A 63,802-nucleotide genomic window follows, 5' to 3' on the forward strand; every position below is an offset into this window, starting at 1 on the left:
TTTTCTTTGATTGGTATAAAGCAGAAATAATGGAAGGTTGATTATTCTTCAAAGTTTTTTGTGAAACAGATTTGCAGTGAATATCTTAAGTATTTCTCTTCACAAGCAACAAGGAAGAGACATTGTAGAACAAAGAAGAAAAGGAAGAACACTGTCAGAAGTGGGATTTGAACCCTCGCCTCCAGAGGAGACTGCGACCTGAACGCAGTGCCTTGGACCGCTCAGCCATCCCGACACATAAAAAATTGAGTTTCATAAAAATTGGATAAAACTAATTAACCAAAATTACTTTTTCAAAGGTGCAATGTCCATGCTGCTGTTGAAACTATTGATTCAAATATTAGTAGTAAATTGCTTTTTCAATTAGTTTTCAAAGATGCTTAAAGTTGGATAAATCAAAAAGATATTGTAAAAATAACATTAACACGGAATTACCTATAGTTTAGGATTTTCCAAATATTTGAGAAAATGCTTGACTCAAATAACATCTTCACATGATCTACAATTATTGCCTGAATTTTGTATTGATTGATTGAGAGCTGCATTGAAAGAAAATCATTACTCCAAATGTGGCAGTTTCCAAAATACATTGAAAAGGGGATGTGCAGTATCTATTTTTCTAATTCATAGAATGCCAAGGAAAAATGCGGTAATTATTTTTTTTGCTCTATTCAGGATTGGATTCCAAGTGTCTAGAATTTGTTGTCTTGTGGATTTTCACTCACCATAGAAAAGACATTTATGAACTTTCCAAGAACTGGCTAATGATTTTGGCTTATGGGCTTGATTGGATGCTATGAAGGAGTGTACAAGTAGGGTTTGTGTTCATGACCACTGGCTTAAAAGAGCAGTGTTCTTACTCCTGAGATATGGAGCCCTGATTCAGAAGTTGGGGGATATTTTATTTTGCAAACTCAGTATATGAAAAAATGTTGACCAAAGAAAAAAATACATATAATATTGATGTCTGAAGTAGTATTTAAGTCCATATTTTTAGGGAAGAATGCAACATTTTCTTTGATTGGTATAAAGCAGAAATAATGGAAGGTTGATTATTCTTCAAAGTTTTTTGTGAAACAGATTTGCAGTGAATATCTTAAGTATTTCTCTTCACAAGCAACAAGGAAGAGACATTGTAGAACAAAGAAGAAAAGGAAGAAGACTGTCAGAAGTGGGATTTGAACCCTCGCCTACAGAAGAGAGTGCGACTTGAACGCAGCACCTTAGACCGCTCGGCCATCCTGACACATAGAAAACTAAGTTTCTTAAAAATTGGATAAAACTAATTAACCAAAATTACTTTTTCAAAGGTGCAATGTCCATGCTGCTGTTGAAACTATTGATTCAAATATTAGTAATAAATTGCTTTTTCAATTATTTTTCAAAGATGCTTAAAGTTGGATAAATCAAAAAGATATTGTAAAAATAACATTAACATGGAATTACCTATAGTTTAGGATTTTCCAAATATTTGAGAAAATGCTTGACACAAATAACATCTTCACATGCTCTACAATTAATGCCTGAATTTTGTATTGATTGATTGAGAGCTGCATTGAAAGAAAATCATTACTCCAAATGTGGCAGTTTCCAAAATACATTGAAAAGGGGATGTGCAGTATCTATTTTTCTAATTCATAGAATGCCAAGGAAAAATGCGGTAATTATTTTTTTTTGCTCTATTCAGGATTGGATTCCAAGTGTCTAGAATTTGTTGTCTTGTGGATTTTCACTCACCATAGAAAAGACATTTATGAACTTTCCAAGAACTGGCTAATGATTTTGGCTTATGGGCTTGACTGGATGCTATGAAGGAGTGTACAAGTAGGGTTTGTGTTCATGACCACTGGCTTAAAAGAGCAGTGTTCTTACTCCTGAGATATGGAGCCCTGATTCAGAAGTTGGGGGATATTTTATTTTGCAAACTCAGTATATGAAAAAATGTTGACCAAAGAAAAAAATACATATAATATTGATGTCTGAAGTAGTATTTAAGTCCATATTTTTAGGGAAGAATGCAACATTTTCTTTGATTGGTATAAAGCAGAAATAATGGAAGGTTGATTATTCTTCAAAGTTTTTTGTGAAACAGATTTGCAGTGAATATCTTAAGTATTTCTCTTCACAAGCAACAAGGAAGAGACATTGTGGAACAAAGAAGAACACTGTTAGAAGTGGGATTTGAACCCTCGCCTCCAGAGGAGACTGCGACCTGAACGCAGCACCTTAGACCGCTCGGCCATCCTGACACATAGAAAACTAAGTTTCTTAAAAATTGGATAAAACTAATTAACCAAAATTACTTTTTCAAAGGTGCAATGTCCATGCTGCTGTTGAAACTATTGATTCAAATATTAGTAATAAATTGCTTTTTCAATTATTTTTCAAAGATGCTTAAAGTTGGATAAATCAAAAAGATATTGTAAAAATAACATTAACACGGAATTACCTATAGTTTAGGATTTTCCAAATATTTGAGAAAATGCTTGACATAAATAACATCTTCACATGCTCTACAATTAATGCCTGAATTTTGTATTGATTGATTGAGAGCTGCATTGAAAGAAAATCATTACTCCAAATGTGGCAGTTTTCAAAATACATTGAAAAGGGGATGTGTAGTATCTAGTTTTGTAATTCATAGAATGCCAAGGAAAAATGTGGTAATTATTTTTTTTGCTCTATTCAGGATTGGATTCCAAGTGTCTAGAATTTGTTGTCTTGAGGATTTTCACTCACCATAGAAAAGACATTTATGAACTTTCCAAGAACTGGCTAATGATTTTGGCTTATGGGCTTGATTGGATGCTGTACAAGTAGGGTTTGTGTTCATGACCACTGGCTTAAAAGAGCAGTGTTTTTACTCCTGAGATATGGAGCCCTGATTCAGAAGTTGGGGGATATTTTATTTTGCAAACTCAGTATATGAAAAAATGTGGACCAAAGAATAAAATACATATAATATTGATGTCTGAAGTAGTATTTAAGTCCATATTTTTAGGGAAGAATGCAACATTTTCTTTGATTGGTATAAAGCAGAAATAATGGAAGGTTGATTATTCTTCAAAGTTTTTTGTGAAACAGATTTGCAGTGAATATCTTAAGTATTTCTCTTCACAAGCAACAAGGAAGAGACATTGTAGAACAAAGAAGAAAAGGAAGAACACTGTCAGAATTGGGATTTGAACCCTCGCCTCCAGAGGAGACTGCGACCTGAACGCAGTGCCTTGGACCGCTCAGCCATCCTGACACATAAAAAATTGAGTTTCATAAAAATTGGATAAAACTAATTAACCAAAATTACTTTTTCAAAGGTGCAATGTCCATGCTGCTGTTGAAACTATTGATTCAAATATTAGTAGTAAATTGCTTTTTCAATTAGTTTTCAAAGATGCTTAAAGTTGGATAAATCAAAAAGATATTGTAAAAATAACATTAACACGGAATTACCTATAGTTTAGGATTTTCCAAATATTTGAGAAAATGCTTGACTCAAATAACATCTTCACATGATCTACAATTATTGCCTGAATTTTGTATTGATTGATTGAGAGCTGCATTGAAAGAAAATCATTACTCCAAATGTGGCAGTTTCCAAAATACATTGAAAAGGGGATGTGCAGTATCTATTTTTCTAATTCATAGAATGCCAAGGAAAAATGCGGTAATTATTTTTTTTGCTCTATTCAGGATTGGATTCCAAGTGTCTAGAATTTGTTGTCTTGTGGATTTTCACTCACCATAGAAAAGACATTTATGAACTTTCCAAGAACTGGCTAATGATTTTGGCTTATGGGCTTGATTGGATGCTATGAAGGAGTGTACAAGTAGGGTTTGTGTTCATGACCACTGGCTTAAAAGAGCAGTGTTCTTACTCCTGAGATATGGAGCCCTGATTCAGAAGTTGGGGGATATTTTATTTTGCAAACTCAGTATATGAAAAAATGTTGACCAAAGAAAAAAATACATATAATATTGATGTCTGAAGTAGTATTTAAGTCCATATTTTTAGGGAAGAATGCAACATTTTCTTTGATTGGTATAAAGCAGAAATAATGGAAGGTTGATTATTCTTCAAAGTTTTTTGTGAAACAGATTTGCAGTGAATATCTTAAGTATTTCTCTTCACAAGCAACAAGGAAGAGACATTGTAGAACAAAGAAGAAAAGGAAGAACACTGTCAGAAGTGGGATTTGAACCCTCGCCTACAGAAGAGAGTGCGACTTGAACGCAGCACCTTAGACCGCTCGGCCATCCTGACACATAGAAAACTAACTTTCTTAAAAATTGGATAAAACTAATTAACCAAAATTACTTTTTCAAAGGTGCAATGTACATGCTGCTGTTGAAACTATTGATTCAAATATTAGTAATAAATTGCTTTTTCAATTAGTTTTCAAAGATGCTTAAAGTTGGATAAATCAAAAAGATATTGTAAAAATAACATTAACATGGAATTACCTATAGTTTAGGATTTTCCAAATATTTGAGAAAATGCTTGACACAAATAACATCTTCACATGCTCTACAATTAATGCCTGAATTTTGTATTGATTGATTGAGAGCTGCATTGAAAGAAAATCATTACTCCAAATGTGGCAGTTTCCAAAATACATTGAAAAGGGGATGTGCAGTATCTATTTTTCTAATTCATAGAATGCCAAGGAAAAATGCGGTAATTATTTTTTTTGCTCTATTCAGGATTGGATTCCAAGTGTCTAGAATTTGTTGTCTTGTGGATTTTCACTCACCATAGAAAAGACATTTATGAACTTTCCAAGAACTGGCTAATGATTTTGGCTTATGGGCTTGACTGGATGCTATGAAGGAGTGTACAAGTAGGGTTTGTGTTCATGACCACTGGCTTAAAAGAGCAGTGTTCTTACTCCTGAGATATGGAGCCCTGATTCAGAAGTTGGGGGATATTTTATTTTGCAAACTCAGTATATGAAAAAATGTTGACCAAAGAAAAAAATACATATAATATTGATGTCTGAAGTAGTATTTAAGTCCATATTTTTAGGGAAGAATGCAACATTTTCTTTGATTGGTATAAAGCAGAAATAATGGAAGGTTGATTATTCTTCAATGTTTTTTGTGAAACAGATTTGCAGTGAATATCTTAAGTATTTCTCTTCACAAGCAACAAGGAAGAGACATTGTGGAACAAAGAAGAACACTGTCAGAAGTGGGATTTTAACCCTCGCCTCCAGAGGAGACTGCGACCTGAACACAGCACCTTAGACCGCTTGGCCATCCTGACACATAGAAAACTAAGTTTCTTAAAAATTGGATAAAACTAATTAACCAAAATTACTTTTTCAAAGGTGCAATGTCCATGCTGCTGTTGAAACTATTGATTCAAATATTAGTAATAAATTGCTTTTTCAATTATTTTTCAAAGATGCTTAAAGTTGGATAAATCAAAAAGATATTGTAAAAATAACATTAACACGGAATTACCTATAGTTTAGGATTTTCAAAATATTTGAGAAAATGCTTGACACAAATAACATCTTCACATGCTCTACAATTAATGCCTGAATTTTGTATTGAATGATTGAGAGCTACATTGAAAGAAAATCATTACTCCAAATGTGGCAGTTTCCAAAATACATTGAAAAGGGGATGTGCAGTATCTATTTTTCTAATTCATAGAATGCCAAGGAAAAATGCGGTAATTATTTTTTTTTGCTCTATTCAGGATTGGATTCCAAGTGTCTAGAATTTGTTGTCTTGTGGATTTTCACTCACCATAGAAAAGACATTTATGAACTTTCCAAGAACTGGCTAATGATTTTGGCTTATGGGCTTGACTGGATGCTATGAAGGAGTGTACAAGTAGGGTTTGTGTTCATGACCACTGGCTTAAAAGAGCAGTGTTCTTACTCCTGAGATATGGAGCCCTGATTCAGAAGTTGGGGGAAATTTTATTTTGCAAACTCAGTATATGAAAAAATGTTGACCAAAGAAAAAAATACATATAATATTGATGTCTGAAGTAGTATTTAAGTCCATATTTTTAGGGAAGAATGCAACATTTTCTTTGATTGGTATAAAGCAGAAATAATTGAAGGTTGATTATTCTTCAAAGTGGTTTGTGAAACAGATTTGCAGTGAATATCTTAAGTATTTCTCTTCACAAGCAACAAGGAAGAGACATTGTAGAACAAAGAAGAAAAGGAAGAACACTGTCAGAAGTGGGATTTGAACCCACGCCTCCAGAGGAGACTGCGACCTGAACACAGTGCCTTGGACCGCTCAGCCATCCTGACACATAAGAAATTGAGTTTCATAAAAATTGGATAAAACTAATTAACCAAAATTACTTTTTCAAAGGTGCAATGTCCATGCTGCTGTTGAAACTATTGATTCAAATATTAGTAGTAAATTGCTTTTTCAATTAGTTTTCAAAGATGCTTAAAGTTGGATAAATCAAAAAGATATTGTAAAAATAACATTAACAAGGAATTACCTATAGTTTAGGATTTTCCAAATATTTGAGAAAATGCTTGACACAAATAACATCTTCACATGATCTACAATTAATGCCTGAATTTTGTATTGATTGATTGAGAGCTGCATTGAAAGAAAATCATTATTCCAAATGTGGCAGTTTCCAAAATACATTGAAAAGGGGATGTGCAGTATCTATTTTTCTAATTCATAGAATGCCAAGGAAAAATGCGGTAATTATTATTTTTTGCTCTATTCAGGATTGGATTCCAAGTGTCTAGAATTTGTTGTCTTGTGGATTGTCACTCACCATAGAAAAGACATTTATGAACTTTCCAAGAACTGGCTAATGATTTTGGCTTATGGGCTTGACTGGATGCTATGAAGGAGTGTACAAGTAGGGTTTGTGTTCATGACCACTGGCTTAAAAGAGTAGTGTTCTTACTCCTGAGATATGGAGCCCTGATTCAGAAGTTGGGGGATATTTTATTTTGCAAACTCAGTATATGAAAAAATGTTGACCAAAGAAAAAAATACATATAATATTGATGTCTGAAGTAGTATTTAAGTCCATATTTTTAGGGAAGAATGCAACATTTTCTTTGATTGGTATAAAGCAGAAATAATGGAAGGTTGATTATTCTTCAAAGTGGTTTGTGAAACAGATTTGCAGTGAATATCTTAAGTATTTCTCTTCACAAGCAACAAGGAAGAGACATTGTAGAACAAAGAAGAAAAGGAAGAACACTGTCAGAAGTGGGATTTGAACCCACGCCTCCAGAGGAGACTGCGACCTGAACGCAGTGCCTTGGACCGCTCAGCCATCCTGACACATAAAAAATTGAGTTTCATAAAAATTGGATAAAACTAATTAACCAAAATTACTTTTTCAAAGGTGCAATGTCCATGCTGCTGTTGAAACTATTGATTCAAATATTAGTAGTAAATTGCTTTTTCAATTAGTTTTCAAAGATGCTTAAAGTTGGATAAATCAAAAAGATATTGTAAAAATAACATTAACAAGGAATTACCTATAGTTTAGGATTTTCCAAATATTTGAGAAAATGCTTGACACAAATAACATCTTCACATGATCTACAATTAATGCCTGAATTTTGTATTGATTGAATGAGAGCTGCATTGAAAGAAAATCATTACTCCAAATGTGGCAGTTTCCAAAATACATTGAAAAGGGGATGTGCAGTATCTATTTTTCTAATTCATAGAATGCCAAGGAAAAATGCGGTAATTATTATTTTTTGCTCTATTCAGGATTGGATTCCAAGTGTCTAGAATTTGTTGTCTTGTGGATTGTCACTCACCATAGAAAAGACATTTATGAACTTTCCAAGAACTGGCTAATGATTTTGGCTTATGGGCTTGACTGGATGCTATGAAGGAGTGTACAAGTAGGGTTTGTGTTCATGACCACTTTCTTAAAAGAGCAGTGTTCTTACTCCTGAGATATGGAGCCCTGATTCAGAAGTTGGGGGATATTTTATTTTGCAAACTCAGTATATGAAAAAATGTTGACCAAAGAAAAAAATACATATAATATTGATGTCTGAAGTAGTATTTAAGTCCATATTTTTAGGGAAGAATGCAACATTTTCTTTGATTGGTATAAAGCAGAAATAATGGAAGGTTGATTATTCTTCAAAGTGGTTTGTGAAACAGATTTGCAGTGAATATCTTAAGTATTTCTCTTCACAAGCAACAAGGAAGAGACATTGTAGAACAAAGAAGAAAAGGAAGAACACTGTCAGAAGTGGGATTTGAACCCACGCCTCCAGAGGAGACTGCGACCTGAACGCAGTGCCTTGGACCACTCAGCCATCCTGACACATAAAAAATTGAGTTTCATAAAAATTGGATAAAACTAATTAACCAAAATTACTTTTTCAAAGGTGCAATGTCCATGCTGCTGTTGAAACTATTGATTCAAATATTAGTAGTAAATTGCTTTTTCAATTAGTTTTCAAAGATGCTTAAAGTTGGATAAATCAAAAAGATATTGTAAAAATAACATTAACAAGGAATTACCTATAGTTTAGGATTTTCCAAATATTTGAGAAAATGCTTGACACAAATAACATCTTCACATGATCTACAATTAATGCCTGAATTTTGTATTGATTGATTGAGAGCTGCATTGAAAGAAAATCATTACTCCAAATGTGGCAGTTTCCAAAATACATTGAAAAGGGGATGTGCAGTATCTATTTTTCTAATTCATAGAATGCCAAGGAAAAATGCGGTAATTATTATTTTTTGCTCTATTCAGGATTGGATTCCAAGTGTCTAGAATTTGTTGTCTTGTGGATTGTCACTCACCATAGAAAAGACATTTATGAACTTTCCAAGAACTGGCTAATGATTTTGGCTTATGGGCTTGACTGGATGCTATGAAGGAGTGTACAAGTAGGGTTTGTGTTCATGACCACTGGCTTAAAAGAGCAGTGTTCTTACTCCTGAGATATGGAGCCCTGATTCAGAAGTTGGGGGATATTTTATTTTGCAAACTCAGTATATGAAAAAATGTTGACCAAAGAAAAAAATACATATAATATTGATGTCTGAAGTAGTATTTAAGTCCATATTTTTAGGGAAGAATGCAACATTTTCTTTGATTGGTATAAAGCAGAAATAATGGAAGGTTGATTATTCTTCAAAGTGGTTTGTGAAACAGATTTGCAGTGAATATCTTAAGTATTTCTCTTCACAAGCAACAAGGAAGAGACATTGTAGAACAAAGAAGAAAAGGAAGAACACTGTCAGAAGTGGGATTTGAACCCTCGCCTCCAGAGGAGACTGCGATCTGAACGCAGCACCTTAGACCGCTCGGCCATCCTGACACATAGAAAACTAAGTTTCTTAAAAATTGGATAAAACTAATTAACCAAAATTACTTTTTCAAAGGTGCAATGTCCATGCTGCTGTTGAAACTATTGATTCAAATATTAGTAATAAATTGCTTTTTCAATTATTTTTCAAAGATGCTTAAAGTTGGATAAATCAAAAAGATATTGTAAAAATAACATTAACACGGAATTACCTATAGTTTAGGATTTTCCAAATATTTGAGAAAATGCTTGACACAAATAACATCTTCACATGCTCTACAATTAATGCCTGAATTTTGTATTGATTGATTGAGAGCTGCATTGAAAGAAAATCATTACTCCAAATGTGGCAGTTTCCAAAATACATTGAAAAGGGGATGTGCAGTATCTATTTTTCTAATTCATAGAATGCCAAAGAAAAATGCGGTAATTATTATTTTTTGCTCTATTCAGGATTGGATTCCAAGTGTCTAGAATTTGTTGTCTTGTGGATTTTCACTCACCATAGAAAAGACATTTATGAACTTTCCAAGAACTGGCTAATGATTTTGGCTTATGGGCTTGACTGGATGCTATGAAGGAGTGTACAAGTAGGGTTTGTGTTCATGACCACTGGCTTAAAAGAGCAGTGTTCTTACTCCTGAGATATGGAGCCCTGATTCAGAAGTTGGGGGAATTTTTATTTTGCAAACTCAGTATATGAAAAAATGTTGACCAAAGAAAAAAATACATATAATATTGATGTCTGAAGTAGTATTTAAGTCCATATTTTTAGGGAAGAATGCAACATTTTCTTTGATTGGTATAAAGCAGAAATAATGGAAGGTTGATTATTCTTCAAAGTTTTTTGTGAAACAGATTTGCAGTGAATATCTTAAGTATTTCTCTTCACAAGCAACAAGGAAGAGACATTGTGGAACAAAGAAGAACACTGTCAGAAGTGGGATTTTAACCCTCGCCTCCAGAGGAGACTGCGACCTGAACGCAGCACCTTAGACTGCTCGGCCATCCTGACACATAGAAAACTAAGTTTCTTAAAAATTGGATAAAACTAATTAACCAAAATTACTTTTTCAAAGGTGCAATGTCCATGCTGCTGTTGAAACTATTGATTCAAATATTAGTAATAAATTGCTTTTTCAATTATTTTTCAAAGATGCTTAAAGTTGGATAAATCAAAACGATATTGTAAAAATAACATTAACACGGAATTACCTATAGTTTAGGATTTTCCAAATATTTGAGAAAATGCTTGACACAAATAACATCTTCACATGCTCTACAATTAATGACTGAATTTTGTATTGATTGATTGAGAGCTGCATTGAAAGAAAATCATTACTCCAAATGTGGCAGTTTCCAAAATACATTGAAAAGGGGATGTGCAGTATCTATTTTTCTAATTCATAGAATGCCAAGGAAAAATGCGATAATTATTTTTTTTGCTCTATTCAGGATTGGATTCCAAGTGTCTAGAATTTGTTGTCTTGTGGATTTTCACTCACCATAGAAAAGACATTTATGAACTTTCCAAGAACTGGCTAATGATTTTGGCTTATGGGCTTGATTGGATGCTATGAAGGAGTGTACAAGTAGGGTTTGTGTTCATGACCACTGGCTTAAAAGAGCAGTGTTCTTACTCCTGAGATATGGAGCCCTGATTCAGAAGTAGGGGGATATTTTATTTTGCAAACTCAGTATATGAAAAAATGTTGACCAAAGAAAAAAATACATATAATATTGATGTCTGAAGTAGTATTTAAGTCCATATTTTTAGGGAAGAATGCAACATTTTCTTTGATTGGTATAAAGCAGAAATAATGGAAGGTTGATTATTCTTCAAAGTGGTTTGTGAAACAGATTTGTAGTGAATATCTTAAGTATTTCTCTTCACAAGCAACAAGGAAGAGACATTGTAGAACAAAGAAGAAAAGGAAGAACACTGTCAGAAGTGGGATTTGAACCCACGCCTCCAGAGGAGACTGCGACCTGAACGCAGCACCTTAGACCGCTCGGCCACCCTGATTAGTAATAAATTGCTTTTTCAATTATTTTTCAAAGATGCTTAAAGTTGGATAAATCAAAAAGATATTGTAAAAATAACATTAACACGGAATTACCTATAGTTTAGGATTTTCCAAATATTTGAGAAAATGCTTGACACAAATAACATCTTCACATGCTCTACAAATAATGCCTGAATTTTGTATTGATTGATTGAGAGCTGCATTGAAAGAAAATCATTACTCCAAATGTGGCAGTTTTCAAAATACATTGAAAAGGGGATGTGTAGTATCTAGTTTTGTAATTCATAGAATGCCAAGGAAAAATGCGGTAATTATTTTTTTTGCTCTATTCAGGATTGGATTCCAAGTGTCTAGAATTTGTTGTCTTGTGGATTTTCACTCACCATAGAAAAGACATTTATGAACTTTCCAAGAACTGGCTAATGATTTTGGCTTATGGGCTTGATTGGATGCTGTACAAGTAGGGTTTGTGTTCATGACCACTGGCTTAAAAGAGCAGTGTTTTTACTCCTGAGATATGGAGCCCTGATTCAGAAGTTGGGGGATATTTTATTTTGCAAACTCAGTATATGAAAAAATGTGGACCAAAGAATAAAATACATATAATATTGATGTCTGAAGTCGTATTTAAGTCCATATTTTTAGGGAAGAATGCAACATTTTCTTTGATTGGTATAAAGCAGAAATAATGGAAGGTTGATTATTCTTCAAAGTTTTTTGTGAAACAGATTTGCAGTGAATATCTTAAGTATTTCTCTTCACAAGCAACAAGGAAGAGACATTGTGGAACAAAGAAGAACACTGTCAGAAGAGGGATTTGAACCCTCGCCTCCAGAGGAGACTGCGACCTGAACGCAGCACCTTAGACCGCTCGGCCATCCTGACACATAGAAAACTACGTTTCTTAAAAAGTGGATAAAACTAATTAACCAAAATTACTTTTTCAAAGGTGCAATGTCCATGCTGCTGTTGAAACTATTGATTCAAATATTAGTAATAAATTGCTTTTTCAATTATTTTTCAAAGATGCTTAAAGTTGGATAAATCAAAAAGATATTGTAAAAATAACATTAACACGGAATTACCTATAGTTTAGGATTTTCCAAATATTTGAGAAAATGCTTGACACAAATAACATCTTCACATGATCTACAATTAATGCCTGAATTTTGTATTGATTGATTGAGAGCTGCATTGAAAGAAAATCATTACTCCAAATGTGGCAGTTTTCAAAATACATTGAAAAGGGGATGTGTAGTATCTAGTTTTGTAATTCATAGAATGCCAAGGAAAAATGCGGTAATTATTTTTTTTGCTCTATTCAGGATTGGATTCCAAGTGTCTAGAATTTGTTGTCTTGTGGATTTTCACTCACCATAGAAAAGACATTTATGAACTTTCCAAGAACTGGCTAATGATTTTGGCTTATGGGCTTGATTGGATGCTGTACAAGTAGGGTTTGTGTTCATGACCACTGGCTTAAAAGAGCAGTGTTTTTACTCCTGAGATATGGAGCCCTGATTCAGAAGTTGGGGGATATTTTATTTTGCAAACTCAGTATATGAAAAAATGTGGACCAAAGAATAAAATACATATAATATTGATGTCTGAAGTAGTATTTAAGTCCATATTTTTAGGGAAGAATGCAACATTTTCTTTGATTGGTATAAAGCAGAAATAATGGAAGGTTGATTATTCTTCAAAGTTTTTTGTGAAACAGATTTGCAGTGAATATCTTAAGTATTTCTCTTCACAAGCAACAAGGAAGAGACATTGTAGAACAAAGAAGAAGAGGAAGAACACTGTCAGAAGTGGGATTTGAACCCTCGCCTCCAGAGGAGACTGTGACCTGAACGCAGCACCTTAGACCGCTCGGCCATCCTGACACATAGAAAACTAAGTTTCTTAAAAATTGGATAAAACTAATTAACCAAAATTACTTTTTCAAAGGTGCAATGTCCATGCTGCTGTTGAAACTATTGATTCAAATATTAGTAATAAGTTGCTTTTTCAATTATTTTTCAAAGATGCTTAAAGTTGGATAAATCAAAAAGATATTGTAAAAATAACATTAACACGGAATTACCTATAGTGTAGGATTTTCCAAATATTTGAGAAAATGCTTGACACAAATAACATCTTCACATGATCTACAATTAATGCCTGAATTTTGTATTGATTGATTGAGAGCTGCATTGAAAGAAAATCATTACTCCAAATGTGGCAGTTTCCAAAATACATTGAAAAGGGGAAGTGCAGTATCTATTTTTCTAATTCATAGAATGCCAAGGAAAAATGCGGTAATTATTTTTTTTTGCTCTATTCAGGATTGGATTCCAAGTGTCTAGAATTTGTTGTCTTGTGGATTTTCACTCACCATAGAAAAGACATTTATGAACTTTCCAAGAACTGGCTAATGATTTTGGCTTATGGGCTTGACTGGATGCTATGAAGGAGTGTACAAGTAGGGTTTGTGTTCATGACCACTGGCTTAAAAGAGCAGTGTTCTTACTCCTGAGATATGGAGCCCTGATTCAGAAGTTGGGGGATATTTTATTTTGCAAACTCAGTATATGAAAAAATGTTGACCAAAGAAAAAAATTCATATAATATTGATGTCTGAAGTAGTATTTAAGTCCATATTTTTAGGGAAGAATGCAACATTTTCTTTGATTGGTATAAAGCAGAAATAATGGAAGGTTGATTATTCTTCAAAGTGGTTTGTGAAACAGATTTGCAGTGAATATCTTAAGTATTTCTCTTCACAAGCAACAAGGAAGAGACATTGTAGAACAAAGAAGAAAAGGAAGAACACTGTCAGAAGTGGGATTTGAACCTACACCTCCAGAGGAGACTGCGACCTGAACGCAGCACCTTAGACCGCTCGGCCACCCTGATTAGTAATAAATTGCTTTTTCAATTATTTTTCAAAGATGCTTAAAGTTGGATAAATCAAAAAGATATTGTAAAAATAACATTAACACGGAATTACCTATAGTTTAGGATTTTCCAAATATTTGAGAAAATGCTTGACACAAATAACATCTTCACATGATCTACAATTAATGCCTGAATTTTGTATTGATTGATTGAGAGCTGCATTGAAAGAAAATCATTACTCCAAATGTGGCAGTTTTCAAAATACATTGAAAAGGGGATGTGTAGTATCTAGTTTTGTAATTCATAGAATGCCAAGGAAAAATGCGGTAATTATTTTTTTTGCTCTATTCAGGATTGGATTCCAAGTGTCTAGAATTTGTTGTCTTGTGGATTTTCACTCACCATAGAAAAGACATTCATGAACTTTCCAAGAACTGGCTAATGATTTTGGCTTATGGGCTTGATTGGATGCTGTACAAGTAGGGTTTGTGTTCATGATCACTGGCTTAAAAGAGCAGTGTTTTTACTCCTGAGATATGGAGCCCTGATTCAGAAGTTGGGGGATATTTTATTTTGCAAACTCAGTATATGAAAAAATGTGGACCAAAGAATAAAATACATATAATATTGATGTCTGAAGTAGTATTTAAGTCCATATTTTCAGGGAAGAATGCAACATTTTCTTTGATTGGTATAAAGCAGAAATAATGGAAGGTTGATTATTCTTCAAAGTTTTTTGTGAAACAGATTTGCAGTGAATATCTTAAGTATTTCTCTTCACAAGCAACAAGGAAGAGACATTGTAGAACAAAGAAGAAAAGGAAGAACACTGTCAGAAGTGGGATTTGAACCCTCGCCTCCAGAGGAGACTGCGACCTGAACGCAGCACCTTAGACCGCTCGGCCATCCTGACACATAGAAAAATAAGTTTCTTAAAAATTGGATAAAACTAATTAACCAAAATTACTTTTTCAAAGGTGTAATGTCCATGCTGCTGTTGAAACTATTGATTCAAATATTAGTAATAAATTGCTTTTTCAATTATTTTTCAAAGATGCTTAAAGTTGGATAAATCAAAAAGATATTGTCAAAATAACATTAACACGGAATTACCTATAGTTTAGGATTTTCCAAATATTTGAGAAAATGCTTGACACAAATAACATCTTCACATGCTCTACAATTAATGCCTGAATTTTGTATTGATTGATTGAGAGCTGCATTGAAAGAAAATCATTACTCCAAATGTGGCAGTTTCCAAAATACATTGAAAAGGGGATGTGCAGTTTCTATTTTTCTAATTCATAGAATGCCAAGGAAAAATGCGGTAATTATTTTTTTGCTTTATTCAGGATTGGATTCCAAGTGTCTAGAATTTGTTGTCTTGTGGATTTTCACTCACCATAGAAAAGACATTTATGAACTTTCCAAGAATTGGCTAATGATTTTGGCTTACGGGCTTGATTGGATGCTATGAAGGAGTGTACAAGTAGGGTTTGTGTTCATGACCACTGGCTTAAAAGAGCAGTGTTCTTACTCCTGAGATATGGAGCCCTGATTCAGAAGTTGGGGGATATTTTATTTTGCAAACTCAGTATATGAAAAAATGTTGACCAAAGAAAAAAATACATATAATATTGATGTCTGAAGTAGTATTTAAGTCCATATTTTTAGGGAAGAATGCAACATTTTCTTTGATTGGTATAAAGCAGAAATAATGGAAGGTTGATTATTCTTCAAAGTGGTTTGTGAAACAGATTTGCAGTGAATATCTTAAGTATTTCTCTTCACAAGCAACAAGGAAGAGACATTGTAGAACAAAGAAGAACACTGTCAGAAGTTGGATTTGAACCCACGCCTCCAGAGGAGACTGCGACCTGAACGCAGCACCTTAGACCGCTCGGCCATCCTGACACATAGAAAACTAACTTTCTTAAAAATTGGATAAATCTAATTAACCAAAATTACTTTTTCAAAGGTGCAATGTCCATGCTGCTGTTGAAACTATTGATTCAAATATTAGTAATAAATTGCTTTTTCAATTATTTTTCAAAGATGCTTAAAGTTGGATAAATCAAAAAGATATTGTAAAAATAACATTAACACGGAATTACCTATAGTTTAGGATTTTCCAAATATTTGAGAAAATGCTTGACACAAATAACATCTTCACATGCTCTACAATTAATGCCTGAATTTTGTATTGATTGATTGAGAGCTGCATTGAAAGAAAATCATTACTCCAAATGTGGCAGTTTCCAAAATACATTGAAAAGGGGATGTGCAGTATATTTTTTTCTAATTCATAGAATGCCAAGGAAACATGCGGTAATTATTTTTTTTTGCTCTATTCAGGATTGGATTCCAAGTGTCTAGAATTTGTTGTCTTGTGGATTTTCACTCACCATAGAAAAGACATTTATGAACTTTCCAAGAACTGGCTAATGATTTTGGCTTATGGGCTTGACTGGATGCTATGAAGGAGTGTACAAGTAGGGTTTGTGTTCATGACCACTGGCTTAAAAGAGCAGTGTTCTTACTCCTGAAATATGGAGCCCTGATTCAGAAGTTGGGGGATATTTTATTTTGCAAACTCAGTATATGAAAAAATGTTGACCAAAGAAAAAAATACATATAATATTGATGTCTGAAGTAGTATTTAAGTCCATATTTTTAGGGAAGAATGCAACATTTTCTTTGATTGGTATAAAGCAGAAATAATGGAAGGTTGGTTATTCTTCAAAGTGGTTTGTGAAACAGATTTGCAGTGAATATCTTAAGTATTTCTCTTCACAAGCAACAAGGAAGAGACATTGTAGAACAAAGAAGAAAAGGAAGAACACTGTCAGAAGTGGGATTTGAACCTACACCTCCAGAGGAGACTGCGACCTGAACGCAGCACCTTAGACCGCTCGGCCACCCTGATTAGTAATAAATTGCTTTTTCAATTATTTTTCAAAGATGCTTAAAGTTGGATAAATCAAAAAGATATTGTAAAAATAACATTAACACGGAATTACCTATAGTTTAGGATTTTCCAAATATTTGAGAAAATGCTTGACACAAATAACATCTTCACATGATCTACAATTAATGCCTGAATTTTGTATTGATTGATTGAGAGCTGCATTGAAAGAAAATCATTACTCCAAATGTGGCAGTTTTCAAAATACATTGAAAAGGGGATGTGTAGTATCTAGTTTTGTAATTCATAGAATGCCAAGGAAAAATGCGGTAATTATTTTTTTTGCTCTATTCAGGATTGGATTCCAAGTGTCTAGAATTTGTTGTCTTGTGGATTTTCACTCACCATAGAAAAGACATTCATGAACTTTCCAAGAACTGGCTAATGATTTTGGCTTATGGGCTTGATTGGATGCTGTACAAGTAGGGTTTGTGTTCATGACCACTGGCTTAAAAGAGCAGTGTTTTTACTCCTGAGATATGGAGCCCTGATTCAGAAGTTGGGGGATATTTTATTTTGCAAACTCAGTATATGAAAAAATGTTGACCAAAGAAAAAAATACATATAATATTGATGTCTGAAGTAGTATTTAAGTCCATATTTTTAGGGAAGAATGCAACATTTTCTTTGATTGGTATAAAGCAGAAATAATGGAAGGTTGATTATTCTTCAAAGTTTTTTGTGAAACAGATTTGCAGTGAATATCTTAAGTATTTCTCTTCACAAGCAACAAGGAAGAGACATTGTGGAACAAAGAAGAACACTGTCAGAAGAGGGATTTGAACCCTCGCCTCCAGAGGAGACTGCGACCTGAACGCAGCACCTTAGACCGCTCGGCCATCCTGACACATAGAAAACTACGTTTCTTAAAAAGTGGATAAAACTAATTAACCAAAATTACTTTTTCAAAGGTGCAATGTCCATGCTGCTGTTGAAACTATTGATTCAAATATTAGTAATAAATTGCTTTTTCAATTATTTTTCAAAGATGCTTAAAGTTGGATAAATCAAAAAGATATTGTAAAAATAACATTAACACGGAATTACCTATAGTTTAGGATTTTCCAAATATTTGAGAAAATGCTTGACACAAATAACATCTTCACATGATCTACAATTAATGCCTGAATTTTGTATTGATTGATTGAGAGCTGCATTGAAAGAAAATCATTACTCCAAATGTGGCAGTTTTCAAAATACATTGAAAAGGGGATGTGTAGTATCTAGTTTTGTAATTCATAGAATGCCAAGGAAAAATGCGGTAATTATTTTTTTTGCTCTATTCAGGATTGGATTCCAAGTGTCTAGAATTTGTTGTCTTGTGGATTTTCACTCACCATAGAAAAGACATTTATGAACTTTCCAAGAACTGGCTAATGATTTTGGCTTATGGGCTTGATTGGATGCTGTACAAGTAGGGTTTGTGTTCATGACCACTGGCTTAAAAGAGCAGTGTTTTTACTCCTGAGATATGGAGCCCTGATTCAGAAGTTGGGGGATATTTTATTTTGCAAACTCAGTATATGAAAAAATGTGGACCAAAGAATAAAATACATATAATATTGATGTCTGAAGTAGTATTTAAGTCCATATTTTTAGGGAAGAATGCAACATTTTCTTTGATTGGTATAAAGCAGAAATAATGGAAGGTTGATTATTCTTCAAAGTTTTTTGTGAAACAGATTTCCAGTGAATATCTTAAGTATTTCTCTTCACAAGCAACAAGGAAGAGACATTGTAGAACAAAGAAGAAAAGGAAGAACACTGTCAGAAGTTGGATTTGAACCCACGCCTCCAGAGGAGACTGCGACCTGAACGCAGTGCCTTGGACCGCTCAGCCATCCTGACACATAAAAAACTGAGTTTCATAAAAATTGGATAAAACTAATTAACCAAAATTACTTTTTCAAAGGTGCAATGTCCATGCTGCTGTTGAAACTATTGATTCAAATATTAGTAGTAAATTGCTTTTTCAATTAGTTTTCAAAGATGCTTAAAGTTGGATAAATCAAAAAGATATTGTAAAAATAACATTAACACGGAATTACCTATAGTGTAGGATTTTCCAAATATTTGAGAAAATGCTTGACACAAATAACATCTTCACATGATCTACAATTAATGCCTGAATTTTGTATTGATTGATTGAGAGCTGCATTGAAAGAAAATCATTACTCCAAATGTGGCAGTTTCCAAAATACATTGAAAAGGGGAAGTGCAGTATCTATTTTTCTAATTCATAGAATGCCAAGGAAAAATGCGGTAATTATTTTTTTTTGCTCTATTCAGGATTGGATTCCAAGTGTCTAGAATTTGTTGTCTTGTGGATTTTCACTCACCATAGAAAAGACATTTATGAACTTTCCAAGAACTGGCTAATGATTTTGGCTTATGGGCTTGACTGGATGCTATGAAGGAGTGTACAAGTAGGGTTTGTGTTCATGACCACTGGCTTAAAAGAGCAGTGTTCTTACTCCTGAGATATGGAGCCCTGATTCAGAAGTTGGGGGATATTTTATTTTGCAAACTCAGTATATGAAAAAACGTTGACCAAAGAAAAAAATTCATATAATATTGATGTCTGAAGTAGTATTTAAGTCCATATTTTTAGGGAAGAATGCAACATTTTCTTTGATTGGTATAAAGCAGAAATAATGGAAGGTTGATTATTCTTCAAAGTGGTTTGTGAAACAGATTTGCAGTGAATATCTGAAGTATTTCTCTTCACAAGCAACAAGGAAGAGACATTGTAGAACAAAGAAGAAAAGGAAGAACACTGTCAGAAGTGGGATTTGAACCTACACCTCCAGAGGAGACTGCGACCTGAACGCAGCACCTTAGACCGCTCGGCCACCCTGATTAGTAATAAATTGCTTTTTCAATTATTTTTCAAAGATGCTTAAAGTTGGATAAATCAAAAAGATATTGTAAAAATAACATTAACACGGAATTACCTATAGTTTAGGATTTTCCAAATATTTGAGAAAATGCTTGACACAAATAACATCTTCACATGATCTACAATTAATGCCTGAATTTTGTATTGATTGATTGAGAGCTGCATTGAAAGAAAATCATTACTCCAAATGTGGCAGTTTTCAAAATACATTGAAAAGGGGATGTGTAGTATCTAGTTTTGTAATTCATAGAATGCCAAGGAAAAATGCGGTAATTATTTTTTTTGCTCTATTCAGGATTGGATTCCAAGTGTCTAGAATTTGTTGTCTTGTGGATTTTCACTCACCATAGAAAAGACATTCATGAACTTTCCAAGAACTGGCTAATGATTTTGGCTTATGGGCTTGATTGGATGCTGTACAAGTAGGGTTTGTGTTCATGACCACTGGCTTAAAAGAGCAGTGTTTTTACTCCTGAGATATGGAGCCCTGATTCAGAAGTTGGGGGATATTTTATTTTGCAAACTCAGTATATGAAAAAATGTGGACCAAAGAATAAATTACATATAATATTGATGTCTGAAGTAGTATTTAAGTCCATATTTTTAGGGAAGAATGCAACATTTTCTTTGATTGGTATAAAGCAGAAATAATGGAAGGTTGATTATTCTTCAAAGTTTTTTGTGAAACAGATTTGCAGTGAATATCTTAAGTATTTCTCTTCACAAGCAACAAGGAAGAGACATTGTAGAACAAAGAAGAAAAGGAAGAACACTGTCAGAAGTTGGATTTGAACCCACGCCTCCAGAGGAGACTGCGACCTGAACGCAGTGCCTTGGACCGCTCAGCCATCCTGACACATAAAAAATTGAGTTTCATAAAAATTGGATAAAACTAATTAACCAAAATTACTTTTTCAAAGGTGCAATGTCCATGCTGCTGTTGAAACTATTGATTCAAATATTAGTAGTAAATTGCTTTTTCAATTAGTTTTCAAAGATGCTTAAAGTTGGATAAATCAAAAAGATATTGTAAAAATAACATTAACACGGAATTACCTATAGTTTAGGATTTTCCAAATATTTGAGAAAATGCTTGACACAAATAACATCTTCACATGCTCTATAATTAATGCCTGAATTTTGTATTGATTGATTGAGAGCTGCATTGAAAGAAAATCATTACTCCAAATGTGGCAGTTTCCAAAATACATTGAAAAGGGGATGTGCAGTATCTATTTTTCTAATTCATAGAATGCCAAGGAAAAATGCAGTAATTATTTTTTTTCGCTTTATTCAGGATTGGATTCCAAGTGTCTAGAATTTGTTGTCTTGTGGATTGTCACTCACCATAGAAAAGACATTTATGAACTTTCCAAGAACTGGCTAATGATTTTGGCTTATGGGCTTGACTGGATGCTATGAAGGAGTGTACAAGTAGGGTTTGTGTTCATGACCACTGGCTTAAAAGAGCAGTGTTCTTACTCCTGAGATATGGAGCCCTGATTCAGAATTTGGGGGATATTTTATTTTGCAAACTCAGTATATGAAAAAATGTTGACCAAAGAAAAAAATACATATAATATTGATGTCTGAAGTAGTATTTAAGTCCATATTTTTAGGGAAGAATGCAACATTTTCTTTGATTGGTATAAAGCAGAAATAATGGAAGGTTGATTATTCTTCAAAGTTTTTTGTGAAACAGATTTCCAGTGAATATCTTAAGTATTTCTCTTCACAAGCAACAAGGAAGAGACATTGTGGAACAAAGAAGAACACTGTCAGAAGAGGGATTTGAACCCTCGCCTCCAGAGGAGACTGCGACCTGAACGCAGCACCTTAGACCGCTCGGCCATCCTGACACATAGAAAACTACGTTTCTTAAAAAGTGGATAAAACTAATTAACCAAAATTACTTTTTCAAAGGTGCAATGTCCATGCTGCTGTTGAAACTATTGATTCAAATATTAGTAATAAATTGCTTTTTCAATTATTTTTCAAAGATGCTTAAAGTTGGATAAATCAAAAAGATATTGTAAAAATAACATTAACACGGAATTACCTATAGTTTAGGATTTTCCAAATATTTGAGAAAATGCTTGACACAAATAACATCTTCACATGATCTACAATTAATGCCTGAATTTTGTATTGATTGATTGAGAGCTGCATTGAAAGAAAATCATTACTCCAAATGTGGCAGTTTTCAAAATACATTGAAAAGGGGATGTGTAGTATCTAGTTTTGTAATTCATAGAATGCCAAGGAAAAATGCGGTAATTATTTTTTTTGCTCTATTCAGGATTGGATTCCAAGTGTCTAGAATTTGTTGTCTTGTGGATTTTCACTCACCATAGAAAAGACATTTATGAACTTTCCAAGAACTGGCTAATGATTTTGGCTTATGGGCTTGATTGGATGCTGTACAAGTAGGGTTTGTGTTCATGACCACTGGCTTAAAAGAGCAGTGTTTTTACTCCTGAGATATGGAGCCCTGATTCAGAAGTTGGGGGATATTTTATTTTGCAAACTCAGTATATGAAAAAATGTGGACCAAAGAATAAAATACATATAATATTGATGTCTGAAGTAGTATTTAAGTCCATATTTTTAGGGAAGAATGCAACATTTTCTTTGATTGGTATAAAGCAGAAATAATGGAAGGTTGATTATTCTTCAAAGTTTTTTGTGAAACAGATTTCCAGTGAATATCTTAAGTATTTCTCTTCACAAGCAACAAGGAAGAGACATTGTAGAACAAAGAAGAAAAGGAAGAACACTGTCAGAAGTGGGATTTGAACCCTCGCCTCCAGAGGAGACTGCGATCTGAACGCAGCACCTTAGACCGCTCGGCCATCCTGACACATAGAAAACTAAGTTTCTTAAAAATTGGATAAAACTAATTAACCAAAATTACTTTTTCAAAGGTGCAATGTCCATGCTGCTGTTGAAACTATTGATTCAAATATTAGTAATAAATTGCTTTTTCAATTATTTTTCAAAGATGCTTAAAGTTGGATAAATCAAAAAGATATTGTAAAAATAACATTAACACGGAATTACCTATAGTTTAGGATTTTCCAAATATTTGAGAAAATGCTTGACACAAATAACATCTTCACATGCTCTACAATTAATGCCTGAATTTTGTATTGATTGATTGAGAGCTGCATTGAAAGAAAATCATTACTCCAAATGTGGCAGTTTCCAAAATACATTGAAAAGGGGATGTGCAGTATCTATTTTTCTAATTCATAGAATGCCAAAGAAAAATGCGGTAATTATTATTTTTTGCTCTATTCAGGATTGGATTCCAAGTGTCTAGAATTTGTTGTCTTGTGGATTTTCACTCACCATAGAAAAGACATTTATGAACTTTCCAAGAACTGGCTAATGATTTTGGCTTATGGGCTTGACTGGATGCTATGAAGGAGTGTACAAGTAGGGTTTGTGTTCATGACCACTGGCTTAAAAGAGCAGTGTTCTTACTCCTGAGATATGGAGCCCTGATTCAGAAGTTGGGGGAATTTTTATTTTGCAAACTCAGTATATGAAAAAATGTTGACCAAAGAAAAAAATACATATAATATTGATGTCTGAAGTAGTATTTAAGTCCATATTTTTAGGGAAGAATGCAACATTTTCTTTGATTGGTATAAAGCAGAAATAATGGAAGGTTGATTATTCTTCAAAGTGGTTTGTGAAACAGATTTGTAGTGAATATCTTAAGTATTTCTCTTCACAAGCAACAAGGAAGAGACATTGTAGAACAAAGAAGAAAAGGAAGAACACTGTCAGAAGTGGGATTTGAACCCACGCCTCCAGAGGAGACTGCGACCTGAACGCAGCACCTTAGACCGCTCGGCCACCCTGATTAGTAATAAATTGCTTTTTCAATTATTTTTCAAAGATGCTTAAAGTTGGATAAATCAAAAAGATATTGTAAAAATAACATTAACACGGAATTACCTATAGTTTAGGATTTTCCAAATATTTGAGAAAATGCTTGACACAAATAACATCTTCACATGCTCTACAAATAATGCCTGAATTTTGTATTGATTGATTGAGAGCTGCATTGAAAGAAAATCATTACTCCAAATGTGGCAGTTTTCAAAATACATTGAAAAGGGGATGTGTAGTATCTAGTTTTGTAATTCATAGAATGCCAAGGAAAAATGCGGTAATTATTTTTTTTGCTCTATTCAGGATTGGATTCCAAGTGTCTAGAATTTGTTGTCTTGTGGATTTTCACTCACCATAGAAAAGACATTTATGAACTTTCCAAGAACTGGCTAATGATTTTGGCTTATGGGCTTGATTGGATGCTGTACAAGTAGGGTTTGTGTTCATGACCACTGGCTTAAAAGAGCAGTGTTTTTACTCCTGAGATATGGAGCCCTGATTCAGAAGTTGGGGGATATTTTATTTTGCAAACTCAGTATATGAAAAAATGTGGACCAAAGAATAAAATACATATAATATTGATGTCTGAAGTAGTATTTAAGTCCATATTTTTAGGGAAGAATGCAACATTTTCTTTGATTGGTATAAAGCAGAAATAATGGAAGGTTGATTATTCTTCAAAGTTTTTTGTGAAACAGATTTGCAGTGAATATCTTAAGTATTTCTCTTCACAAGCAACAAGGAAGAGACATTGTGGAACAAAGAAGAACACTGTCAGAAGAGGGATTTGAACCCTCGCCTCCAGAGGAGACTGCGACCTGAACGCAGCACCTTAGACCGCTCGGCCATCCTGACACATAGAAAACTACGTTTCTTAAAAAGTGGATAAAACTAATTAACCAAAATTACTTTTTCAAAGGTGCAATGTCCATGCTGCTGTTGAAACTATTGATTCAAATATTAGTAATAAATTGCTTTTTCAATTATTTTTCAAAGATGCTTAAAGTTGGATAAATCAAAAAGATATTGTAAAAATAACATTAACACGGAATTACCTATAGTTTAGGATTTTCCAAATATTTGAGAAAATGCTTGACACAAATAACATCTTCACATGATCTACAATTAATGCCTGAATTTTGTATTGATTGATTGAGAGCTGCATTGAAAGAAAATCATTACTCCAAATGTGGCAGTTTTCAAAATACATTGAAAAGGGGATGTGTAGTATCTAGTTTTGTAATTCATAGAATGCCAAGGAAAAATGCGGTAATTATTTTTTTTGCTCTATTCAGGATTGGATTCCAAGTGTCTAGAATTTGTTGTCTTGTGGATTTTCACTCACCATAGAAAAGACATTTATGAACTTTCCAAGAACTGGCTAATGATTTTGGCTTATGGGCTTGATTGGATGCTGTACAAGTAGGGTTTGTGTTCATGACCACTGGCTTAAAAGAGCAGTGTTTTTACTCCTGAGATATGGAGCCCTGATTCAGAAGTTGGGGGATATTTTATTTTGCAAACTCAGTATATGAAAAAATGTGGACCAAAGAATAAAATACATATAATATTGATGTCTGAAGTAGTATTTAAGTCCATATTTTTAGGGAAGAATGCAACATTTTCTTTGATTGGTATAAAGCAGAAATAATGGAAGGTTGATTATTCTTCAAAGTTTTTTGTGAAACAGATTTGCAGTGAATATCTTAAGTATTTCTCTTCACAAGCAACAAGGAAGAGACATTGTAGAACAAAGAAGAAGAGGAAGAACACTGTCAGAAGTGGGATTTGAACCCTCGCCTCCAGAGGAGACTGTGACCTGAACGCAGCACCTTAGACCGCTCGGCCATCCTGACACATAGAAAATTAAGTTTCTTAAAAATTGGATAAAACTAATTAACCAAAATTACTTTTTCAAAGGTGCAATGTCCATGCTGCTGTTGAAACTATTGATTCAAATATTAGTAATAAGTTGCTTTTTCAATTATTTTTCAAAGATGCTTAAAGTTGGATAAATCAAAAAGATATTGTCAAAATAACATTAACACGGAATTACCTATAGTTTAGGATTTTCCAAATATTTGAGAAAATGCTTGACACAAATAACATCTTCACATGCTCTACAATTAATGCCTGAATTTTGTATTGATTGATTGAGAGCTGCATTGAAAGAAAATCATTACTCCAAATGTGGCAGTTTCCAAAATACATTGAAAAGGGGATGTGCAGTATCTATTTTTCTAATTCATAGAATGCCAAGGAAAAATGCGGTAATTATTTTTTTTGCTTTATTCAGGATTGGATTCCAAGTGTCTAGAATTTGTTGTCTTGTGGATTTTCACTCACCATAGAAAAGACATTTATGAACTTTCCAAGAACTGGCTAATGATTTTGGCTTATGGGCTTGATTGGATGCTATGAAGGAGTGTACAAGTAGGGTTTGTGTTCATGACCACTGGCTTAAAAGAGCAGTGTTCTTACTCCTGAGATATGGAGCCCTGATTCAGAAGTTGGGGGATATTTTATTTTGCAAACTCAGTATATGAAAAAATGTTGACCAAAGAAAAAAATACATATAATATTGATGTCTGAAGTAGTATTTAAGTGCATATTTTTAGGGAAGAATGCAACATTTTCTTTGATTGGTATAAAGCAGAAATAATGGAAGGTTGATTATTCTTCAAAGTGGTTTGTGAAACAGATTTGCAGTGAATATCTTAAGTATTTCTCTTCACAAGCAACAAGGAAGAGACATTGTAGAACAAAGAAGAAAAGGAAGAACACTGTCAGAAGTTGGATTTGAACCCACGCCTCCAGAGGAGACTGCGACCTGAACGCAGTGCCTTGGACCGCTCAGCCATCCTGACACATAAAAAACTGAGTTTCATAAAAATTGGATAAAACTAATTAACCAAAATTACTTTTTCAAAGGTGCAATGTCCATGCTGCTGTTGAAACTATTGATTCAAATATTAGTAGTAAATTGCTTTTTCAATTAGTTTTCAAAGATGCTTAAAGTTGGATAAATCAAAAAGATATTGTAAAAATAACATTAACACGGAATTACCTATAGTGTAGGATTTTCCAAATATTTGAGAAAATGCTTGACACAAATAACATCTTCACATGATCTACAATTAATGCCTGAATTTTGTATTGATTGATTGAGAGCTGCATTGAAAGAAAATCATTACTCCAAATGTGGCAGTTTCCAAAATACATTGAAAAGGGGAAGTGCAGTATCTATTTTTCTAATTCATAGAATGCCAAGGAAAAATGCGGTAATTATTTTTTTTTGCTCTATTCAGGATTGGATTCCAAGTGTCTAGAATTTGTTGTCTTGTGGATTTTCACTCACCATAGAAAAGACATTTATGAACTTTCCAAGAACTGGCTAATGATTTTGGCTTATGGGCTTGACTGGATGCTATGAAGGAGTGTACAAGTAGGGTTTGTGTTCATGACCACTGGCTTAAAAGAGCAGTGTTCTTACTCCTGAGATATGGAGCCCTGATTCAGAAGTTGGGGGATATTTTATTTTGCAAACTCAGTATATGAAAAAATGTTGACCAAAGAAAAAAATTCATATAATATTGATGTCTGAAGTAGTATTTAAGTCCATATTTTTAGGGAAGAATGCAACATTTTCTTTGATTGGTATAAAGCAGAAATAATGGAAGGTTGGTTATTCTTCAAAGTGGTTTGTGAAACAGATTTGCAGTGAATATCTTAAGTATTTCTCTTCACAAGCAACAAGGAAGAGACATTGTAGAACAAAGAAGAAAAGGAAGAACACTGTCAGAAGTGGGATTTGAACCTACACCTCCAGAGGAGACTGCGACCTGAACGCAGCACCTTAGACCGCTCGGCCACCCTGATTAGTAATAAATTGCTTTTTCAATTATTTTTCAAAGATGCTTAAAGTTGGATAAATCAAAAAGATATTGTAAAAATAACATTAACACGGAATTACCTATAGTTTAGGATTTTCCAAATATTTGAGAAAATGCTTGACACAAATAACATCTTCACATGATCTACAATTAATGCCTGAATTTTGTATTGATTGATTGAGAGCTGCATTGAAAGAAAATCATTACTCCAAATGTGGCAGTTTTCAAAATACATTGAAAAGGGGATGTGTAGTATCTAGTTTTGTAATTCATAGAATGCCAAGGAAAAATGCGGTAATTATTTTTTTTGCTCTATTCAGGATTGGATTCCAAGTGTCTAGAATTTGTTGTCTTGTGGATTTTCACTCACCATAGAAAAGACATTCATGAACTTTCCAAGAACTGGCTAATGATTTTGGCTTATGGGCTTGATTGGATGCTGTACAAGTAGGGTTTGTGTTCATGACCACTGGCTTAAAAGAGCAGTGTTTTTACTCCTGAGATATGGAGCCCTGATTCAGAAGTTGGGGGATATTTTATTTTGCAAACTCAGTATATGAAAAAATGTTGACCAAAGAAAAAAATACATATAATATTGATGTCTGAAGTAGTATTTAAGTCCATATTTTTAGGGAAGAATGCAACATTTTCTTTGATTGGTATAAAGCAGAAATAATGGAAGGTTGATTATTCTTCAAAGTTTTTTGTGAAACAGATTTGCAGTGAATATCTTAAGTATTTCTCTTCACAAGCAACAAGGAAGAGACATTGTGGAACAAAGAAGAACACTGTCAGAAGAGGGATTTGAACCCTCGCCTCCAGAGGAGACTGCGACCTGAACGCAGCACCTTAGACCGCTCGGCCATCCTGACACATAGAAAACTACGTTTCTTAAAAAGTGGATAAAACTAATTAACCAAAATTACTTTTTCAAAGGTGCAATGTCCATGCTGCTGTTGAAACTATTGATTCAAATATTAGTAATAAATTGCTTTTTCAATTATTTTTCAAAGATGCTTAAAGTTGGATAAATCAAAAAGATATTGTAAAAATAACATTAACACGGAATTACCTATAGTTTAGGATTTTCCAAATATTTGAGAAAATGCTTGACACAAATAACATCTTCACATGATCTACAATTAATGCCTGAATTTTGTATTGATTGATTGAGAGCTGCATTGAAAGAAAATCATTACTCCAAATGTGGCAGTTTTCAAAATACATTGAAAAGGGGATGTGTAGTATCTAGTTTTGTAATTCATAGAATGCCAAGGAAAAATGCGGTAATTATTTTTTTTGCTCTATTCAGGATTGGATTCCAAGTGTCTAGAATTTGTTGTCTTGTGGATTTTCACTCACCATAGAAAAGACATTTATGAACTTTCCAAGAACTGGCTAATGATTTTGGCTTATGGGCTTGATTGGATGCTGTACAAGTAGGGTTTGTGTTCATGACCACTGGCTTAAAAGAGCAGTGTTTTTACTCCTGAGATATGGAGCCCTGATTCAGAAGTTGGGGGATATTTTATTTTGCAAACTCAGTATATGAAAAAATGTGGACCAAAGAATAAAATACATATAATATTGATGTCTGAAGTAGTATTTAAGTCCATATTTTTAGGGAAGAATGCAACATTTTCTTTGATTGGTATAAAGCAGAAATAATGGAAGGTTGATTATTCTTCAAAGTTTTTTGTGAAACAGATTTCCAGTGAATATCTTAAGTATTTCTCTTCACAAGCAACAAGGAAGAGACATTGTAGAACAAAGAAGAAAAGGAAGAACACTGTCAGAAGTGGGATTTGAACCCTCGCCTCCAGAGGAGACTGCGATCTGAACGCAGCACCTTAGACCGCTCGGCCATCCTGACACATAGAAAACTAAGTTTCTTAAAAATTGGATAAAACTAATTAACCAAAATTACTTTTTCAAAGGTGCAATGTCCATGCTGCTGTTGAAACTATTGATTCAAATATTAGTAATAAATTGCTTTTTCAATTATTTTTCAAAGATGCTTAAAGTTGGATAAATCAAAAAGATATTGTAAAAATAACATTAACACGGAATTACCTATAGTTTAGGATTTTCCAAATATTTGAGAAAATGCTTGACACAAATAACATCTTCACATGCTCTACAAATAATGCCTGAATTTTGTATTGATTGATTGAGAGCTGCATTGAAAGAAAATCATTACTCCAAATGTGGCAGTTTTCAAAATACATTGAAAAGGGGATGTGTAGTATCTAGTTTTGTAATTCATAGAATGCCAAGGAAAAATGCGGTAATTATTTTTTTTGCTCTATTCAGGATTGGATTCCAAGTGTCTAGAATTTGTTGTCTTGTGGATTTTCACTCACCATAGAAAAGACATTTATGAACTTTCCAAGAACTGGCTAATGATTTTGGCTTATGGGCTTGATTGGATGCTGTACAAGTAGGGTTTGTGTTCATGACCACTGGCTTAAAAGAGCAGTGTTTTTACTCCTGAGATATGGAGCCCTGATTCAGAAGTTGGGGGATATTTTATTTTGCAAACTCAGTATATGAAAAAATGTGGACCAAAGAATAAAATACATATAATATTGATGTCTGAAGTAGTATTTAAGTCCATATTTTTAGGGAAGAATGCAACATTTTCTTTGATTGGTATAAAGCAGAAATAATGGAAGGTTGATTATTCTTCAAAGTTTTTTGTGAAACAGATTTGCAGTGAATATCTTAAGTATTTCTCTTCACAAGCAACAAGGAAGAGACATTGTGGAACAAAGAAGAACACTGTCAGAAGAGGGATTTGAACCCTCGCCTCCAGAGGAGACTGCGACCTGAACGCAGCACCTTAGACCGCTCGGCCATCCTGACACATAGAAAACTACGTTTCTTAAAAAGTGGATAAAACTAATTAACCAAAATTACTTTTTCAAAGGTGCAATGTCCATGCTGCTGTTGAAACTATTGATTCAAATATTAGTAATAAATTGCTTTTTCAATTATTTTTCAAAGATGCTTAAAGTTGGATAAATCAAAAAGATATTGTAAAAATAACATTAACACGGAATTACCTATAGTTTAGGATTTTCCAAATATTTGAGAAAATGCTTGACACAAATAACATCTTCACATGATCTACAATTAATGCCTGAATTTTGTATTGATTGATTGAGAGCTGCATTGAAAGAAAATCATTACTCCAAATGTGGCAGTTTTCAAAATACATTGAAAAGGGGATGTGTAGTATCTAGTTTTGTAATTCATAGAATGCCAAGGAAAAATGCGGTAATTATTTTTTTTGCTCTATTCAGGATTGGATTCCAAGTGTCTAGAATTTGTTGTCTTGTGGATTTTCACTCACCATAGAAAAGACATTTATGAACTTTCCAAGAACTGGCTAATGATTTTGGCTTATGGGCTTGATTGGATGCTGTACAAGTAGGGTTTGTGTTCATGACCACTGGCTTAAAAGAGCAGTGTTTTTACTCCTGAGATATGGAGCCCTGATTCAGAAGTTGGGGGATATTTTATTTTGCAAACTCAGTATATGAAAAAATGTGGACCAAAGAATAAAATACATATAATATTGATGTCTGAAGTAGTATTTAAGTCCATATTTTTAGGGAAGAATGCAACATTTTCTTTGATTGGTATAAAGCAGAAATAATGGAAGGTTGATTATTCTTCAAAGTTTTTTGTGAAACAGATTTGCAGTGAATATCTTAAGTATTTCTCTTCACAAGCAACAAGGAAGAGACATTGTAGAACAAAGAAGAAGAGGAAGAACACTGTCAGAAGTGGGATTTGAACCCTCGCCTCCAGAGGAGACTGTGACCTGAACGCAGCACCTTAGACCGCTCGGCCATCCTGACACATAGAAAATTAAGTTTCTTAAAAATTGGATAAAACTAATTAACCAAAATTACTTTTTCAAAGGTGCAATGTCCATGCTGCTGTTGAAACTATTGATTCAAATATTAGTAATAAGTTGCTTTTTCAATTATTTTTCAAAGATGCTTAAAGTTGGATAAATCAAAAAGATATTGTCAAAATAACATTAACACGGAATTACCTATAGTTTAGGATTTTCCAAATATTTGAGAAAATGCTTGACACAAATAACATCTTCACATGCTCTACAATTAATGCCTGAATTTTGTATTGATTGATTGAGAGCTGCATTGAAAGAAAATCATTACTCCAAATGTGGCAGTTTCCAAAATACATTGAAAAGGGGATGTGCAGTATCTATTTTTCTAATTCATAGAATGCCAAGGAAAAATGCGGTAATTATTTTTTTTGCTTTATTCAGGATTGGATTCCAAGTGTCTAGAATTTGTTGTCTTGTGGATTTTCACTCACCATAGAAAAGACATTTATGAACTTTCCAAGAACTGGCTAATGATTTTGGCTTATGGGCTTGATTGGATGCTATGAAGGAGTGTACAAGTAGGGTTTGTGTTCATGACCACTGGCTTAAAAGAGCAGTGTTCTTACTCCTGAGATATGGAGCCCTGATTCAGAAGTTGGGGGATATTTTATTTTGCAAACTCAGTATATGAAAAAATGTTGACCAAAGAAAAAAATACATATAATATTGATGTCTGAAGTAGTATTTAAGTGCATATTTTTAGGGAAGAATGCAACATTTTCTTTGATTGGTATAAAGCAGAAATAATGGAAGGTTGATTATTCTTCAAAGTGGTTTGTGAAACAGATTTGCAGTGAATATCTTAAGTATTTCTCTTCACAAGCAACAAGGAAGAGACATTGTAGAACAAAGAAGAAAAGGAAGAACACTGTCAGAAGTTGGATTTGAACCCACGCCTCCAGAGGAGACTGCGACCTGAACGCAGTGCCTTGGACCGCTCAGCCATCCTGACACATAAAAAACTGAGTTTCATAAAAATTGGATAAAACTAATTAACCAAAATTACTTTTTCAAAGGTGCAATGTCCATGCTGCTGTTGAAACTATTGATTCAAATATTAGTAGTAAATTGCTTTTTCAATTAGTTTTCAAAGATGCTTAAAGTTGGATAAATCAAAAAGATATTGTAAAAATAACATTAACACGGAATTACCTATAGTGTAGGATTTTCCAAATATTTGAGAAAATGCTTGACACAAATAACATCTTCACATGATCTACAATTAATGCCTGAATTTTGTATTGATTGATTGAGAGCTGCATTGAAAGAAAATCATTACTCCAAATGTGGCAGTTTCCAAAATACATTGAAAAGGGGAAGTGCAGTATCTATTTTTCTAATTCATAGAATGCCAAGGAAAAATGCGGTAATTATTTTTTTTTGCTCTATTCAGGATTGGATTCCAAGTGTCTAGAATTTGTTGTCTTGTGGATTTTCACTCACCATAGAAAAGACATTTATGAACTTTCCAAGAACTGGCTAATGATTTTGGCTTATGGGCTTGACTGGATGCTATGAAGGAGTGTACAAGTAGGGTTTGTGTTCATGACCACTGGCTTAAAAGAGCAGTGTTCTTACTCCTGAGATATGGAGCCCTGATTCAGAAGTTGGGGGATATTTTATTTTGCAAACTCAGTATATGAAAAAATGTTGACCAAAGAAAAAAATTCATATAATATTGATGTCTGAAGTAGTATTTAAGTCCATATTTTTAGGGAAGAATGCAACATTTTCTTTGATTGGTATAAAGCAGAAATAATGGAAGGTTGGTTATTCTTCAAAGTGGTTTGTGAAACAGATTTGCAGTGAATATCTTAAGTATTTCTCTTCACAAGCAACAAGGAAGAGACATTGTAGAACAAAGAAGAAAAGGAAGAACACTGTCAGAAGTGGGATTTGAACCTACACCTCCAGAGGAGACTGCGACCTGAACGCAGCACCTTAGACCGCTCGGCCACCCTGATTAGTAATAAATTGCTTTTTCAATTATTTTTCAAAGATGCTTAAAGTTGGATAAATCAAAAAGATATTGTAAAAATAACATTAACACGGAATTACCTATAGTTTAGGATTTTCCAAATATTTGAGAAAATGCTTGACACAAATAACATCTTCACATGATCTACAATTAATGCCTGAATTTTGTATTGATTGATTGAGAGCTGCATTGAAAGAAAATCATTACTCCAAATGTGGCAGTTTTCAAAATACATTGAAAAGGGGATGTGTAGTATCTAGTTTTGTAATTCATAGAATGCCAAGGAAAAATGCGGTAATTATTTTTTTTGCTCTATTCAGGATTGGATTCCAAGTGTCTAGAATTTGTTGTCTTGTGGATTTTCACTCACCATAGAAAAGACATTCATGAACTTTCCAAGAACTGGCTAATGATTTTGGCTTATGGGCTTGATTGGATGCTGTACAAGTAGGGTTTGTGTTCATGACCACTGGCTTAAAAGAGCAGTGTTTTTACTCCTGAGATATGGAGCCCTGATTCAGAAGTTGGGGGATATTTTATTTTGCAAACTCAGTATATGAAAAAATGTTGACCAAAGAAAAAAATACATATAATATTGATGTCTGAAGTAGTATTTAAGTCCATATTTTTAGGGAAGAATGCAACATTTTCTTTGATTGGTATAAAGCAGAAATAATGGAAGGTTGATTATTCTTCAAAGTTTTTTGTGAAACAGATTTGCAGTGAATATCTTAAGTATTTCTCTTCACAAGCAACAAGGAAGAGACATTGTGGAACAAAGAAGAACACTGTCAGAAGAGGGATTTGAACCCTCGCCTCCAGAGGAGACTGCGACCTGAACGCAGCACCTTAGACCGCTCGGCCATCCTGACACATAGAAAACTACGTTTCTTAAAAAGTGGATAAAACTAATTAACCAAAATTACTTTTTCAAAGGTGCAATGTCCATGCTGCTGTTGAAACTATTGATTCAAATATTAGTAATAAATTGCTTTTTCAATTATTTTTCAAAGATGCTTAAAGTTGGATAAATCAAAAAGATATTGTAAAAATAACATTAACACGGAATTACCTATAGTTTAGGATTTTCCAAATATTTGAGAAAATGCTTGACACAAATAACATCTTCACATGATCTACAATTAATGCCTGAATTTTGTATTGATTGATTGAGAGCTGCATTGAAAGAAAATCATTACTCCAAATGTGGCAGTTTTCAAAATACATTGAAAAGGGGATGTGTAGTATCTAGTTTTGTAATTCATAGAATGCCAAGGAAAAATGCGGTAATTATTTTTTTTGCTCTATTCAGGATTGGATTCCAAGTGTCTAGAATTTGTTGTCTTGTGGATTTTCACTCACCATAGAAAAGACATTTATGAACTTTCCAAGAACTGGCTAATGATTTTGGCTTATGGGCTTGATTGGATGCTGTACAAGTAGGGTTTGTGTTCATGACCACTGGCTTAAAAGAGCAGTGTTTTTACTCCTGAGATATGGAGCCCTGATTCAGAAGTTGGGGGATATTTTATTTTGCAAACTCAGTATATGAAAAAATGTGGACCAAAGAATAAAATACATATAATATTGATGTCTGAAGTAGTATTTAAGTCCATATTTTTAGGGAAGAATGCAACATTTTCTTTGATTGGTATAAAGCAGAAATAATGGAAGGTTGATTATTCTTCAAAGTTTTTTGTGAAACAGATTTCCAGTGAATATCTTAAGTATTTCTCTTCACAAGCAACAAGGAAGAGACATTGTAGAACAAAGAAGAAAAGGAAGAACACTGTCAGAAGTGGGATTTGAACCCTCGCCTCCAGAGGAGACTGTGACCTGAACGCAGCACCTTAGACCGCTCGGCCATCCTGACACATAGAAAACTAAGTTTCTTAAAAATTGGATAAAACTAATTAACCAAAATTACTTTTTCAAAGGTGCAATGTCCATGCTGCTGTTGAAACTATTGATTCAAATATTAGTAATAAGTTGCTTTTTCAATTATTTTTCAAAGATGCTTAAAGTTGGATAAATCAAAAAGATATTGTCAAAATAACATTAACACGGAATTACCTATAGTTTAGGATTTTCCAAATATTTGAGAAAATGCTTGACACAAATAACATCTTCACATGCTCTACAATTAATGCCTGAATTTTGTATTGATTGATTGAGAGCTGCATTGAAAGAAAATCATTACTCCAAATGTGGCAGTTTCCAAAATACATTGAAAAGGGGATGTGCAGTATCTATTTTTCTAATTCATAGAATGCCAAGGAAAAATGCGGTAATTATTTTTTTTGCTTTATTCAGGATTGGATTCCAAGTGTCTAGAATTTGTTGTCTTGTGGATTTTCACTCACCATAGAAAAGACATTTATGAACTTTCCAAGAACTGGCTAATGATATTGGCTTATGGGCTTGATTGGATGCTATGAAGGAGTGTACAAGTAGGGTTTGTGTTCATGACCACTGGCTTAAAAGAGCAGTGTTCTTACTCCTGAGATATGGAGCCCTGATTCAGAAGTTGGGGGATATTTTATTTTGCAAACTCAGTATATGAAAAAATGTTGACCAAAGAAAAAAATACATATAATATTGATGTCTGAAGTAGTATTTAAGTGCATATTTTTAGGGAAGAATGCAACATTTTCTTTGATTGGTATAAAGCAGAAATAATGGAAGGTTGATTATTCTTCAAAGTGGTTTGTGAAACAGATTTGCAGTGAATATCTTAAGTATTTCTCTTCACAAGCAACAAGGAAGAGACATTGTAGAACAAAGAAGAAAAGGAAGAACACTGTCAGAAGTTGGATTTGAACCCACGCCTCCAGAGGAGACTGCGACCTGAACGCAGTGCCTTGGACCGCTCAGCCATCCTGACACATAAAAAACTGAGTTTCATAAAAATTGGATAAAACTAATTAACCAAAATTACTTTTTCAAAGGTGCAATGTCCATGCTGCTGTTGAAACTATTGATTCAAATATTAGTAGTAAATTGCTTTTTCAATTAGTTTTCAAAGATGCTTAAAGTTGGATAAATCAAAAAGATATTGTAAAAATAACATTAACACGGAATTACCTATAGTGTAGGATTTTCCAAATATTTGAGAAAATGCTTGACACAAATAACATCTTCACATGATCTACAATTAATGCCTGAATTTTGTATTGATTGATTGAGAGCTGCATTGAAAGAAAATCATTACTCCAAATGTGGCAGTTTCCAAAATACATTGAAAAGGGGAAGTGCAGTATCTATTTTTCTAATTCATAGAATGCCAAGGAAAAATGCGGTAATTATTTTTTTTTGCTCTATTCAGGATTGGATTCCAAGTGTCTAGAATTTGTTGTCTTGTGGATTTTCACTCACCATAGAAAAGACATTTATGAACTTTCCAAGAACTGGCTAATGATTTTGGCTTATGGGCTTGACTGGATGCTATGAAGGAGTGTACAAGTAGGGTTTGTGTTCATGACCACTGGCTTAAAAGAGCAGTGTTCTTACTCCTGAGATATGGAGCCCTGATTCAGAAGTTGGGGGATATTTTATTTTGCAAACTCAGTATATGAAAAAACGTTGACCAAAGAAAAAAATTCATATAATATTGATGTCTGAAGTAGTATTTAAGTCCATATTTTTAGGGAAGAATGCAACATTTTCTTTGATTGGTATAAAGCAGAAATAATGGAAGGTTGATTATTCTTCAAAGTGGTTTGTGAAACAGATTTGCAGTGAATATCTTAAGTATTTCTCTTCACAAGCAACAAGGAAGAGACATTGTAGAACAAAGAAGAAAAGGAAGAACACTGTCAGAAGTGGGATTTGAACCTACACCTCCAGACTAGACTGCGACCTGAACGCAGCACCTTAGACCGCTCGGCCACCCTGATTAGTAATAAATTGCTTTTTCAATTATTTTTCAAAGATGCTTAAAGTTGGATAAATCAAAAAGATATTGTAAAAATAACATTAACACGGAATTACCTATAGTTTAGGATTTTCCAAATATTTGAGAAAATGCTTGACACAAATAACATCTTCACATGATCTACAATTAATGCCTGAATTTTGTATTGATTGATTGAGAGCTGCATTGAAAGAAAATCATTACTCCAAATGTGGCAGTTTTCAAAATACATTGAAAAGGGGATGTGTAGTATCTAGTTTTCTAATTCATAGAATGCCAAGGAAAAATGCGGTAATTATTTTTTTTGCTCTATTCAGGATTGGATTCCAAGTGTCTAGAATTTGTTGTCTTGTGGATTTTCACTCACCATAGAAAAGACATTCATGAACTTTCCAAGAACTGGCTAATGATTTTGGCTTATGGGCTTGATTGGATGCTGTACAAGTAGGGTTTGTGTTCATGACCACTGGCTTAAAAGAGCAGTGTTTTTACTCCTGAGATATGGAGCCCTGATTCAGAAGTTGGGGGATATTTTATTTTGCAAACTCAGTATATGAAAAAATGTGGACCAAAGAATAAATTACATATAATATTGATGTCTGAAGTAGTATTTAAGTCCATATTTTTAGGGAAGAATGCAACATTTTCTTTGATTGGTATAAAGCAGAAATAATGGAAGGTTGATTATTCTTCAAAGTTTTTTGTGAAACAGATTTGCAGTGAATATCTTAAGTATTTCTCTTCACAAGCAACAAGGAAGAGACATTGTAGAACAAAGAAGAAAAGGAAGAACACTGTCAGAAGTTGGATTTGAACCCACGCCTCCAGAGGAGACTGCGACCTGAACGCAGTGCCTTGGACCGCTCAGCCATCCTGACACATAAAAAATTGAGTTTCATAAAAATTGGATAAAACTAATTAACCAAAATTACTTTTTCAAAGGTGCAATGTCCATGCTGCTGTTGAAACTATTGATTCAAATATTAGTAGTAAATTGCTTTTTCAATTAGTTTTCAAAGATGCTTAAAGTTGGATAAATCAAAAAGATATTGTAAAAATAACATTAACACGGAATTACCTATAGTTTAGGATTTTCCAAATATTTGAGAAAATGCTTGACACAAATAACATCTTCACATGCTCTATAATTAATGCCTGAATTTTGTATTGATTGATTGAGAGCTGCATTGAAAGAAAATCATTACTCCAAATGTGGCAGTTTCCAAAATACATTGAAAAGGGGATGTGCAGTATCTATTTTTCTAATTCATAGAATGCCAAGGAAAAATGCAGTAATTATTTTTTTTCGCTTTATTCAGGATTGGATTCCAAGTGTCTAGAATTTGTTGTCTTGTGGATTGTCACTCACCATAGAAAAGACATTTATGAACTTTCCAAGAACTGGCTAATGATTTTGGCTTATGGGCTTGACTGGATGCTATGAAGGAGTGTACAAGTAGGGTTTGTGTTCATGACCACTGGCTTAAAAGAGCAGTGTTCTTACTCCTGAGATATGGAGCCCTGATTCAGAAGTTGGGGGATATTTTATTTTGCAAACTCAGTATATGAAAAAATGTTGACCAAAGAAAAAAATACATATAATATTGATGTCTGAAGTAGTATTTAAGTCCATATTTTTAGGGAAGAATGCAACATTTTCTTTGATTGGTATAAAGCAGAAATAATGGAAGGTTGATTATTCTTCAAAGTTTTTTGTGAAACAGATTTCCAGTGAATATCTTAAGTATTTCTCTTCACAAGCAACAAGGAAGAGACATTGTGGAACAAAGAAGAACACTGTCAGAAGAGGGATTTGAACCCTCGCCTCCAGAGGAGACTGCGACCTGAACGCAGCACCTTAGACCGCTCGGCCATCCTGACACATAGAAAACTACGTTTCTTAAAAAGTGGATAAAACTAATTAACCAAAATTACTTTTTCAAAGGTGCAATGTCCATGCTGCTGTTGAAACTATTGATTCAAATATTAGTAATAAATTGCTTTTTCAATTATTTTTCAAAGATGCTTAAAGTTGGATAAATCAAAAAGATATTGTAAAAATAACATTAACACGGAATTACCTATAGTTTAGGATTTTCCAAATATTTGAGAAAATGCTTGACACAAATAACATCTTCACATGATCTACAATTAATGCCTGAATTTTGTATTGATTGATTGAGAGCTGCATTGAAAGAAAATCATTACTCCAAATGTGGCAGTTTTCAAAATACATTGAAAAGGGGATGTGTAGTATCTAGTTTTGTAATTCATAGAATGCCAAGGAAAAATGCGGTAATTATTTTTTTTGCTCTATTCAGGATTGGATTCCAAGTGTCTAGAATTTGTTGTCTTGTGGATTTTCACTCACCATAAAAAAGACATTTATGAACTTTCCAAGAACTGGCTAATGATTTTGGCTTATGGGCTTGATTGGATGCTGTACAAGTAGGGTTTGTGTTCATGACCACTGGCTTAAAAGAGCAGTGTTTTTACTCCTGAGATATGGAGCCCTGATTCAGAAGTTGGGGGATATTTTATTTTGCAAACTCAGTATATGAAAAAATGTGGACCAAAGAATAAAATACATATAATATTGATGTCTGAAGTAGTATTTAAGTCCATATTTTTAGGGAAGAATGCAACATTTTCTTTGATTGGTATAAAGCAGAAATAATGGAAGGTTGATTATTCTTCAAAGTTTTTTGTGAAACAGATTTCCAGTGAATATCTTAAGTATTTCTCTTCACAAGCAACAAGGAAGAGACATTGTAGAACAAAGAAGAAAAGGAAGAACACTGTCAGAAGTGGGATTTGAACCCTCGCCTCCAGAGGAGACTGTGACCTGAACGCAGCACCTTAGACCGCTCGGCCATCCTGACACATAGAAAACTAAGTTTCTTAAAAATTGGATAAAACTAATTAACCAAAATTACTTTTTCAAAGGTGCAATGTCCATGCTGCTGTTGAAACTATTGATTCAAATATTAGTAATAAGTTGCTTTTTCAATTATTTTTCAAAGATGCTTAAAGTTGGATAAATCAAAAAGATATTGTCAAAATAACATTAACACGGAATTACCTATAGTTTAGGATTTTCCAAATATTTGAGAAAATGCTTGACACAAATAACATCTTCACATGCTCTACAATTAATGCCTGAATTTTGTATTGATTGATTGAGAGCTGCATTGAAAGAAAATCATTACTCCAAATGTGGCAGTTTCCAAAATACATTGAAAAGGGGATGTGCAGTACCTATTTTTCTAATTCATAGAATGCCAAGGAAAAATGCGGTAATTATTTTTTTTGCTTTATTCAGGATTGGATTCCAAGTGTCTAGAATTTGTTGTCTTGTGGATTTTCACTCACCATAGAAAAGACATTTATGAACTTTCCAAGAACTGGCTAATGATTTTGGCTTATGGGCTTGATTGGATGCTATGAAGGAGTGTACAAGTAGGGTTTGTGTTCATGACCACTGGCTTAAAAGAGCAGTGTTCTTACTCCTGAGATATGGAGCCCTGATTCAGAAGTTGGGGGATATTTTATTTTGCAAACTCAGTATATGAAAAAATGTTGACCAAAGAAAAAAATACATATAATATTGATGTCTGAAGTAGTATTTAAGTGCATATTTTTAGGGAAGAATGCAACATTTTCTTTGATTGGTATAAAGCAGAAATAATGGAAGGTTGATTATTCTTCAAAGTGGTTTGTGAAACAGATTTGCAGTGAATATCTTAAGTATTTCTCTTCACAAGCAACAAGGAAGAGACATTGTAGAACAAAGAAGAAAAGGAAGAACACTGTCAGAAGTTGGATTTGAACCCACGCCTCCAGAGGAGACTGCGACCTGAACGCAGTGCCTTGGACCGCTCGGCCATCCTGACACATAAAAAACTAATTTTCATAAAAATTGGATAAAACTAATTAACCAAAATTACTTTTTCAAAGGTGCAATGTCCATGCTGCTGTTGAAACTATTGATTCAAATATTAGTAGTAAATTGCTTTTTCAATTAGTTTTCAAAGATGCTTAAAGTTGGATAAATCAAAAAGATATTGTAAAAATAACATTAACACGGAATTACCTATAGTTTAGGATTTTCCAAATATTTGAGAAAATGCTTGACACAAATAACATCTTCACATGATCTACAATTAATGCCTGAATTTTGTATTGATTGATTGAGAGCTGCATTGAAAGAAAATCATTACTCCAAATGTGGCAGTTTCCAAAATACATTGAAAAGGGGAAGTGCAGTATCTATTTTTCTAATTCATAGAATGCCAAGGAAAAATGCGGTAATTATTTTTTTTTGCTCTATTCAGGATTGGATTCCAAGTGTCTAGAATTTGTTGTCTTGTGGATTTTCACTCACCATAGAAAAGACATTTATGAACTTTCCAAGAACTGGCTAATGATTTTGGCTTATGGGCTTGACTGGATGCTATGAAGGAGTGTACAAGTAGGGTTTGTGTTCATGACCACTGGCTTAAAAGAGCAGTGTTCTTACTCCTGAGATATGGAGCCCTGATTCAGAAGTTGGGGGATATTTTATTTTGCAAACTCAGTATATGAAAAAATGTTGACCAAAGAAAAAAATTCATATAATATTGATGTCTGAAGTAGTATTTAAGTCCATATTTTTAGGGAAGAATGCAACATTTTCTTTGATTGGTATAAAGCAGAAATAATGGAAGGTTGGTTATTCTTCAAAGTGGTTTGTGAAACAGATTTGCAGTGAATATCTTATGTATTTCTCTTCACAAGCAACAAGGAAGAGACATTGTAGAACAAAGAAGAAAAGGAAGAACACTGTCAGAAGTGGGATTTGAGCCTACACCTCCAGAGGAGACTGCGACCTGAACGCAGCACCTTAGACCGCTCGGCCACCCTGATTAGTAATAAATTGCTCTTTCAATTATTTTTCAAAGATGCTTAAAGTTGGATAAATCAAAAAGATATTGTAAAAATAACATTAACACGGAATTACCTATAGTTTAGGATTTTCCAAATATTTGAGAAAATGCTTGACACAAATAACATCTTCACATGCTCTACAATTAATGCCTGAATTTTGTATTGATTGATTGAGAGCTGCATTGAAAGAAAATCATTACTCCAAATGTGGCAGTTTTCAAAATACATTGAAAAGGGGATGTGTAGTATCTAATTTTGTAATTCATAGAATGCCAAGGAAAAATGCGGTAATTATTTTTTTTGCTCTATTCAGGATTGGATTCCAAGTGTCTAGAATTTGTTGTCTTGTGGATTTTCACTCACCATAGAAAAGACATTCATGAACTTTCCAAGAACTGGCTAATGATTTTGGCTTATGGGCTTGATTGGATGCTGTACAAGTAGGGTTTGTGTTCATGACCACTGGCTTAAAAGAGCAGTGTTTTTACTCCTGAGATATGGAGCCCTGATTCAGAAGTTGGGGGATATTTTATTTTGCAAACTCAGTATATGAAAAAATGTGGACCAAAGAATAAAATACATATAATATTGATGTCTGAAGTCGTATTTAAGTCCATATTTTTAGGGAAGAATGCAACATTTTCTTTGATTGGTATAAAGCAGAAATAATGGAAGGTTGATTATTCTTCAAAGTTTTTTGTGAAACAGATTTGCAGTGAATATCTTAAGTATTTCTCTTCACAAGCAACAAGGAAGAGACATTGTAGAACAAAGAAGAAAAGGAAGAACACTGTCAGAAGTTGGATTTGAACCCACGCCTCCAGAGGAGACTGCGACCTGAACGCAGTGCCTTGGACCGCTCAGCCATCCTGACACATAAAAAATTGAGTTTCATAAAAATTGGATAAAACTAATTAACCAAAATTACTTTTTCAAAGGTGCAATGTCCATGCTGCTGTTGAAACTATTGATTCAAATATTAGTAGTAAATTGCTTTTTCAATTAGTTTTCAAAGATGCTTAAAGTTGGATAAATCAAAAAGATATTGTAAAAATAACATTAACACGGAATTACCTATAGTTTAGGATTTTCCAAATATTTGAGAAAATGCTTGACACAAATAACATCTTCACATGCTCTATAATTAATGCCTGAATTTTGTATTGATTGATTGAGAGCTGCATTGAAAGAAAATCATTACTCCAAATGTGGCAGTTTCCAAAATACATTGAAAAGGGGATGTGCAGTATCTATTTTTCTAATTCATAGAATGCCAAGGAAAAATGCAGTAATTATTTTTTTTCGCTTTATTCAGGATTGGATTCCAAGTGTCTAGAATTTGTTGTCTTGTGGATTGTCACTCACCATAGAAAAGACATTTATGAACTTTCCAAGAACTGGCTAATGATTTTGGCTTATGGGCTTGACTGGATGCTATGAAGGAGTGTACAAGTAGGGTTTGTGTTCATGACCACTGGCTTAAAAGAGCAGTGTTCTTACTCCTGAGATATGGAGCCCTGATTCAGAAGTTGGGGGATATTTTATTTTGCAAACTCAGTATATGAAAAAATGTTGACCAAAGAAAAAAATACATATAATATTGATGTCTGAAGTAGTATTTAAGTCCATATTTTTAGGGAAGAATGCAACATTTTCTTTGATTGGTATAAAGCAGAAATAATGGAAGGTTGATTATTCTTCAAAGTTTTTTGTGAAACAGATTTCCAGTGAATATCTTAAGTATTTCTCTTCACAAGCAACAAGGAAGAGACATTGTAGAACACTGTCAGAAGACGGATTTGAACCCATGCCTCCAGAGGAGTCTGCGACCTGAACGCAGCACCTTAGACCGCTCGGCCACCCCGATTAGTAATAAATTACTTTTTCAATTATTTTTCAAAGATGCTTAAAGTTGGATAAATCAAAAAGATATTGTAAAAATAACATTAACATGGAATTTACCTATAGTTTAGGATTTTCCAAATATTTGAGAAAATGCTTGACACAAATAACATCTTCACATGATCTACAATTAATGCCTGAATTTTGTATTGATTGATTGAGAGCTGCATTGAAAGAAAATCATTACTCCAAATGTGGCAGTTTCCAAAATACATTGAAATGGGGATGTGCAGTATCTATTTTTCTAATTCATAGAATGCCAAGGAAAAATGCGGTAATTATTTTTTTTGCTCTATTCAGGATTGGATTCCAAGTGTCTAGAATTTGTTGTCTTGTGGATTTTCACTCACCATAGAAAAGACATTTATGAACTTTCCAAGAACTGGCTAATGATTTTGGCTTATGGGCTTGACTGGATGCTATGAAGGAGTGTACAAGTAGGGTTTGTGTTCATGACCACTGGCTTAAAAGAGCAGTGTTCTTACTCCTGAGATATGGAGCCCTGATTCAGAAGTTGGGGAATATTTTATTTTGCAAACTCAGTATATGAAAAAATGTTGACCAAAGAAAAAAATTCATATAATATTGATGTCTGAAGTAGTATTTAAGTCCATATTTTTAGGGAAGAATGCAACATTTTCTTTGATTGGTATAAAGCAGAAATAATGGAAGGTTGATTATTCTTCAAAGTGGTTTGTGAAACAGATTTGCAGTGAATATCTTAAGTATTTCTCTTCACAAGCAACAAGGAAGAGACATTGTAGAACAAAGAAGAAAAGGAAGAACACTGTCAGAAGTGGGATTTGAACCTACACCTCCAGAGGAGACTGCGACCTGAACGCAGCACCTTAGACCGCTCGGCCACACTGATTAGTAATAAATTGCTTTTTCAATTATTTTTCAAAGATGCTTAAAGTTGGATAAATCAAAAAGATATTGTAAAAATAACATTAACACGGAATTACCTATAGTTTAGGATTTTCCAAATATTTGAGAAAATGCTTGACACAAATAACATCTTCACATGATCTACAATTAATGCCTGAATTTTGTATTGATTGATTGAGAGCTGCATTGAAAGAAAATCATTACTCCAAATGTGGCAGTTTTCAAAATACATTGAAAAGGGGATGTGTAGTATCTATTTTTCTAATTCATAGAATGCCAAGGAAAAATGCAGTAATTATTTTTTTTGCTCTATTCAGGATTGGATTCCAAGTGTCTAGAATTTGTTGTCTTGTGGATTTTCACTCACCATAGAAAAGACATTTATGAACTTTCCAAGAACTGGCTAATGATTTTGGCTTATGGGCTTGACTGGATGCTATGAAGGAGTGTACAAGTAGGGTTTGTGTTCATGACCACTGGCTTAAAAGAGCAGTGTTCTTACTCCTGAGATATGGAGCCCTGATTCAGAAGTTGGGGAATATTTTATTTTGCAAACTCAGTATATGAAAAAATGTTGACCAAAGAAAAAAAATCATATAATATTGATGTCTGAAGTAGTATTTAAGTCCATATTTTTAGGGAAGAATGCAACATTTTCTTTGATTGGTATAAAGCAGAAATAATGGAAGGTTGATTATTCTTCAAAGTGGTTTGTGAAACAGATTTGCAGTGAATATCTTAAGTATTTCTCTTCACAAGCAACAAGGAAGAGACATTGTAGAACAAAGAAGAAAAGGAAGAACACTGTCAGAAGTGGGATTTGAACCTACACCTCCAGAGGAGACTGCGACCTGAACGCAGCACCTTAGACCGCTCGGCCACCCTGATTAGTAATAAATTGCTTTTTCAATTATTTTTCAAAGATGCTTAAAGTTGGATAAATCAAAAAGATATTGTAAAAATAACATTAACACGGAATTACCTATAGTTTAGGATTTTCCAAATATTTGAGAAAATGCTTGACACAAATAACATCTTCACATGATCTACAATTAATGCCTGAATTTTGTATTGATTGATTGAGAGCTGCATTGAAAGAAAATCATTACTCCAAATGTGGCAGTTTTCAAAATACATTGAAAAGGGGATGTGTAGTATCTAGTTTTGTAATTCATAGAATGCCAAGGAAAAATGCGGTAATTATTTTTTTTGCTCTATTCAGGATTGGATTCCAAGTGTCTAGAATTTGTTGTCTTGTGGATTTTCACTCACCATAGAAAAGACATTTATGAACTTTCCAAGAACTGGCTAATGATTTTGGCTTATGGGCTTGATTGGATGCTGTACAAGTAGGGTTTGTGTTCATGACCACTGGCTTAAAAGAGCAGTGTTTTTACTCCTGAGATATGGAGCCCTGATTCAGAAGTTGGGGGATATTTTATTTTGCAAACTCAGTATATGAAAAAATGTGGACCAAAGAATAAAATACATATAATATTGATGTCTGAAGTAGTATTTAAGTCCATATTTTTAGGGAAGAATGCAACATTTTCTTTGATTGGTATAAAGCAGAAATAATGGAAGGTTGATTATTCTTCAAAGTTTTTTGTGAAACAGATTTGCAGTGAATATCTTAAGTATTTCTCTTCACAAGCAACAAGGAAGAGACATTGTAGAACAAAGAAGAAAAGGAAGAACACTGTCAGAAGTTGGATTTGAACCCACGCCTCCAGAGGAGACTGCGACCTGAACGCAGTGCCTTGGACCGCTCAGCCATCCTGACACATAAAAAATTGAGTTTCATAAAAATTGGATAAAACTAATTAACCAAAATTACTTTTTCAAAGGTGCAATGTCCATGCTGCTGTTGAAACTATTGATTCAAATATTAGTAGTAAATTGCTTTTTCAATTAGTTTTCAAAGATGCTTAAAGTAGGATAAATCAAAAAGATATTGTAAAAATAACATTAACACGGAATTACCTATAGTTTAGGATTTTCCAAATATTTGAGAAAATGCTTGACACAAATAACATCTTCACATGCTCTATAATTAATGCCTGAATTTTGTATTGATTGATTGAGAGCTGCATTGAAAGAAAATCATTACTCCAAATGTGGCAGTTTCCAAAATACATTGAAAAGGGGATGTGCAGTATCTATTTTTCTAATTCATAGAATGCCAAGGAAAAATGCAGTAATTATTTTTTTTCGCTTTATTCAGGATTGGATTCCAAGTGTCTAGAATTTGTTGTCTTGTGGATTGTCACTCACCATAGAAAAGACATTTATGAACTTTCCAAGAACTGGCTAATGATTTTGGCTTATGGGCTTGACTGGATGCTATGAAGGAGTGTACAAGTAGGGTTTGTGTTCATGACCACTGGCTTAAAAGAGCAGTGTTCTTACTCCTGAGATATGGAGCCCTGATTCAGAAGTTGGGGGATATTTTATTTTGCAAACTCAGTATATGAAAAAATGTTGACCAAAGAAAAAAATACATATAATATTGATGTCTGAAGTAGTATTTAAGTCCATATTTTTAGGGAAGAATGCAACATTTTCTTTGATTGGTATAAAGCAGAAATAATGGAAGGTTGATTATTCTTCAAAGTTTTTTGTGAAACAGATTTCCAGTGAATATCTTAAGTATTTCTCTTCACAAGCAACAAGGAAGAGACATTGTAGAACACTGTCAGAAGACGGATTTGAACCCATGCCTCCAGAGGAGTCTGCGACCTGAACGCAGCACCTTAGACCGCTCGGCCACCCCGATTAGTAATAAATTACTTTTTCAATTATTTTTCAAAGATGCTTAAAGTTGGATAAATCAAAAAGATATTGTAAAAATAACATTAACATGGAATTTACCTATAGTTTAGGATTTTCCAAATATTTGAGAAAATGCTTGACAGAAATAACATCTTCACATGATCTACAATTAATGCCTGAATTTTGTATTGATTGATTGAGAGCTGCATTGAAAGAAAATCATTACTCCAAATCTGGCAGTTTCCAAAATACATTGAAATGGGGATGTGCAGTATCTATTTTTCTAATTCATAGAATGCCAAGGAAAAATGCGGTAATTATTTTTTTTGCTCTATTCAGGATTGGATTCCAAGTGTCTAGAATTTGTTGTCTTGTGGATTTTCACTCACCATAGAAAAGACATTTATGAACTTTCCAAGAACTGGCTAATGATTTTGGCTTATGGGCTTGACTGGATGCTATGAAGGAGTGTACAAGTAGGGTTTGTGTTCATGACCACTGGCTTAAAAGAGCAGTGTTCTTACTCCTGAGATATGGAGCCCTGATTCAGAAGTTGGGGAATATTTTATTTTGCAAACTCAGTATATGAAAAAATGTTGACCAAAGAAAAAAATTCATATAATATTGATGTCTGAAGTAGTATTTAAGTCCATATTTTTAGGGAAGAATGCAACATTTTCTTTGATTGGTATAAAGCAGAAATAATGGAAGGTTGATTATTCTTCAAAGTGGTTTGTGAAACAGATTTGCAGTGAATATCTTAAGTATTTCTCTTCACAAGCAACAAGGAAGAGACATTGTAGAACAAAGAAGAAAAGGAAGAACACTGTCAGAAGTGGGATTTGAACCTACACCTCCAGAGGAGACTGCGACCTGAACGCAGCACCTTAGACCGCTCGGCCACACTGATTAGTAATAAATTGCTTTTTCAATTATTTTTCAAAGATGCTTAAAGTTGGATAAATCAAAAAGATATTGTAAAAATAACATTAACACGGAATTACCTATAGTTTAGGATTTTCCAAATATTTGAGAAAATGCTTGACACAAATAACATCTTCACATGATCTACAATTAATGCCTGAATTTTGTATTGATTGATTGAGAGCTGCATTGAAAGAAAATCATTACTCCAAATGTGGCAGTTTTCAAAATACATTGAAAAGGGGATGTGTAGTATCTATTTTTCTAATTCATAGAATGCCAAGGAAAAATGCAGTAATTATTTTTTTTGCTCTATTCAGGATTGGATTCCAAGTGTCTAGAATTTGTTGTCTTGTGGATTTTCACTCACCATAGAAAAGACATTTATGAACTTTCCAAGAACTGGCTAATGATTTTGGCTTATGGGCTTGACTGGATGCTATGAAGGAGTGTACAAGTAGGGTTTGTGTTCATGACCACTGGCTTAAAAGAGCAGTGTTCTTACTCCTGAGATATGGAGCCCTGATTCAGAAGTTGGGGAATATTTTATTTTGCAAACTCAGTATATGAAAAAATGTTGACCAAAGAAAAAAAATCATATAATATTGATGTCTGAAGTAGTATTTAAGTCCATATTTTTAGGGAAGAATGCAACATTTTCTTTGATTGGTATAAAGCAGAAATAATGGAAGGTTGATTATTCTTCAAAGTGGTTTGTGAAACAGATTTGCAGTGAATATCTTAAGTATTTCTCTTCACAAGCAACAAGGAAGAGACATTGTAGAACAAAGAAGAAAAGCAAGAACACTGTCAGAAGTGGGATTTGAACCTACACCTCCAGAGGAGACTGCGACCTGAACGCAGCACCTTAGACCGCTCGGCCACCCTGATTAGTAATAAATTGCTTTTTCAATTATTTTTCAAAGATGCTTAAAGTTGGATAAATCAAAAAGATATTGTAAAAATAACATTAACACGGAATTACCTATAGTTTAGGATTTTCCAAATATTTGAGAAAATGCTTGACACAAATAACATCTTCACATGATCTACAATTAATGCCTGAATTTTGTATTGATTGATTGAGAGCTGCATTGAAAGAAAATCATTACTCCAAATGTGGCAGTTTTCAAAATACATTGAAAAGGGGATGTGTAGTATCTAGTTTTGTAATTCATAGAATGCCAAGGAAAAATGCGGTAATTATTTTTTTTGCTCTATTCAGGATTGGATTCCAAGTGTCTAGAATTTGTTGTCTTGTGGATTTTCACTCACCATAGAAAAGACATTTATGAACTTTCCAAGAACTGGCTAATGATTTTGGCTTATGGGCTTGATTGGATGCTGTACAAGTAGGGTTTGTGTTCATGACCACTGGCTTAAAAGAGCAGTGTTTTTACTCCTGAGATATGGAGCCCTGATTCAGAAGTTGGGGGATATTTTATTTTGCAAACTCAGTATATGAAAAAATGTGGACCAAAGAATAAAATACATATAATATTGATGTCTGAAGTAGTATTTAAGTCCATATTTTTAGGGAAGAATGCAACATTTTCTTTGATTGGTATAAAGCAGAAATAATGGAAGGTTGATTATTCTTCAAAGTTTTTTGTGAAACAGATTTGCAGTGAATATCTTAAGTATTTCTCTTCACAAGCAACAAGGAAGAGACATTGTAGAACAAAGAAGAAAAGGAAGAACACTGTCAGAAGTGGGATTTGAACCCTCGCCTCCAGAGGAGACTGTGACCTGAACGCAGCACCTTAGACCGCTCGGCCATCCTGACACATAGAAAACTAAGTTTCTTAAAAATTGGATAAAACTAATTAACCAAAATTACTTTTTCAAAGGTGCAATGTCCATGCTGCTGTTGAAACTATTGATTCAAATATTAGTAATAAGTTGCTTTTTCAATTATTTTTCAAAGATGCTTAAAGTTGGATAAATCAAAAAGATATTGTCAAAATAACATTAACACGGAATTACCTATAGTTTAGGATTTTCCAAATATTTGAGAAAATGCTTGACACAAATAACATCTTCACATGCTCTACAATTAATGCCTGAATTTTGTATTGATTGATTGAGAGCTGCATTGAAAGAAAATCATTACTCCAAATGTGGCAGTTTCCAAAATACATTGAAAAGGGGATGTGCAGTATCTATTTTTCTAATTCATAGAATGCCAAGGAAAAATGCGGTAATTATTTTTTTTGCTTTATTCAGGATTGGATTCCAAGTGTCTAGAATTTGTTGTCTTGTGGATTTTCACTCACCATAGAAAAGACATTTATGAACTTTCCAAGAACTGGCTAATGATTTTGGCTTATGGGCTTGATTGGATGCTATGAAGCAGTGTACAAGTAGGGTTTGTGTTCATGACCACTGGCTTAAAAGAGCAGTGTTCTTACTCCTGAGATATGGAGCCCTGATTCAGAAGTTGGGGGATATTTTATTTTGCAAACTCAGTATATGAAAAAATGTTGACCAAAGAAAAAAATACATATAATATTGATGTCTGAAGTAGTATTTAAGTGCATATTTTTAGGGAAGAATGCAACATTTTCTTTGATTGGTATAAAGCAGAAATAATGGAAGGTTGATTATTCTTCAAAGTGGTTTGTGAAACAGATTTGCAGTCAATATCTTAAGTATTTCTCTTCACAAGCAACAAGGAAGAGACATTGTAGAACAAAGAAGAAAAGGAAGAACACTGTCAGAAGTGGGATTTGAACCCACGCCTCCAGAGGAGACTGCGACCTGAACGCAGTGCCTTAGACCGCTCAGCCATCCTGACACATGAAAAAACTGAGTTTCATAAAAATTGGATAAAACTAATTAACCAAAATTACTTTTTCAAAGGTGCAATGTCCATGCTGCTGTTGAAACTATTGATTCAAATATTAGTAGTAAATTGCTTTTTCAATTAGTTTTCAAAGATGCTTAAAGTTGGATAAATCAAAAAGATATTGTAAAAATAACATTAACACGGAATTACCTATAGTTTAGGATTTTCCAAATATTTGAGAAAATGCTTGACACAAATAACATCTTCACATGATCTACAATTAATGCCTGAATTTTGTATTGATTGATTGAGAGCTGCATTGAAAGAAAATCATTACTCCAAATGTGGCAGTTTTCAAAACACATTGAAAAGGGGATGTGTAGTATCTAGTTTTGTAATTCATAGAATGCCAAGGAAAAATGCGGTAATTATTTTTTTTGCTCTATTCAGGATTGGATTCCAAGTGTCTAGAATTTGTTGTCTTGTGGATTTTCACTCACCATAGAAAAGACATTTATGAACTTTCCAAGAACTGGCTAATGATTTTGGCTTATGGGCTTGACTGGATGCTATGAAGGAGTGTACAAGTAGGGTTTGTGTTCATGACCACTGGCTTAAAAGAGCAGTGTTCTTACTCCTGAGATATGGAGCCCTGATTCAGAAGTTGGGGAATATTTTATTTTGCAAACTCAGTATATGAAAAAATGTTGACCAAAGAAAAAAATTCATATAATATTGATGTCTGAAGTAGTATTTAAGTCCATATTTTTAGGGAAGAATGCAACATTTTCTTTGATTGGTATAAAGCAGAAATAATGGAAGGTTGATTATTCTTCAAAGTGGTTTGTGAAACAGATTTGCAGTGAATATCTTAAGTATTTCTCTTCACAAGCAACAAGGAAGAGACATTGTAGAACAAAGAAGAAAAGGAAGAACACTGTCAGAAGTGGGATTTGAACCTACACCTCCAGAGGAGACTGCGACCTGAACGCAGCACCTTAGACCGCTCGGCCACCCTGATTAGTAATAAATTGCTTTTTCAATTATTTTTCAAAGATGCTTAAAGTTGGATAAATCAAAAAGATATTGTAAAAATAACATTAACACGGAATTACCTATAGTTTAGGATTTTCCAAATATTTGAGAAAATGCTTGACACAAATAACATCTTCACATGATCTACAATTAATGCCTGAATTTTGTATTGATTGATTGAGAGCTGCATTGAAAGAAAATCATTACTCCAAATGTGGCAGTTTTCAAAATACATTGAAAAGGGGATGTGTAGTATCTAGTTTTGTAATTCGTAGAATGCCAAGGAAAAATGCGGTAATTATTTTTTTTGCTCTATTCAGGATTGGATTCCAAGTGTCTAGAATTTGTTGTCTTGTGGATTTTCACTCACCATAGAAAAGACATTTATGAACTTTCCAAGAACTGGCTAATGATTTTGGCTTATGGGCTTGATTGGATGCTGTACAAGTAGGGTTTGTGTTCATGACCACTGGCTTAAAAGAGCAGTGTTTTTACTCCTGAGATATGGAGCCCTGATTCAGAAGTTGGGGGATATTTTATTTTGCAAACTCAGTATATGAAAAAATGTGGACCAAAGAATAAAATACATATAATATTGATGTCTGAAGTAGTATTTAAGTCCATATTTTTAGGGAAGAATGCAACATTTTCTTTGATTGGTATAAAGCAGAAATAATGGAAGGTTGATTATTCTTCAAAGTTTTTTGTGAAACAGATTTGCAGTGAATATCTTAAGTATTTCTCTTCACAAGCAACAAGGAAGAGACATTGTAGAACAAAGAAGAAAAGGAAGAACACTGTCAGAAGTGGGATTTGAACCCACGCCTCCAGAGCAGACTGTGACCTGAACGCAGCACCTTAGACCGCTCGGCCATCCTGACACATAGAAAACTAAGTTTCTTAAAAATTGGATAAAACTAATTAACCAAAATTACTTTTTCAAAGGTGCAATGTCCATGCTGCTGTTGAAACTATTGATTCAAATATTAGTAATAAGTTGCTTTTTCAATTATTTTTCAAAGATGCTTAAAGTTGGATAAATCAAAAAGATATTGTCAAAATAACATTAACACGGAATTACCTATAGTTTAGGATTTTCCAAATATTTGAGAAAATGCTTGACACAAATAACATCTTCACATGCTCTACAATTAATGCCTGAATTTTGTATTGATTGATTGAGAGCTGCATTGAAAGAAAATCATTACTCCAAATGTGGCAGTTTCCAAAATACATTGAAAAGGGGATGTGCAGTATCTATTTTTCTAATTCATAGAATGCCAAGGAAAAATGCGGTAATTATTTTTTTTGCTTTATTCAGGATTGGATTCCAAGTGTCTAGAATTTGTTGTCTTGTGGATTTTCACTCACCATAGAAAAGACATTTATGAACTTTCCAAGAACTGGCTAATGATTTTGGCTTATGGGCTTGATTGGATGCTATGAAGGAGTGTACAAGTAGGGTTTGTGTTCATGACCACTGGCTTAAAAGAGCAGTGTTCTTACTCCTGAGATATGGAGCCCTGATTCAGAAGTTGGGGGATATTTTATTTTGCAAACTCAGTATATGAAAAAATGTTGACCAAAGAAAAAAATACATATAATATTGATGTCTGAAGTAGTATTTAAGTGCATATTTTTAGGGAAGAATGCAACATTTTCTTTGATTGGTATAAAGCAGAAATAATGGAAGGTTGATTATTCTTCAAAGTGGTTTGTGAAACAGATTTGCAGTCAATATCTTAAGTATTTCTCTTCACAAGCAACAAGGAAGAGACATTGTAGAACAAAGAAGAAAAGGAAGAACACTGTCAGAAGTGGGATTTGAACCCACGCCTCCAGAGGAGACTGCGACCTGAACGCAGTGCCTTAGACCGCTCAGCCATCCTGACACATGAAAAAACTGAGTTTCATAAAAATTGGATAAAACTAATTAACCAAAATTACTTTTTCAAAGGTGCAATGTCCATGCTGCTGTTGAAACTATTGATTCAAATATTAGTAATAAATTGCTTTTTCAATTATTTTTCAAAGATGCTTAAAGTTGGATAAATCAAAAAGATATTGTAAAAATAACATTAACACGGAATTACCTATAGTTTAGGATTTTCCAAATATTTGAGAAAATGCTTGACACAAATAACATCTTCACATGCTCTACAATTAATGCCTGAATTTTGTATTGATTGATTGAGAGCTGCATTGAAAGAAAATCATTACTCCAAATGTGGCAGTTTCCAAAATACATTGAAAAGGGGATGTGCAGTATCTATTTTTCTAATTCATAGAATGCCAAGGAAAAATGCGGTAATTATTTTTTTTCGCTTTATTCAGGATTGGATTCCAAGTGTCTAGAATTTGTTGTCTTGTGGATTTTCACTCACCATAGAAAAGACATTTATGAACTTTCCAAGAACTGGCTAATGATTTTGGCTTACGGGCTTGATTGGATGCTATGAAGGAGTGTACAAGTAGGGTTTGTGTTCATGACCACTGGCTTAAAAGAGCAGTGTTCTTACTCCTGAGATATGGAGCCCTGATTCAGAAGTTGGGGGATATTTTATTTTGCAAACTCAGTATATGAAAAAATGTTGACCAAAGAAAAAAATACATATAATATTGATGTCTGAAGTAGTATTTAAGTCCATATTTTTAGGGAAGAATGCAACATTTTCTTTGATTGGTATAAAGCAGAAATAATGGAAGGTTGATTATTCTTCAAAGTGGTTTGTGAAACAGATTTGCAGTGAATATCTTAAGTATTTCTCTTCACAAGCAACAAGGAAGAGACATTGTAGAACAAAGAAGAAAAGGAAGAACACTGTCAGAAGTGGGATTTGAACCCACGCCTCCAGAGGAGACTGCGACCTGAACGCAGTGCCTTGGACCACTCAGCCATCCTGACACATGAAAAAACTGAGTTTCATAAAAATTGGATAAAACTAATTAACCAAAATTACTTTTTCAAAGGTGCAATGTCCATGCTGCTGTTGAAACTATTGATTCAAATATTAGTAGTAAATTGCTTTTTCAATTAGTTTTCAAAGATGCTTAAAGTAGGATAAATCAAAAAGATATTGTAAAAATAACATTAACACGGAATTACCTATAGTTTAGGATTTTCCAAATATTTGAGAAAATGCTTGACACAAATAACATCTTCACATGATCTACAATTAATGCCTGAATTTTGTATTGATTGATTGAGAGCTGCATTGAAAGAAAATCATTACTCCAAATGTGGCAGTTTCCAAAATACATTGAAAAGGGGATGTGCAGTATCTATTTTTCTAATTCATAGAATGCCAAGGAAAAATGCGGTAATTATTTTTTTTTGCTCTATTCTTGATTGGATTCCAAGTGTCTAGAATTTGTTGTCTTGTGGATTGTCACTCACCATAGAAAAGACATTTATGAACTTTCCAAGAACTGGCTAATGATTTTGGCTTACGGGCTTGATTGGATGCTATGAAGGAGTGTACACGTAGGGTTTGTGTTCATGACCACTGGCTTAAAAGAGCAGTGTTCTTACTCCTGAGATATGGAGCCCTGATTCAGAAGTTGGGGGATATTTTATTTTGCAAACTCAGTATATGAAAAAATGTTGACCAAAGAAAAAAATACATATAATATTGATGTCTGAAGTAGTATTTAAGTCCATATTTTTAGGGAAGAATGCAACATTTTCTTTGATTGGTATAAAGCAGAAATAATGGAAGGTTGATTATTCTTCAAAGTTTTTTGTGAAACAGATTTGCAGTGAATATCTTAAGTATTTCTCTTCACAAGCAACAAGGAAGAGACATTGTAGAACAAAGAAGAAAAGGAAGAACACTGTCAGAAGTTGGATTTGAACCCACGCCTCCAGAGGAGACTGCGAACTGAACGCAGTGCCTTGGACCGCTCAGCCATCCTGACACATAAAAAATTGAGTTTCATAAAAATTGGATAAAACTAATTAACCAAAATTACTTTTTCAAAGGTGCAATGTCCATGCTGCTGTTGAAACTATTGATTCAAATATTAATAGTAAATTGCTTTTTCAATTAGTTTTCAAAGATGCTTAAAGTTGGATAAATCAAAAAGATATTGTAAAAATAACATTAACACGGAATTACCTATAGTTTAGGATTTTCCAAATATTTGAGAAAATGCTTGACACAAATAACATCTTCACATGCTCTACAATTAATGCCTGAATTTTGTATTGATTGATTGAGAGCTGCATTGAAAGAAAATCATTACTCCAAATGTGGCAGTTTCCAAAATACATTGAAAAGGGGATGTGCAGTATCTATTTTTCTAATTCATAGAATGCCAAGGAAAAATGCGGTAATTATTTTTTTTCGCTTTATTCAGGATTGGATTCCAAGTGTCTAGAATTTGTTGTCTTGTGGATTTTCACTCACCATAGAAAGGACATTTATGAACTTTCCAAGAACTGGCTAATGATTTTGGCTTACGGGCTTGATTGGATGCTATGAAGGAGTGTACACGTAGGGTTTGTGTTCATGACCACTGGCTTAAAAGAGCAGTGTTCTTACTCCTGAGATATGGAGCCCTGATTCAGAAGTTGGGGGATATTTTATTTTGCAAACTCAGTATATGAAAAAATGTTGACCAAAGAAAAAAATACATATAATATTGATGTCTGAAGTAGTATTTAAGTCCATATTTTTAGGGAAGAATGCAACATTTTCTTTGATTGGTATAAAGCAGAAATAATGGAAGGTTGATTATTCTTCAAAGTGGTTTGTGAAACAGATTTGCAGTGAATATCTTAAGTATTTCTCTTCACAAGCAACAAGGAAGAGACATTGTAGAACAAAGAAGAAAAGGAAGAACACTGTCAGAAGTGGGATTTGAACCCACGCCTCCAGAAGAGACTGTGACCTGAATGCAGTGCCTTAGACCGCTCAGCCATCCTGACACATAAAAAACTGAGTTTCATAAAAATTGGATAAAACTAATTAACCAAAATTACTTTTTCAAAGGTGCAATGTCCATGCTGCTGTTGAAACTATTGATTCAAATATTAGTAGTAAATTGCTTTTTCAATTAGTTTTCAAAGATGCTTAAAGTTGGATAAATCAAAAAGATATTGTAAAAATAACATTAACACGGAATTACCTATAGTGTAGGATTTTCCAAATATTTGAGAAAATGCTTGACACAAATAACATCTTCACATGATCTACAATTAATGCCTGAATTTTGTATTGATTGATTGAGAGCTGCATTGAAAGAAAATCATTACTCCAAATGTGGCAGTTTCCAAAATACATTGAAAAGGGGATGTGCAGTATCTATTTTTCTAATTCATAGAATGCCAAGGAAAAATGCGGTAATTATTATTTTTTGCTCTATTCAGGATTGGATTCCAAGTGTCTAGAATTTGTTGTCTTGTGGATTTTCACTCACCATAGAAAAGACATTTATGAACTTTCCAAGAACTGGCTAATGATTTTGGCTTATGGGCTTGACTGGATGCTATGAAGGAGTGTACAAGTAGGGTTTGTGTTCATGACCACTGGCTTAAAAGAGCAGTGTTCTTACTCCTGAGATATGGAGCCCTGATTCAGACGTTGGGGGATATTTTATTTTGCAAACTCAGTATATGAAAAAATGTTGACCAAAGAAAAAAATACATATAATATTGATGTCTGAAGTAGTATTTAAGTCCATATTTTTAGGGAAGAATGCAACATTTTCTTTGATTGGTATAAAGCAGAAATAATGGAAAGTTGATTATTCTTCAAAGTTTTTTGTGAAACAGATTTCCAGTGAATATCATAAGTATTTCTCTTCACAAGCAACAAGGAAGAGACATTGTAGAACACTGTCAGAAGACGGATTTGAACCCATGCCTCCAGAGGAGTCTGCGACCTGAACGCAGCACCTTAGACCGCTCGGCCACCCCGATTAGTAATAAATTACTTTTTCAATTATTTTTCAAAGATGCTTAAAGTTGGATAAATCAAAAAGATATTGTAAAAATAACATTAACATGGAATTTACCTATAGTTTAGGATTTTCCAAATATTTGAGAAAATGCTTGACACAAATAACATCTTCACATGCTCTACAATTAATGCCTGAATTTTGTATTGATTGATTGAGAGCTGCATTGAAAGAAAATCATTACTCCAAATGTGGCAGTTTCCAAAATACATTGAAAAGGGGATGTGCAGTATCTATTTTTCTAATTCATAGAATGCCAAGGAAAAATGCGGTAATTATTTTTTTTCGCTTTATTCAGGATTGGATTCCAAGTGTCTAGAATTTGTTGTCTTGTGGATTTTCACTCACCATAGAAAAGACATTTATGAACTTTCCAAGAACTGGCTAATGATTTTGGCTTACGGGCTTGATTGGATGCTATGAAGGAGTGTACACGTAGGGTTTGTGTTCATGACCACTGGCTTAAAAGAGCAGTGTTCTTACTCCTGAGATATGGAGCCCTGATTCAGAAGTTGGGGGATATTTTATTTTGCAAACTCAGTATATGAAAAAATGTTGACCAAAGAAAAAAATTCATATAATATTGATGTCTGAAGTAGTATTTAAGTCCATATTTTTAGGGAAGAATGCAACATTTTCTTTGATTGGTATAAAGCAGAAATAATGGAAGGTTGATTATTCTTCAAAGTTTTTTGTGAAACAGATTTGCAGTGAATATCTTAAGTATTTCTCTTCACAAGCAACAAGGAAGAGACATTGTAGAACAAAGAAGAAAAGGAAGAACACTGTCAGAAGTGGGATTTGAACCCTCGCCTCCAGAGGAGACTGCGACCTGAACGCAGCACCTTAGACCGCTCGGCCATCCTGACACATAGAAAAATAAGTTTCTTAAAAATTGGATAAAACTAATTAACCAAAATTACTTTTTCAAAGGTGTAATGTCCATGCTGCTGTTGAAACTATTGATTCAAATATTAGTAATAAATTGCTTTTTCAATTATTTTTCAAAGATGCTTAAAGTTGGATAAATCAAAAAGATATTGTCAAAATAACATTAACACGGAATTACCTATAGTTTAGGATTTTCCAAATATTTGAGAAAATGCTTGACACAAATAACATCTTCACATGCTCTACAATTAATGCCTGAATTTTGTATTGATTGATTGAGAGCTGCATTGAAAGAAAATCATTACTCCAAATGTGGCAGTTTCCAAAATACATTGAAAAGGGGATGTGCAGTATCTATTTTTCTAATTCATAGAATGCCAAGGAAAAATGCGGTAATTATTTTTTTTGCTTTATTCAGGATTGGATTCCAAGTGTCTAGAATTTGTTGTCTTGTGGATTGTCACTCACCATAGAAAAGACATTTATGAACTTTCCAAGAACTGGCTAATGATTTTGGCTTATGGGCTTGACTGGATGCTATGAAGGAGTGTACAAGTAGGGTTTGTGTTCATGACCACTGGCTTAAAAGAGCAGTGTTCTTACTCCTGAGATATGGAGCCCTGATTCAGAAGTTGGGGGATATTTTATTTTACAAACTCAGTATATGAAAAAATGTTGACCAAAGAAAAAAATTCATATAATATTGATGTCTGAAGTAGTATTTAAGTCCATATTTTTAGGGAAGAATGCAACATTTTCTTTGATTGGTATAAAGCAGAAATAATGGAAGGTTGATTATTCTTCAAAGTTTTTTGTGAAACAGATTTGCAGTGAATATCTTAAGTATTTCTCTTCACAAGCAACAAGGAAGAGACATTGTAGAACAAAGAAGAACACTGTCAGAAGAGGGATTTGAACCCATGCCTCCAGAGGAGTCTGCGACCTGAACGCAGCACCTTAGACCGCTCGGCCACCCCGATTAGTAATAAATTACTTTTTCAATTATTTTTCAAAGATGCTTAAAGTTGGATAAATCAAAAAGATATTGTAAAAATAACATTAACATGGAATTTACCTACAGTTTAGGATTTTCCAAATATTTGAGAAAATGCTTGACACAAATAACATCTTCACATGCTCTACAATTAATGCCTGAATTTTGTATTGATTGATTGAGAGCTGCATTGAAAGAAAATCATTACTCCAAATGTGGCAGTTTCCAAAATACATTGAAAAGGGGATGTGCAGTATCTATTTTTCTAATTCATAGAATGCCAAGGAAAAATGCGGTAATTATTTTTTTTGCTTTATTCAGGATTGGATTCCAAGTGTCTAGAATTTGTTTTCTTGTGGATTGTCACTCACCATAGAAAAGACATTTATGAACTTTCCAAGAACTGGCTAATGATTTTGGCTTATGGGCTTGACTGGATGCTATGAAGGAGTGTACAAGTAGGGTTTGTGTTCATGACCACTGGCTTAAAAGAGCAGTGTTCTTACTCCTGAGATATGGAGCCCTGATTCAGAAGTTGGGGGATATTTTATTTTGCAAACTCAGTATATGAAAAAATGTTGACCAAAGAAAAAAATTCATATAATATTGATGTCTGAAGTAGTATTTAAGTCCATATTTTTAGGGAAGAATGCAACATTTTCTTTGATTGGTATAAAGCAGAAATAATGGAAGGTTGATTATTCTTCAAAGTTTTTTGTGAAACAGATTTGCAGTGAATATCTTAAGTATTTCTCTTCACAAGCAACAAGGAAGAGACATTGTAGAACAAAGAAGAACACTGTCAGAAGAGGGATTTGAACCCATGCCTCCAGAGGAGACTGCGACCTGAACGCAGCACCTTAGACCGCTCGGCCACCCCGATTAGTAATAAATTACTTTTTCAATTATTTTTCAAAGATGCTTAAAGTTGGATAAATCAAAAAGATATTGTAAAAATAACATTAACATGGAATTTACCTACAGTTTAGGATTTTCCAAATATTTGAGAAAATGCTTGACACAAATAACATCTTCACATGATCTACAATTAATGCCTGAATTTTGTATTGATTGATTGAGAGCTGCATTGAAAGAAAATCATTACTCCAAATGTGGCAGTTTCCAAAATACATTGAAATGGGGATGTGCAGTATCTATTTTTCTAATTCATAGAATGCCAAGGAAAAATGCGGTAATTATTTTTTTTGCTCTATTCAGGATTGGATTCCAAGTGTCTAGAATTTGTTGTCTTGTGGATTTTCACTCACCATAGAAAAGACATTTATGAACTTTCCAAGAACTGGCTAATGATATTGGCTTATGGCCTTGATTGGATGCTATGAAGGAGTGTACAAGTAGGGTTTGTGTTCATGACCACTGGCTTAAAAGAGCAGTGTTCTTACTCCTGAGATATGGAGCCCTGATTCAGACGTTGGGGGATATTTTATTTTGCAAACTCAGTATATGAAAAAATGTTGACCAAAGAAAAAAATACATATAATATTGATGTCTGAAGTAGTATTTAAGTCCATATTTTTAGGGAAGAATGCAACATTTTCTTTGATTGGTATAAAGCAGAAATAATGGAAGGTTGATTATTCTTCAAAGTTTTTTGTGAAACAGATTTCCAGTGAATATCTTAAGTATTTCTCTTCACAAGCAACAAGGAAGAGACATTGTAGAACACTGTCAGAAGACGGATTTGAACCCATGCCTCCAGAGGAGTCTGTGACCTGAACGCAGCACCTTAGACCGCTCGGCCACCCCGATTAGTAATAAATTACTTTTTCAATTATTTTTCAAAGATGCTTAAAGTTGGATAAATCAAAAAGATATTGTAAAAATAACATTAACATGGAATTTACCTATAGTTTAGGATTTTCCAAATATTTGAGAAAATGCTTGACACAAATAACATCTTCACATGCTCTACAATTAATGCCTGAATTTTGTATTGATTGATTGAGAGCTGCATTGAAAGAAAATCATTACTCCAAATGTGGCAGTTTCCAAAATACATTGAAAAGGGGATGTGCAGTATCTATTTTTCTAATTCATAGAATGCCAAGGAAAAATGCGGTAATTATTTTTTTTCGCTTTATTCAGGATTGGATTCCAAGTGTCTAGAATTTGTTGTCTTGTGGATTTTCACTCACCATAGAAAAGACATTTATGAACTTTCCAAGAACTGGCTAATGATTTTGGCTTACGGGCTTGATTGGATGCTATGAAGGAGTGTACACGTAGGGTTTGTGTTCATGACCACTGGCTTAAAAGAGCAGTGTTCTTACTCCTGAGATATGGAGCCCTGATTCAGAAGTTGGGGGATATTTTATTTTGCAAACTCAGTATATGAAAAAATGTTGAACAAAGAAAAAAATTCATATAATATTGATGTCTGAAGTAGTATTTAAGTCCATATTTTTAGGGAAGAATGCAACATTTTCTTTGATTGGTATAAAGCAGAAATAATGGAAGGTTGATTATTCTTCAAAGTTTTTTGTGAAACAGATTTGCAGTGAATATCTCAAGTATTTCTCTTCACAAGCAACAAGGAAGAGACATTGTAGAACAAAGAAGAAAAGGAAGAACACTGTCAGAAGTGGGATTTGAACCCTCGCCTCCAGAGGAGACTGCGACCTGAACCGTCCTTTGGCCGCTCGGCCATCCTGACACATAGAAAAATAAGTTTCTTAAAAATTGGATAAAACTAATTAACCAAAATTACTTTTTCAAAGGTGTAATGTCCATGCTGCTGTTGAAACTATTGATTCAAATATTAGTAATAAATTGCTTTTTCAATTATTTTTCAAAGATGCTTAAAGTTGGATAAATCAAAAAGATATTGTCAAAATAACATTAACACGGAATTACCTATAGTTTAGGATTTTCCAAATATTTGAGAAAATGCTTGACACAAATAACATCTTCACATGCTCTACAATTAATGCCTGAATTTTGTATTGATTGATTGAGAGCTGCATTGAAAGAAAATCATTACTCCAAATGTGGCAGTTTCCAAAATACATTGAAAAGGGG

The 63,802-nt window shown here is 33.6% G+C and overlaps 14 non-coding genes across 14 annotated transcripts; all 14 read right to left on the reverse strand.

The window, feature by feature from the left end:
- Positions 1–6,192: 6,192 nt before the first annotated feature.
- Positions 6,193–6,275, reverse strand: TRNAL-CAG (transfer RNA leucine (anticodon CAG)). The gene has a single exon. It is a non-coding gene; the product is annotated as a tRNA-Leu (tRNA).
- Positions 6,276–7,204: 929 nt separating this feature from the next.
- TRNAL-CAG (transfer RNA leucine (anticodon CAG)) lies at positions 7,205–7,287 on the reverse strand. The gene has a single exon. It is a non-coding gene; the product is annotated as a tRNA-Leu (tRNA).
- A 929-nt stretch (positions 7,288–8,216) lies between these two features.
- Positions 8,217–8,299, reverse strand: TRNAL-CAG (transfer RNA leucine (anticodon CAG)). The gene has a single exon. It is a non-coding gene; the product is annotated as a tRNA-Leu (tRNA).
- A 3,829-nt stretch (positions 8,300–12,128) lies between these two features.
- TRNAL-CAG (transfer RNA leucine (anticodon CAG)) lies at positions 12,129–12,211 on the reverse strand. The gene has a single exon. It is a non-coding gene; the product is annotated as a tRNA-Leu (tRNA).
- Positions 12,212–17,935: 5,724 nt separating this feature from the next.
- TRNAL-CAG (transfer RNA leucine (anticodon CAG)) lies at positions 17,936–18,018 on the reverse strand. The gene has a single exon. It is a non-coding gene; the product is annotated as a tRNA-Leu (tRNA).
- A 3,828-nt stretch (positions 18,019–21,846) lies between these two features.
- Positions 21,847–21,929, reverse strand: TRNAL-CAG (transfer RNA leucine (anticodon CAG)). The gene has a single exon. It is a non-coding gene; the product is annotated as a tRNA-Leu (tRNA).
- Positions 21,930–24,745: 2,816 nt separating this feature from the next.
- TRNAL-CAG (transfer RNA leucine (anticodon CAG)) lies at positions 24,746–24,828 on the reverse strand. Its single transcript has one exon. It is a non-coding gene; the product is annotated as a tRNA-Leu (tRNA).
- Positions 24,829–28,655: 3,827 nt separating this feature from the next.
- TRNAL-CAG (transfer RNA leucine (anticodon CAG)) lies at positions 28,656–28,738 on the reverse strand. Its single transcript has one exon. It is a non-coding gene; the product is annotated as a tRNA-Leu (tRNA).
- A 1,910-nt stretch (positions 28,739–30,648) lies between these two features.
- Positions 30,649–30,731, reverse strand: TRNAL-CAG (transfer RNA leucine (anticodon CAG)). Its single transcript has one exon. It is a non-coding gene; the product is annotated as a tRNA-Leu (tRNA).
- Positions 30,732–34,558: 3,827 nt separating this feature from the next.
- On the reverse strand, positions 34,559–34,641 carry TRNAL-CAG (transfer RNA leucine (anticodon CAG)). Its single transcript has one exon. It is a non-coding gene; the product is annotated as a tRNA-Leu (tRNA).
- Positions 34,642–39,480: 4,839 nt separating this feature from the next.
- Positions 39,481–39,563, reverse strand: TRNAL-CAG (transfer RNA leucine (anticodon CAG)). The gene has a single exon. It is a non-coding gene; the product is annotated as a tRNA-Leu (tRNA).
- Positions 39,564–51,808: 12,245 nt separating this feature from the next.
- On the reverse strand, positions 51,809–51,891 carry TRNAL-CAG (transfer RNA leucine (anticodon CAG)). The gene has a single exon. It is a non-coding gene; the product is annotated as a tRNA-Leu (tRNA).
- A 2,835-nt stretch (positions 51,892–54,726) lies between these two features.
- TRNAL-CAG (transfer RNA leucine (anticodon CAG)) lies at positions 54,727–54,809 on the reverse strand. Its single transcript has one exon. It is a non-coding gene; the product is annotated as a tRNA-Leu (tRNA).
- Positions 54,810–55,739: 930 nt separating this feature from the next.
- TRNAL-CAG (transfer RNA leucine (anticodon CAG)) lies at positions 55,740–55,822 on the reverse strand. Its single transcript has one exon. It is a non-coding gene; the product is annotated as a tRNA-Leu (tRNA).
- Positions 55,823–63,802: the final 7,980 nt, after the last annotated feature.

This window comes from Taudactylus pleione, unplaced genomic scaffold (assembly GCF_031769625.1).
Source record: "Taudactylus pleione unplaced genomic scaffold, aTauple2 ptg000190l, whole genome shotgun sequence".
NCBI classification, from domain to species: domain Eukaryota; kingdom Metazoa; phylum Chordata; class Amphibia; order Anura; family Myobatrachidae; genus Taudactylus; species Taudactylus pleione.